The sequence below is a fragment of the Nyctereutes procyonoides genome, unplaced genomic scaffold (assembly GCF_905146905.1).
Source record: "Nyctereutes procyonoides isolate TBG_1078 unplaced genomic scaffold, NYPRO_anot_genome, whole genome shotgun sequence".
Classification (NCBI taxonomy): Eukaryota; Metazoa; Chordata; class Mammalia; order Carnivora; family Canidae; genus Nyctereutes; species Nyctereutes procyonoides.
In genome coordinates this window covers 51,559,187-51,631,275 of record NW_026575049.1, presented here as the reverse complement: position 1 = coordinate 51,631,275, position 72,089 = coordinate 51,559,187, and positions in this window count along the sequence as shown.

Genomic DNA, 72,089 nt, shown 5'->3' with positions numbered 1-72,089 from the left:
TACAAATATGCCAAGTGCCTCTTCTATATCAAGCACTCTTCCAGGCACAGACAATGCAATAGTAAATGAAATAGGCAAAAATTCTATCCCTGCCCATGTGGAACTTATATTCCCAGAAACTGAATGAGTGAATAAAGAAGTAAAAGCACTGAAAAATATAGGACTTCAGGAGATGTCTGTATGATAATGGTTGACAGCTACTGAATGCTAACCTCATGTCAAGGGCTGAAGCCTCATACTCTAGGAGACAGTATGATGAACCTTTCGAGAGCATAGCTATAAAAGTATATTTTCAAAGCCATGCTCAGCTCTGCCACTTGCTAACTCTGTGACCTTGGGAAAGTTACTTAACCCCTTTGAGCCTTAACTTCCTCAGCTATCAAATGGGGATAATACAGTTGTTGCAAGGATTAAATGATATAATTCTCATAGAGATCACTTAGACTGGTTCCTGGCACACACTAAGCATCCATAGGTGAAGAGCTATTGTTACTATCCCATTTAACTCTTCCATCAGCCCCATGAGACAGGTACCATCAGCATTTTGGTAATGCAGAAATAGAGGCTTAGAAAAATAAAAGATAGTATCTAAAATCACACAGATGGGGATGCCTGGGTGGCTCAGTGGTTTAGTGCCTGCCTTCCGCCCAGGGCATGATCCTGGAGCCCCGGGATCAAGTCCCACACTGGGCTCCCTGCATGGAGCCTGCTTCTCTGTCTCTGCCTCTCTCTTTCTCTGTGTCTCTCATGAATATAAATAAAATCTTTTATAAATAAATAAATAAATAAATAAATAAATAAATAAATAATCACACAGATGGAAAGTGGTGAAACCAGATTCAAATCAAGGCTATTCAATTCCAAAGTCCATGCTATTAACCATGATGACTTGTGCAATGACCAGCCTTGCCAGGGTACCTAGAGGGGGCTCTGAGAAGAGTCTCTATCAAAATATCTCCCCATGAGCCAACCACAGTGCCTGTGAACCCTTGGAGGTAAAGCATCTCACTCTAAGTTTCTTCTATAAAGAAAGGGCTCCCTCCTTCCCCACCAGCTATAAAAGGATCATCAGAGAATGGAATTCTGGGGTTACTGACTTTTTTCTAAGTTTTGTTTTGTCTTGGGGAGTTGTACTGCAGACCAAGATATCAACTGGGAAGATGAGGCTTGGGCAGGAGCTACTCCAAGTTGGGAGCAGAAAGGCTCAAGAAGGAGTGGTTACAGAAAAAATCAACACAAGGGCACCGTAGGTTGCGGGGTGTCATACTTTAATATAATCTGGACCAGAAGGAAAAGAAGGTAGACATGGGGAGGTGTTGGTGCTACTGGGATTCATGTGGGCAGACTCAATGCAAGTGTGGCCCTTACAAATTGCCCTCAGCTCCCTAAAATGACTTCTAAGCAGAGAAGAAGTGAATTTTCCACCCTGCTATAGACACAAAGCATCCTGACCTTCCATTTCTGGTGTAGCAGGACAGGGACCTGGGGCACGATTGAGTTGGAGACTGAGCTGGTCCAGCCCTCATCCTCATCAAAGTGGAGTCAGAGTATACCCTGAACTCCTAAGAAGGCTGAAGTACCACGGGCCAGTGATTTAACTCCACAGAGAGGAGGAGAAAGGAAAAGGTGGGAGGATAGAGGAGGGAAGAAGAAAGATGAAGAAAGGGATAGAGAAAGACCTCCTGCCATCCCAGACCTAAGTAAAAGGCCAAGCAGAATTTTATCCTTCTGTTCCTTTAGGTGACTTCACCCCTGCACATTTTCCCTATTATCCTGTGAAATGAAAACTATCCACAAAATAGCTCATTCCCTATATCCCCTAAACTCTGCTCATAGATCAACCATCCATATTAAAGATATCAATCACTGCATTTTCCATGGTCAAGGAAATGATCATGTTGTATACTCAGGGGACAAAACATAAGGATGGAATTGCTAAGGGACAGAAAAAAGGTGGGAATGCCTAAAGCTCACTGCTATGGCTTATAAAACACTTACAGAGCTGACATCTGATCCCTGAAGGCTCCTCAGCATTATTTCCCCAGGGGCTGCAAAAGTAAGGAGAAAAGGTCCAAACATCAGTTTCAGGGTTTAATGATGCTTGCCAGTTTTGCTCCAAATAAAATTTTCTTTAATATCAACTGGGTGTTAAGATTTATCAGCAGTGCTAAAAAGTCTCTGTTCTTTAGCCCATCCTAGAAAAGCTATTCAATAAATATTGCAGAGGTTACGGGTGGGTGAGTGAGTGGGCAGGCAGATGATAGGATGGATGGATGGATGGATGGATGGATGGATGGATGGAGAGGTAGATGGATGTGGATGGGTCAGTGGATGGATGAGTGGGTAGAAAAGTGAGAGGATCTCTATACCATGTATAAAGATTCATCCTTTGCTTTCAGACAGGTCTACTTTGAAATAGTGGGCATTAAGAATTGGTGGATAGCATTGGAAGTGGTACCATAACCATTGTAGCTTTTTATGTCACTGGAGCATATTTAGACTAACCCATCAGTCCCATATAAGGACTCAATAGTTTCTCATCAAGTCACATTTTTCAGATATTCTTTTACCCTCTCTGCACTCCCTCCATTGGATATCTAATTTTCTCCCACAGAGAATACCACCTGCTAGAAGACAACTCCAACATCCCCATCCCCAGCTCTAACCTCTGTCCCGATCTCCATTGTTTCCCCAGCTGCCTATACCATGTGTTCATTTTCAAGCCCTGTACCACTTCAATTTCATGCCTGTGTAAATGCTGACACCTCCTCTCCCCACCTCAATCCAACTCCTTTATCGAACTCCCATGTCTCTAAAGACTTAGTGTCTCCATTCTCCAAAGTTTTAATAATAAACTTAAAATCAGTTTTTATTATTTCCTTCCCTCCATATGTGATCAATCACCCTGTCATTTTATCACAGTATTACAAAAGCCTTTTGAAAATGCTCTCAGCCTCTGATTTCTCCTCTCTACAATCAGTGCTGTGCACATATTTTTTCATTCATTTATTCATTAATGCTACTCAAAGTATTCGTGCATCTATAAGCTCAGTGCTGAGCTCTGCATTAAGGATTCAAGGATGAATCAAGCACAGTCACTGACCTGAAGTATCTCAAAATCTCAGTAAATACTTCATAAAGTAATACATTGACTATATCCATTCCTTCCTCAAAAATGTTGGCAGCTCCTTATTGTCTGGGATCCATAATCATTGCCCAAAATCTGTCTTGTCCTTGGCCTTGGAGGCTGGTTTTTAGTGTAAATTCAATTCAGTGCTTACAGAATAATTACTGTGAGTTGTAACCAGCCATTTTGGAGCCTAGGCCCCTGCTCTATCTCTTCTCTTCTCAAAATTATGATGCTGAGACTTGGGATGCTGACTTGGGGCTCAAAGAAATAGCAGAATTGGATAAAATTAAAATATTGGTGATAAATCAGATAGTCTCCTGGAGCCAGGAATGCTGATGCTGAAAGGACAGAAAAAAAGAAGACTAATAATAATAGTAAAAATGCTCTCCTGAAATAACAGAAATCAGGAAGCTCAACCCCCAAGTTAGCAGTTCTGGCACTTCTGAACCACACCAGGCACAGACCCTAGGATGACCTCCATGATCCATCCTACTTACCATTCCCTCTGATAGGAGCCACAAAGAAAAGTTCTCAATAAAAAAACATATGCATGAATGGAAAAGGATGGAGGAAAGGAAAAGAAAAGGAGTTGAAGAAAAAGAAAAGAAGGAAGAAGGGAAAGAGAGTTGACACTGTATGAAGACACAGTAAACTAGAGAGGTAAACTGATCTTTTCAGAAAGAAATTCCAGTCTCTACAAAAAGCATTCTTTCTCTACCATTGTGAAACTCAAATCCCACAAATCTTACAAGAGAGTGTTACAGAGGAAGGGAAAGTCAGAAAGAGACATAACAGAAAATATGAACTGTGATAGGCTAAAGCCCTGTTCGCTACACTCTGGATTTTGAGCTGGGTTAGGGACTTTGGAGCAGGATATTCTCCAATGGCTGTGACTGAGACCATCCACAGGAGGGAGGAGAAGCCAACTTCAAGAAATAGACGGGCAGCACAGGTGTGCTGCATGCCCTTCCTGAATGGAGCACAGGCACCAGGCCCAGATCAAGGCAAACTCGGATGATTTCAGTCATAGGAACATAGAATGTTAGAACTAGAAAAGATCTTTGCATTATATCCGAGGAACCAGAAGCTGATGGATGCTGACGTATGAGGATGGGAGCCCCAGCCTGACTGACTGCCTGAGGCTCTGGAACCAGTCTTTCCTATTCTGGATTATCTTCCAAAAAGAAATCAATCTAAGGGAATAATTTACTTAATCTTTCTTAAAGGTAAATATTAGCAAAAGGTTTGGGTTTCTTGACCCTTTATATCTTTAAGATATCTTTACTCCAATCAGATACTGGTAGATTTTTAAAGGGTCCTGGGAGAGAATGGGGACTCTCACTAGAGATAGAGGCTACTGAGTACCTGAGGAGGGGAAAAAAAAAAAAAAAAAAAAAACAGAAATAAAGGTGGACAGGGGTCCAAGACCACAGGCTGGCAAGAATGATGGAAACCCTAGCCACATGTTTGGTTGCTGGATCCCAAAGATGTCTCTGATTCTCTCTGAACCCCAGGTTTCCTTTTTATAAGTTAGGATCCACTTACCTTGCCAGATGGTTAAAGGCATTAACTAAGACAATGTACCTGACAATGTACCTTATTACTTCTCTTCCATTCTTTTCTCTACTTGATTTGAGAGTTTCCTTCAAGCCTAGATGATTTTTTACTATCTTGTTGCCTATCAAATATTGACGAGACTGCCCAGTGCCAGAGAAGGTGATAGATTTAAATTTTTGCTTCCCAGCTGCAATTTCTGTCTCGGGGAAGACAAAGAGAGAAAAAGAGGAGGCTAAGGTTCTGTATCATCTGTTGAGTTGGTAATGGAACCAGTGATGGAGTATTCCACAGCCGACAGGCTACTCCTTTAATGATCCGTCCTTACTGCTGGAAGATGCCTTCTGCCTCAACCCAGCCTTCTCTCCTGGGAAGTACCTTGACCTCTGACTAGGAAATCTAAATTCTGGTCCAAGCTCTGCCCGTGACTTGGTAGACAATCCTTAGCAACTTATTTATCCTCTTAGAACTCCTTTTCCCGGTGTGTGAAATGAAGATAGTAATACATCCTCATCCTCCGTGCAGCACACCACACAGAGTGGCCACAAAGATCACTCAAGACAATAGATCTTAAAGCTAAAAATGCTTTACAAACATAAAACCTGATAAATACAATGTTTATTTGAATGGCTTTAGGGAAGTCATGAAAACAATTTGTTGGGAGAATCCTGACTTCAAGAGAAGCCTGTCCTTATGAGCTGAAAGAAAGAAAGGGATGAGCAGGGGCAAATCCCACCCCATGTCTTGAGAAACTGCCCTGTTTCTACATGTGCCTGGAAGGATTGGGAGGATCAGAAGAAATGTGTATATTTACAAGCTCAGCAAAGAGAAAAATGCCACCATGAAGGGGGGGGGTAATATAATAAAACAATACAGAGTGTCCTATAACCACAGAAACAGTAACAATGCTAAAATAGAAATAGCTTATTAAGTTAAAACAACAGTAAATCTGTCAGAACAACCCATACTAACTCTCATCTTATGATAGTAAAAAGCCTCTTCCAGGCCTATTGTCTTACATTGCCATTAAACTAAGAGTTTTATAAGCTAAATCATTGCCGATTCTTGTTCAATTCCCAGAATGAAATCTAGTTAAACTCTTAATTTGAGAGATACATCTTTTGCAAGTGACAGATCCTTAATGGACAGTTCCCAAAGCCTGATGATTTGGGAATGAAGGAAACCAAGGCGTAGAAGTCCTGAGCCCAACAGTTGGGATGTGAAAGCCTGTCTAGATGTAACCACTTGTGACCACACGGAGGGAACCATCCCCAGGCCCCTTCTGACCAAGGAATAGCATAATAACAGGGAAACTGGTATTTCCCTCCTCCAGCTAAGAGGGTTCATATCTCAGGGGAAGTTGAAGTTCAAACCAGCCAATGCTATTCCCTTATTGGAAAGTCAGGCCTACAGTCACTATGAATCCCCACGCCCACTCAGCACTGTATATATCAAGCAGCACATAACTAAGAGAATTTAGTATGCCCCTGCTGTCTACACCTTGTCTCTAAGTGGACTGCTTACTTGCTATTTTTTTTAAATATATATATATATTTTTTATTCATGAGAGACGCAGAGACACAGGCAGAGGGAGAAGCAGGCTCCATGCAGGGAGCCTGACATGGGACTCAATCCTGGGTCTCCAGGATCACACCCTGGGCTGAAGGTGGCACTAAACCGCTGAGCCACTCGGGCTGCCCACTTACTTGCTATTTTGTTTGTTCACAACTTGGTACTGACGATAATTATGGTTTTCCACTACCACATCTTGGTGTTTTCCTTGCAGCAAGCCTGCCTCCTTGACCCATGCAACCCCAGGAGCCTCTGTTGACTCTGCCCACTGAGAGACTGGTTCCCCTGTTCCCAGGATTACCCAGATCTGATGTGGGGGGGAGGTGCCTTAGTGTCTGCTCAACAGAGGAAGTGGTAAAGGGGAGTGGGCAGGGATTGGGGTCTTAGGAGGGATCTCAATGATGCATGCTGCCCCAGGCCCTTAGTGCAATGGGGAATTGTGTATTGATTACTATAAAGGAGCACACCTTGGATAAACTTATCCAAATCCTGTTTGACTATAACAGCCTGGATTTTTACTGATATCTGGTAGACAAGCACTTTTTGTGGCAGTGTCTGAGGAAAGCATTCTTGTTTTCAATGCCACCCACATATCCAGTTTTATAAGCTAAATTATTTCCCTTACTTGAGAACTGCCAAGAATGAGCTTAAGTACTTGATATAGCCATGTTATTTTTCATACCACTTAGCACCCCATACAACAACCACCAACCCCCTCTTCCACATATCCAAACCCTAACCTAGCCTCACTTCCTCCTCCCTAGCCTCTCACCTCGCCCACACAAATCAAATGTTCTCACCATGGCCCCATGCCCCCCTTTCTCCATCCCCAGCTCCCAACCCCCACTGCAGGCCTGGCTCAAGCTTTCACCTGTGAATTGAATTTGCCTCCAGAACAAACTTCTCGCGTCCTTCACGTCTTTGATTGCATCTCACCTCTTCCTTGGAGCCTTTCTTGGTTCCTCCATGCTGGAAGTAATCTCTCCCACCCTTGATAATTCCCAGGCACTGTGCTTCTAGTCCCATTATAGCAGTCATCATTGTCTACCTAGTATAACTGGGTGAATTACTAAGAAAGAAAATAAATGATATAGACATGGCTTTCCCTATATCCACCTCAGGATAAAGGAGCCAACATTGCCTTTTTTTCTGAGATCCAAGTTGGTCTTTACACACACTGCATATGTACACACACAGAATTTATATTTCAGACCCACTGAGGAAGACTGAGCTGGGGTTACTGCATGGGACGGGTGGATATGAGTGCTGACAGGGGAGAGGGAGAAACCACTGGCTTGAGAAAACAAGTTTCCTCTGAGACAGAGGCTGAGGAGAGGTGCCAGTGGCCTCACTGACAGGCAACACCTTGCATGGGTGGGGATAGGAGACTGGGGGCTGCTGGATGGCAGGCAGTGGTATAAGAAGAGCATCTCCATGACTTCACCCAGAGTATGAGGACTGGGAGGCAAAGGGACAGGATCACTCTCTAGATGGCCACTGTGTAGGCAAAAGACAAATGTGAAGATGGAAACTCCGTGGCCCGAGGACTTGGCCCCAACCCCGGTTTGGGGTACCAGGATTCATTCATGTATAAAGTACACCCCATTAATGGCTGAGATTTAATTTCCCACCAAACAGGCAGATGCAGACTCATGACAGATAAAAATTTGATCTGGAAAAGTAAAGACTTATGGCGTGGTTTGTATTAAAAATTCATACCTGCTACATTTGTGTTAAGTCGCTCTTGGGCATGCTTGCTTTCCCAACTGCACTGGGAACCCCTGGAATTGGGTTCTTTTCCTCCCTCGTCCTACCCTCCCCCACCCGATCCCATCCCAAGCTTCCCTGGCCCAAATTATTGAAAGCAGTCCCTGAGGTGGCAAAATAAAAACTAAAGGAAATGATGCCATTTCACTGGCAGTTTGCAATCCACAACCGTAAAAGGTGAGTGACTAGGTCATCTTTCCATAAATCCCCAATTCTGCTGGAAAAGCAGACAAAGGCAGCTGGGGAGCCAGACTACAGCTTTGTTTTTGCAACTCTTTCCATTGCAATGCCCTTTATATATGCAGCCCCGGTGGAATGCATCATAAAAGGTGACATTTTATCACAGCAGTTTGTAAATTTTACAGAAGCAGGCTCCCTGTAAATCACCCAGCTTATTCCCTCGCTGACTTTATTACAGCAAATCCAGTCATGGATAAACTGTATGCCAGTTTACTTGAAATTTATCTTTTTTATTCAAGCTGAACTGAGTCCTTTTAATATTCTTCTCTCTTCTAATGATAAGGCATAATGATAACCTTATTTTCTATTCAGACAGCTTTAAGGACTCTCATTTCTCTGGAAATGCAGTTCCTATTCAGGGCCTCTTTTCCAGAGCCATTTAGAATTTGTTTGTTGTGTCAGAAAAACTGGGTACCTCCCTGCACCAGGTTTTTTAAGTTCCTGGAACTTACATGTATTTTTCGTCTTCATTTTCCCACAGCATGTCTGCTTGCTCGGGCCCAGGGCTTTTCCCTCCTACAGCGGCTGCACCGGGGCCTCCTTCTACCCACCTAGCCCACCCACCCACAGTTCCATCCTCCAGATCATATATCTTGGAATAACACAACTACACGGAATTGCTCATCCACCCACCCTCCTATACTGTCCATTACATGTGGCTCCTGAGCACCTGACCTGTGGCTAGTCGAAACCAGGATGGATGTGTAAACTACACCTATCAGTACACCAAAGATTTAGTTCAGAAAAAAAAAAGTAAAATATCTCATTGACAATTTTTGCATTGGTTACCTATTGAAAGAATAATACTTTGGATTAGGTTAAATAAAACAGATTAAAATTAATTTCACCTGTTTAACTTTTTAAATGTGGGGATGCCTGAGTGGCTCAGCGGTTGAGCATCTGCCTTTGGCTCAGGACGTGATCCCGGGGTCCTGGGATCGAGTCCCATATTGGGCTCCCCACAGGGAGCCTGCTTCTCCCTCTGCCTGTGTCTCTGCCTCTCTCTCTCTCTGTGTCTCTCGTGAATAAATAAATAAAATCTCTAAAAAATAGTAATAAATAACTTTTTAAATGTGGCTCCTAGAAAATTTAAAATGACATTTGTGGCTTGGACCATATTACTGTTGACCTGGGCTGTTCAGGGCAAATCCCCTCTCCTTGCTAGATGGAAGTCTCACACTCTCTCAAGGAAGCTTCTCTTCCTTCCCTCATCACAAGGTTTTCTTCTTCCTTTGGCTTCTAATTCACTTGAAGCAGACATGTCATTGTTTAGCAGGTGATTGCTAATTTTGTCCTCCCAAGTCCACAGGTTTCTCCATAGACCTTGAGGCTCATGAGCTTAGGAAGGGTACTTCTAAGTGACTTGAACTTCCTTCAGTGCCTTTGCTAGTTCTTGGTGCACAGTAAGGTGCTCACAGAAGAGACAAGTGAAAAGATGTGGAACAGACGACTTTTGAACCTCACTGATCTTGTGGTCAGGAACACAGCTATTTACTAGACTGCAATCTTCTTGAAATGAGAGGCCCTACCTGATTACCTTCATAGTCTCTACAGACCCTAACTGAATGCTGCGAACAAAACAGTGTCTGAGCAAACATGTCTTCAATTGACTGAAGTCATATTGTAACAGTAGGAGAAACCAACCAAGGTGAAAGGTCTTCACCAGGTCAAAGAACCAAGGGCAGACTCAGAACTGGGCCCCTAGGATAGTGGTCGCAGCCACAGATTAAGTCCTTGACTAATGGGACAACTGTTTTCTCTCTTTAGAGACCATTATGGACACCCTGGTCCCATGAGGCTATTTCCTGGTGATTCGCCATCCACCTGTGTACGCCATTTGGCTGAAAGCTAAACACCCCAATCAAAACAGCAATGAATAAATATTAGAAAAAGGCTTTAAAAGCTAGTAGGTTCTTAAACAGAGAATTACACAGTTTGAATAATTCAGAGAAAATGACAGTGCAAGCCAAGAACTTTGTGAACTTGCCAACATGCTTCCATCTACAAGTGTCTTGCGTTCCAAGGAGGCTCTCATCAACTAGAGCCATGCTCACCACATGCCCCTGGCTGCCTGCACCAGCATGCACCTTGGCTGACAGCACCTTGTGGTTATTCAGGGTCTGGAGCTTGCCTAAGGGGTTATTTCCACTTCTTAGTCAACACACCTAAAACACCTTGACCTTAGAGTGGTGGACAGACTCAGGATACTGAATAAGGGGATATGAGCCTTCTGCTTATTATCAGAAGGATTTAGTCCTCCCTAATATCAGTTTTCCCAGCTGAAAAATGGAAAAGAAAAAAAAATTCTGCCAATGATGTAATATGCTGAGAAAATATCAGTTCCTTTTCTGGCTTCTTTTCTAGGTAAACAGCAGAGATTCCCATGTACGCACACACATACCCTCATGTCTAAAAATTATTAGACCCTTGCTACTTAAACTGTCAACCAATGGCCAGCAGTCTCAGTATAACTCAGGAGCTTGTTAGAAGCACAAATTCTGGGGGCCTTCCCCAAATCTACTGAATCGGGTGTATCAGGTGTGTCTCATGCAGTGTGAAACTTGGGCAAGCCCTTCTTGAGAAGGATGACTGGCACTGGAAGTGGGACATAGTCAAAGAGACTACAGACATGTGTTCATGAAGAATTTAGAAGATCAGAATAAAATCTACAACCTTAGCTTTCTCAGTAACCTGTTTAAATCAGCCTTTAAGGAACTGAGGCACTAGGCTAAACAAGCCACAGACCAGGGTGACCCATTCTATTCCCGTCTGCAATCTGACCTTAAAATAGGTGAGCCCTGGTCCTCAGGGGGTGGCAGTCTCCTTGCCAGTGAAACAGGTGACACTCTCTATTCTGCATAGAATGGATGTCATGTTTCATACTAGATCAGATAAGATGTAGTTACCCTATTACTGCAGGGATGGGTGCCTGAATGATAATGTAGCCTTGATGAACTTGCTCTGGAAGTATGTGAAGGAATTCACAAAGTTAGAAAGGAAATGAGGGGGCCACCCCAAGAGAAGAAGACATGAACGAAGGCCATAAAGAGAGACTGTGTAGAAAGGAAAAGCCAGCAATGAGAAGACCAGTTATGTCCAAGCAGAGGATTAGAGACGGAGAATTGTAGAAAGGGGGCAGATAGTGAAGAGCCTTGAATGCCAAGCTAAGGAGTTAGATTTTATACTATAGTTCATGAGGGGCCTCAGATATCCACGTTTTGGGTTTTTTTTTTTTTTTGATTATTTGTTTATGAGAAAGATGTTGCCTATACATATATTGGAAGATAATTCTCCATCAGTCTAGAGTTTATGCAGATCTCAAACTATCTCTTCAAGAGATTGTTAGAATAGCAAACAACCTTAGAAACTAGAAATAGTGTATCCCTTCAGGTTAGAAAAGAATTTGTTTCCTGGCCTATATAGTAAAGCTTAGAGATCCCTCCCCAGATACATTTCAGGGCAGTAAAAATTAAGATGTCTGCTTTTCAGCCTAGAGAAGATCGACTTACCCTCCAGAAAAAAAGTAAGGTCTCTTCTTTTTTGGAAGTGAGGGATAGGTAGGTTGCCAAGGGCCTCTATAAGATCAGAACCTCCTTATACGGGGTTCCTCTCCTGTGATGCCCTCTACCACATGTGCAGTTACCACCTAGCCCTCACCGTATCGCCATGGGGAGACTGGGACCTGAGGAACCGGTGCAGCCTCTGCTCTATCTAATGAGCTGTGTTTGTCTATGACCCAGAGGCCTTCTGTTTCCTGTTAGTATAGATACATACACAGATGCATGCACACACACACACACACAACACACCATGGCAGGATAACTTGTTAGCTTGCATGCAGAATAAAATCTCAGACCTTTTACAATTTCTGACTTAACAATATATGGTGGGCTTAAAATAATTAAATGAAAAATATAGTGTTGTTAACCCAGTTCATCAAAATCAGATGATAACAGAATTAATTTGATGCTCTTCTACAGGCAATGGCTACATTTTCTAGCTATTGTTCTCATCTGGTCAACAAAATTCAGGGTTAGGAAACCTCTCATTGCCACAGCACAAGCCTGCGCAATTCAGCCCTATGTAGAGATGCAAAACACAACAGGTTTTTCCAATACCAGGAAAGTGACAGGAATTTTTTTTTAAGATTTTATTCATTTATTCGTGAGAGACAGAGACATGAGAGATGTTACCCTATGAAAGCAGGTGGTTCAGTGGCTTTGGTTAGAGCAGGCTGGGTGGTAGAGCCAGAACTATGGTCTGTACATTCACTAGATCCCATGGGCTTGCAACACAAGTTGGAATATACTTTTTTTTTTTTTAATGTCTTTGGCTTTTAGTGGTTACCGTTTGCCAACTTTTAACTGAAATGGTTGGATTTGTCAGTCTGCTTCAGGAACTTTTTCTTATAATTGGTAGAAAGAGTGCTTTTCCCTTAGGATTTGATAAGGATGATAAAAGGATTCGTTTTGGATGACTAAATCCACTCGGTGGAATGGATATATAATTTCCAGAGGAGTTAACTTAAGTATAACTTATAGGCCAAACTACAAGCATGATATAGTGTGATTTCTTTATTACTTTATCTCTCCTTGCTAAGGAATGAAAAAAAAACCCAAAAAACAAAACAAAACCCCAAACTTATAGTTTCTATTGAGGCTTCTCTTCTTTCAATACTTTGGTTTTACTCTTGTCTATGTTCATTGCAGTTTGCATCACATACTAAACCGCCTTAGAATTTCAAAAAATTGAATACACTTTATTATCAATTAAGGAGACTTTTCAGTGTCTTCACATGCAATTACTTAAGTTTGGACTCCATTTATAAAGGGACTGCACCTCTGAAGCCTCACCTACCTTAATTCTCATTCATACTGTGTCATGTCATGCTAAAACTTCTAACTTTTTCTTTTAAAAATTCTCATCACTGGGTGCCTGGGTAGCTCAGTGATTGAGCATCTGCCTTTGACTCAGGTCATGATCCTAGGGTCCTGGGACTGAGTCCCGATCAGGCTCCCTATAGGGAGCCTGCTTCTCCCTCTGCCTGTGTCTCTGCCTCTCTCTGTGTATCTCTCATGAATAAATAAAAATCTTAAAAAAAAAATAGCCCTGTTACTTGCTAATTCTGTACCTGACCTCTCTGGGGCTCAGATTTATCTGCGAAATGAGGGTGTTTCATCAAAGGCCAGCTTTAAAAAGGTATACCCGCATGAGTAAGAGGAGTAGTGACCTGAATAAAGAAAATGAAAGCAAAAATAAATAAATAAATAAATAAACAAAACTTCCAAACCCCCAAATAATAATAGAGAATAAAACTTAACACAAAGATATGTTTTCTATTTTTCTTTGCCCTTTTCCATACTCTTTGTCCATTTGACCTTACTAAATATACAAAAAGAACCACTTTTTAAGTACATATCTCAGGTGAGGAAACAGAAAAATCACAACGCTGGTCAATGGTAGAACTGGCACCAACATTAATATGCTAACTCCCAGCCTAGGACATTTCATGTACCTGTTAGGGGCTGCCCTCAAGTTGTATGGAAGTATTAGAACCCATAAGGCTTCAGTAAATATCAACTGGTGTTCTACTCCACCAAGAAGATGGCAGCTGCACCCATGTCATAGGACATGATGTTCTTTAGAATGGAAAGGGGGCAAAAGATTCCCTTTGAGTTTCTCTGGAAGGTCATTCTTGCAAACCCATTTGAAAAAACTAAAGATCTCATAAATTTGGAGCATTTCCATCATCTTGGAACTCCCATTTTGATTTTGTCAAAGGATAAAAATGCAATGTATCAAATATTTGGATGCAAATGAAATGCATACAAGATACCTGGAAAATTAGTCAAACTCTAATTCCAAAGACTGATTGCATGACATTAATGTTATTCAAGCAGTCCTCTTTTGGATTTCCCCTTCCAAAATTCAAATCACTCTTTCTAAGACAACTTCGATTTTGTGGATCTGAAATGAACCTGGCATTTCTTTCCTTTCATTTCTCAAACCTCCTAATTGATTTTTTTTCCTAATTGATTTTTGAGTCATAAGTTACTTTTTTAAAAAAAATATTTGATTTGAAAATAAAATGCAAAGTTATTACCATCTAAAAGGGTTTGAGAAAATGTATTGTCAGTAATTTACAGGAATAAAAAGTACCCATTCAACTGTGCAGTAAAGTGAATGTCTTAAATGATCTGTGTGTAGATTTGGCACAACTTTTGTACAAAGTAGAATAAGGACTCTAAAGTAGCACTGCATGCTTAAGTCTCTAATTATAAGATGTAGTTACTTAATCACATATTGTTAGTACCTGATTACATAGATCTGTACTAATTCTGTAATTGTGCTTAATTATATTAACGAAGCCAGTAATCAGCCCACAAAAAATACGAAGAATTTTGCATGAAGAAATCCTTAGCAAACTGGATTATATTTAGCAAGAAATAGCCTCTAAAAGCAAAGCTATTTCTCACACTTGTCCCACCCACAACCTCCCAACCTGTAACTACTGCTCTGAAGTGTGCCTCTACACAGATGAACTCTCTGTGTAGACTCAGTCACAGGGGAAGACAAAGAGTGACTTAGAGCAATGGAAGAAACCTTGAGATCTATTCAAACTCTCTGTCTTTACAATAAGGGAAACTGAGCCCCAGACAGGCTATCCAACTTGTCAGAAATTACACAACTAGTAAATGGCAGAAATAGACATGAAACCCAGGTCTCTCCAAAGTTCAGTGCCCTTTCCCTTTACCAGGTCTTCATGCAGGAAGCCACAGATGCCTCAGGTCTGGAATTTGGGGATCTCTGAGACCAGGACAATTGAAGATACTAATCAGAACATATGCGGTCCAAGATCTTTTTTTTTTTTTTTAAGATTTCTTATTTATTTGTTCATGATAAACATAGAGAGAGAGGGGGGCAGAGACACAGGCAGAGGGAGAAGCAGGCCCCATGCCGGGAGCCTGATGCGGGACTCCATCCCGGGACTCCAGGATCGCCCCATGGGCCAAAGGCAGGCACTAAACCACTGAGCCACCCAGGGATTCCCGCAGTCCAAGATCTATCTTGCTTTCTCGCTTTGACTCAGCATTATCCATCTGGCATCGGATTTGACAACCCAAATTCCAAAGAGCAGTGCCTTACCTAGGCAGGAATTTTTATTTCCCTCAAATAACATAAACTCAGAGAAGGTAGAGGAGAGCTCCACGTAGATTATCTGGAGCCAGGCACTTCTAGCTTTCTTCTCTGCCATTCTTCGGGTAAGAATCTCATTCTCATTCTCTCCCAATGGCTGTATGATCTCCATTCACAAATTCTGCATTCCAAGCAACAGGGGGGAAGCATAAAGAAGAAGCAAGAAGTGGTGGGTGCTTCTATTAAGGAAGGAGAGCTTTCCCAGAAACCTTCAGCTTACTCCTCATGAGCTAGAACCTTGTGACATGGATAGTACTCGTTGCAAGCAAGGTAGGGTAATGAGGTTCCTTAGCTGAGCACATGCCACGGAGGGCAAACCAAGGTTCTGTTCATAAGAAAGAGAGTAGGAATACTGCTAGGAGACCAGCAGCCTCTGCCACATTTGAGGAGTCTGTCCTTGGGAGTGTTCCATGTACAGAAAGGAAACAAAGATACAGAGATGATAGACTTAGTATTTCAAAAAAGGATACAATGTTAGGGCTTCACTCCCCTCACTTAAAAACGAGAGGTTGGGGACACCTGTGTGGCTCAGTGGTTGGATGTCTGCCTTTGGCTCAAGTCGTGATCTCGGGGTCCTGGGATCGAATCCTGCATCAGGCTCCCTGCATGGAGCCTGCTTCTCCCTCTGCCTATGTCTCTGCCTCTTTCTCTGTGTCTCTCATGAATAAATAAATAAAATCTTTAAAAAACAATGAGAGGGTTGGACAAGAGCAGTAATGTCCAAACTTCTCTTTAGCAATAGAACCCACTCTTGTGCAGAACCCTAACTATGAAACAGATCACAGAAGAGCTGCCTCTCACTCTTGGTGACGCTGGGTAGGGAAGCACGGAGGGAGAATACGGTGGGCACAGAGCCCCTTTTCAGGAAGGACCTGTTGCCACCACCCCTGGGTTTGAGGGCAACTGAACTGCATATAGCTCTCAGCCCTTTGGGCACTGCCTTAGTTGTAGATTGTCCTCTCAACCAAGACCAAACTCATTCCCTTGGGCAGCCCACATTCTTTTTTTTTTTTTTAAGAAGCTGACCTGCCAGGTCTGGGGGAGGGGTCTTGGGAAAGGTGAATTAGAAGCTGACCTGCCAGGTCTGGGGGAAGGGTCTTGGGAAAGGTGAATTAGAGCAAAGAAATAGAGGAGCAAGAAATCAGAAGATACCCTTGCAAGAAGAAAAAATGTGGGACATTTTTTTGATGGTGAGCTCTGCTGTCAGATTTAAACAACTAGTAATCTACTCTATTAAAAATGGACATTGTCAAGAATATACATAACCTAACTTTGCTAATTAGCAGTCCATTTCCTCTCAGATACTTATCAAGCCTCAAGGGAGGGCTTCTCCAGGATGGAAAGAGGCTTTGGGAGGCCATTGATGCAATTACATTGCATTGTGTGTATATATTTACCGCCTGCTTCCTTCTTTGGAGAGGACACTCAAGAGTGCTGATGGAAATTTCTCCACTGATCAGAGAAAATCACTGCCTGGGACTCCTGACCTTTGTCGCGTGTCATAGGTTAGACGCTCAAATTGGTCCTTCCAAGAAACAGGTCTCCTGTCTCCATCCCTGGCCAGGAAGAAATGGCAGGAGAGCATGCAACCTGTGACTGGGAGGGTACAGAAGGTCACCCCAGTGGCTGCCTTCCAGGGCTCCTTTGAATCACAGAATCCCAAGAATGGGAAGGACTTTAACAGTCACCTTGAGAATCACACCCCCCCTCCCCTGCCCTGGCTCCATCCCTGCTAACATCTTTCCCAGCAGCATCTGAGCCACACTGGAAATGCACCAGGGCAACTCAATCTCACTTTTGCAAAGCTCCATGCATCAGAAAGTTCTTGCTTATATTGATCCCAAATCTGTTTCCCATAGTTTCCACACCTGAGGGCCAAAATAATCCAATTACATTTTCACATGAAAATGAAATGTCTTCCCATATACCACACCTCTTTGAATATTAGTGGAATCTTTTGCTACCTCCACTTAAAAACTTGCAGTTTGTCTTTCAAATCCAGCTCATGGCCTTCCAGGAATCCAATGACCCTGCACCCCCAACATCATCCCCTAAGTGTGCTCCCAATGCTCTGTGTTTGTCCAGTCATCGCAGTGCAATCTACAGTCCCCACTAGACTATGAGCTCCTTGAAGGCAAGGTCTGTTTCTTTTCTGTTGGCATCCCCAGCATATAGCCGTTTGAATAAATAAATGTCAAATAAATATTTTTTTAAAAAATCATGAATGATAAATGTTACCTTTGAGACTTCTTCAGGCTAAATATACTGCACTCATCTTTCCCACATTTGGCTGAGTTTTCTTACCGCCATTCTCTACAGGCAGCCATGTGAGCCTCCTAGACCCCCAGCTACAGGGAGTTTTATCAGTCAAGGGCCCCAGCTGTAGTCCCAGAAATTCACCACCATGTTTGCACTAAGGCCACACTCCCCCTAGGCTGCCAGCCAATGACTGAATGCATTATGGAAATTAAATCCCAGAAAACACAGGATGCTCAGATAGCTAACTTTGGCTAGAGGACTCCCCAAAGGCCTTCCCAATCTTTCCTCAGCCTGCATGACAATCTAGAATACTTCCACCCAACCTCTCTTCCCTCTCTCCTGCAATTGGGTAAGACTTATATTGCATTCCAATGTCTTTCTCAGCCTTCCCTGGCTCTCTCTCTCTCTCTATTATTCTCCCAAGGCATTTCCCTTAATAAAATCATTACACGTTTAATCCCAATTGGTGATCTGCTTCTTAGAAGTCCCAGACTGACATATCCATCCAATTCTACATGGACATCCCTCTTCAAGAGGGTTACCCTCTTCTATACATAACAATTCTGTAGTCAGGAAAGCAGGAAAACTGTGCTTTCATTAATGCAACCAAAATGGTACTCCCTTTCTTAGCAGCTACCTCACACTGTTGACTCATATTGAGCAGCCTCCTTTGAATAGGAATGAAATTCTTAGCCTCTAGCCAATTCCAACCCTTGGTTAAGATTCAACATAAATTTCACTTCCTCTAAGGCTTCCTGACACACACCTTCCTTCCTTAACACTCAGCATGTACCACTATTATGTAACACTATACAATCTTTTCTTTAAATGTATATCTTCCAAGAACATGACCACTTCCAGGGCAAAGACCATATCTAAGTCTTCCCTTAAGTCCAGTGTCTAGATGCTAGAAAATGACTTTTTATTTGATTAATAAACAAATGCCGTTTCTCTTTAGGTCATTTTAAAGCTCCTTGGGGACAGAAATGGGGTTTTTGTCTTTTGAATCCTCTACAGTGCCTTGCTCAAGGATGAGTACATGTAGATGTTCAAGAAGTATGTAATGTATTCAATTGAACTGCTAAAAGGAAGTTGGTACACCTCAGTCCCACATCAAACCCTAGGTCAAAAAGGATGCTTGGGGCTAAGGAGCCAGAAGAGAAAGAGATTGAATATATTGGGTTTTCCTCTATGGGTAGGAAGATCTTGTCCTCAGGCTGCCATTCCAGAACCTGCCCCCCAGCCCCACCTCTGATCTGGGCTCCTCAGAATGGCCACAATAATCTTTTAAAATAATTTTTCACAATAATCTTTTCAAAAATCAGATGGTATCACTCTTTTGTTCAAACCTCTTCGATGGTTTCACATTGCACTGAGAGTAAAAGTCCAAACTCCGTTTTAGGGTCACAAGGCCTGCATGATCCGCCTCAGGTCACCTTCCTGACCTTGTCTCATGCCACCATAGCTGAGTGCTCTGATCTCCCCCAGTTCCCTAAACCCAACCTGCTCTCTCTATTCCCAGAGCCTTCCAACACTGTGCCCTCTGCCTAGAACCCTTCCTCCTGAATTACGTCTCCTTTTGCTTCTGCTTCCGACTTAAATGCTGCCAATGGAGCCCATCACACCTGCAACCCTCCCTCACTATACTTGATTCACTTCCTTCATGGCTACTGTCACAACTGATAACTGAGTGGTCCACATTCACTTTTCACAGGAACAACCTACCATATATCCCCTCAAGACAAGCCATGGCCAGGATGGCTCCAGGAAAGAGTCCTCCTCCCATCGTGGCCAACACTTTGGCTTTCCCTGGCTCTGCTGACCTTCTCAGACCTGGTCACTCCTCCCTTGATTTATTCTCAAACTTGAAATCTCTACCTGACAGCATCTGCTTTGGGATCCCTGACCCAGCTCAAGGTGAATCCCTGTGAAACCCATCAGGCTCTAAATGACTCATTACCTAAGAACCTTTATGTCTTATCCATGCCTCACAGGAATCAAATGAGATTTGGGTGGAAAGGGAGGGAGGATGTTTGACGAGGCCCCTTTTCTGGCCAAAATTATTGTGTGGCCATTTATATGCTTCAGAAGCCAACATGTTGGGGCAGGGCACCTTGCTGGGTATCTTCCTCCCAAAGTCCCTCAGGAAGTGAGGTGTGTGGCCCCTCTGGCCTCACACCCCAATCCTATCAAGAGCCTCTATGTCCACCCTCCAACCCCAGGATTTGAGCAGGGTTCAATACCAGTTCTAAATTCCTGTGCCTCCTCTCCCATTCCTCTCTCCAAACACCTCACTAATACCCCAGAAAAAATTCTTATCTCCAAAATGTATTCAGTTGTCATCATGCATTGTCTCCTATTCTATGGTTTATGATAAAAACAAAAATAAAAAATAAAAACCAAAACTCTACATTGCTCATCTATTTTCCTTAATAGTCAAAACTTTTGGAATTTAGAAAAAAATGACTCTCTCCTCAAGCACCTGACTCTGTAAAAACTCAAGGTAAGGAGAAATTGTATTGGAAAAAGATGATGGGGAAGAAGTTCACCAAAAAGTTAAGATTTGAGGCAGACTTTGCAGACTGGATGAGACTTTACGAGGTAGGCTGATACAAGCAGATGAATGACCCCATGTAAAGAACAGCTGTGGGGAGGGTGTAACTGTGCCATTTGGGGGAGAAGTGGGGAAAGGGATTGGAGAAGCATGGCATAGGGAAGTCTTAAGGGACACTAAGAAACTGGTGAAGGAATATGGAGTTTATGCATAGTCATGAGTGGGCCATGGTAGGTTCTGGAGCAAGGAGGGCATAAGGATAGCAAGATCTAAGAAACATTAATTAGATGACTCTGCAGTCATCTGGATGACCTGGATGAGCCAACCACTCAGCTCCTTCAAAAGCGATTGTGAACAAATAGATGATTACACACGTTAGCTAAGTGACCTCTCTGCAAAGACACTTTTATGTTGAATTTGGTCACTGAACCAGTGCAGCTATTAGGCAAAAGTTGTGTGGGCATGGATGGTCTGTGAAAGAGGGTTTGAACATTTACATATGAAGCAGAAAAAAGAAGAGGTGTAAATAAGATGTTGGCACAGATTGCACAGAATTTTTTTGAAAATTGAAGAATATTGCTAGTCATTGCTCATTGCAGTTCTCAGGCTGGAAGAGCCTTTGACTCCTTCAGAGTCTAAATTTCAGATTCTCTTTGCCCTCTATCCAAATTCTCCTCAGCCCACAATTTAAAATCACAGGATCTCCTCACTAAGCCAGCCTCCTCAGCTCCTATTTAATGAAGCTTCAAAACCAGGAAAGGAAAATGCTTGCCAAGCAGCCCATCTTTACTCTCCCTCAGCAAAGGTCCAGCTGAAGAGGTAGCATAAGAAGGCTTTCTCACTGAGCTCCCTGAGGTTTGCATATAAAAACACAGGCATGGCCAGTGGCTTCAAAATGCCAGACTGACTCTGCTGCTCTCCACACCTACTGGCTTACAAGAGCCGTCATTGACACGCTTGTCTGATGGCCTGTTTGCACCCAGTCCCACTGTGGACTTTCAGCGCACAGCCTCAGTAAAGGAACATTCATCTCTTGTAACCACAGCACCCCCACATGGCTCTTTATATTTAAAAGCACTTGCATATGCAGGTAGTAAAGGCTGACCATTTCCTTCCTCCCTGTCTCCTGATAACCGTGATGCTACTGGGAATAGAATCTTCCAGGGCTCTGGCAACTGGAGGACATTGAAGTGAGTAATCCTCTTGACACACGCCTCCAGGGAGACAGCCAAGTGGTATCCACAGCTGCTTCTAGCAGAGACACATTTGGAAACCAAGGTGTTAATCTGGCTATTTCTTCTGAGCAAGAGTGGGGGCAGTTTCGAGGAAAGCTGAGATGGAACAAGAGGGCACGTGGGTCCCAGAGCTGGAAGCAAGGAGCTGGAGGGTTTGTGAGCTGGAGTGAAGACTACTCAGTTCAGCCCCCTGTTGGCCAAAGCACCATAACATGACAGGAGGGGCTCCCTCTTCCTGACACACAAGTGGGATTTCAGGGACTAGAGGCTTCTGAGGCACTTCTCTGCCTGAGGCAAAGCAGATAATCAAGGTATCTCTCACTCACTACAGCCTCCAGTTAACTTTCTCTGGTCTTATGCCTTTCCTCAGTGTCCAGTCTGGATTGCTTCCTTGGAAATGTAACAACAAAGCACATCCCTCCACCACATCAACTTTGTGAATTCTTCCAAGTGGTCAGTCTCCAGGACTGATGTTAGGAGAAATACCCTCTCCCCAGCTTACTCTCTTCTCCTTTTCCCCTGGGTACAGCTAAAATACTGGGCAAGCCTTCATGCCACAGAAGTCCACTAAACGGTGAGTAGAAAATGAGGCATCACAAATATTTCCAACATGGAAGATTATGCCGCAAAGACAAGTGGGAATTCCTGGGATGCATCAACCTGGAAAGGCTGCTCCCCTCCCTCATGCCTGAAACAGGCAGGAGCACACTGTTCCACGAGTCAGGGCTGTCTTTCAGAAGCGACATCCTTGGAGGCTAACTCACCTCTCACATCATGGGCTCCTGTCTGCTGTAGCCAGCACCTTCTGACAAATCTACAAGCCATGCCCCCCATATGTGCTCCTGTTTAGCTGTTATCCTGGTTTGTGATTTTTCATCATTGAACAAGTCCTGTGTCTACAGAATGATTGGGAGAAATTTAATCCCCTTCGCAGGAGTGCTTTCCCTTTTCTCTACCCTTTCCTTCTTCTGGCAGAGTCCCAATATCCACGGGAACCACTAAGACACTTCTCCAAAGTCTCCCATTCCACCATGATAATAAAGCCTCCAAGTCCTAGGCATTGCATAGGACTTTCCCTTCTCTGCTGAAGGGAAAGACACAGGTGCCATGTTTCATCCCACATGTGCCTTCCCCACCCACTCCCTGGCCATTGTGTAAGGGGCCAGAGGTGAACTCCTGAACCAAAGACAACCAAACAGGAGGCTGGCCAACAGCCAATACAAAACATTTTCTGTCTCTGAAATTTGAACTGGAAACATGGAAAAGTCTGCTCCAACATCAGTAGAAATTAAAGCTACAAAGATGTAGAGATTGGGCCAAAACATGCCGAGGCCAAGTGGCTATGAGGTAGAAAAAGCTATGAGTAAGAAATAGAGGACCTAGTGACAAGGGTGAGACAAAGCAATCATGTACAGGGAGGCAAAGATGTCCCGTGGAGGGAAGAAACCTGATCCCTAGACCACGGGGTGATTTCCATTCCAAGTGTAGCCCTATCTTTTTACTCTTTCATTGGGGTTCTGCTGCTTGCAGCTAAAGGAGCCTTATTACTCACACACACACAGAGACACACAATCCACTAATACATAACCCCTATATTTTGGTCTTCTAATATCTGTATGCTCACACATGTAAATGCATTGAAATATACCTACACACTCCTGATTGGAGAGATGTATGCATGGAGCTGGTCTCTGTTCTAGCAATATTTCATATCAGTTTTAGTTCCTGCTTGAATTCAATCTTAACACATAACCCACTACAACAACATCTTCTTGGTCAAGCACATGAGGCACAGAAGACTTTTCCAAGAATTTAAAATTTTAAAAACTGGGATCCCTGGGTGGCGCAGCGGTTTAGCGCCTGCCTTTGGCCCAGGGCGCGATCCTGGAGACCCGGGATCGAATCCCACGTCGGGCTCCCGGTGCATGGAGCCTGCTTCTCTCTCTGCCTCTCTCTCTCTCTCTCTCTCTCTCTCTCTGTGACTATCATAAAGAAATAAAAATTAAAAAAAATAAAATAAAATAAAATAAAATTTTAAAAACTAATGAGTTCATGCACAAAATGTGTGCTGCTTATGAGATGCATGTCATATCTCAAAAAACAACTTTAAAAAAAAGAAAAAAAGAGTGAACTCAAGTCACCTGGGTGGCTTAGTCAGTTAAGCAACTGACTCCAGGTTTCAGCTCAGGTCGCCATCTCAGGGTCATGAGACTGAGCCCTGCATTGGGCTCCATACTTAGCAGAGAGTAGGCTTGGGACATTCCCTCTCCCTCTGCCCCTCCCCTCCACTCGCTTTCTAAAACAAATAAATAAATCTTTATATATTTTTTTAAGATTTTATTTATTTATTCATGAGAGACACTAAGAGGGAGAGAGGTAGAAACATAGGCAGAGGGAGAAGCAGGCTCCTCGCAGGGAGTCTGATGTGGGTCTCAATCCCCAGATCCTGGGATCATGCCCTGAGCCAAAGGCAGATGCTCGAACACTAAGCCACCCAGGCATCCCAATAAATAAATCTTTAAAAAAAGAAAAAAAAAGAATGAACTCAAAGATGCCTATAACTCTTAGAAATATCAAAATAATACCTTATATTTACCTCATACTTTAAACTTTCTTAGGCCGTTTCATATTCAGTATGCTAACAGTTCTTGAGATTGCTTGTTACCAATGTAAGTGAGCCTTGTTTTTAGAACAGAAAAATAAGACAACTCTCTTGCTATGCTGGTGGCAAATTCTGCATTAGAACCTTTGTTTCCATCAATCCTAATCTAGCAGCATTTTAGTTATTCTGCTCTAGATGGTCCTAACATTAACACAATTCAAAAATGCAGAGAGTAGCAAATAAATTAAATCACCTATTCTTGAGACAGGCATTTCCCAGTGTTGGGACAGATGTCCTGACATCCAGGTCACTGATTTATGCTTAGTATATGCTGAATCGCTCACTTTCTTAGCTGTCCAGGGGGTGTGTGCAGAATCTCCTGTCACCTAGCTGATTCATAGCTTTATGGTTTCTCCCATAAATATCCCCCGGTACTGGACACCTCAGATGACCAATGACAACTTTGGCAGCTCCACAGCAAGTCTCTAAATTCTGCTGTCACCATTGGAACCACCGTTCTCACAAGAGTTGTGATTCTGTAATGTGCTTTAGATACGATTATCAGCAGTACATATAAAGGGGTCATGCATACATTGAGTTCCTCAGATGAAAGATCCTGGTCATCACATAATTTTGAAAAATTAGAAATAAATCATTGTCAAGAAAAACAGAGGAGATTCCAAATTTATTTTTAAAACTTTATAAAAATAGTATTGATTTTTAACTTAGTTTCATAAAGAATGTGATACACTTTTCAACCATAGCTTTGAATTAAAAGCCAGACCTAAAATAATAGTATTTGGATCAAGTGTGTATTTCCCACAGAAGTCCCCTGCCTGGTTTGATCTGACCTTCCCAAAGGCTTTCAAGGTAAGATAAGTTCACGGATGAGAAAATCAAGGACTGAGAGATTCAGTGTCTCGTCCAGGGTCCCTCAGCTGGCTAGTGACAGATAGGAATGAGATCCCAGATATCAGGACCCATTGAATAAATATGTGGCGTTGGCCTTCTCCAATCACATAACAGATTCTCCCTAAACATAATGACAGAGAGACCCTGAAAACAATAATCCTGAATTAAAGCCTGAGGCTAACCTAGGATCAGCACGACCAGCCAGCAGCACCACCATCTCCGGCTGCCACAGCAACAGACCCTTCTACCAGAACAGCCCAGACCTTCTAGAACCATCTTCAGCAAGTGTCAGCAAGGAAGGCAACCAGATGCTGCCTACCACATACTTGGGAGAGAGTCAGCTGAGCCTCCTTTAAACTTTTCTTCTGCTCCACACACAGAAAAGAAATGGTTAAACTTTGAGGCCCTGTGGAGACATTATCTCAATACCTTGGAAACATTTACTACTCACATCCTTATTAGGTAAAAGCATCATATCACAAAGGTTTTTAGGGTTGGGGGACAGGGAACATCACATTGCAGGATAGTCCTGTCACAAAGGAACAGTAGCCTTTCCAGTTGTCCACAAGTCAGAGCAGCTGCAGCCACTACCATGTGACAGGACTGGGTTTTCATTCCTGAATGGCCGGCCTGTTCCTTAGAATGAAGATACACGAACTCTGTGTGTGCGCGCACAGAAAAGCACAGAGCTGTGAACTATACACCTATATGTATGCATCTGGTGAATTAAAATTACCATTTAACAACAGTTTTGTCTCCTGGCTAATGCCCATGATTTAGTCAGAAAGACAACAAGTTCAACCTTTAGGACTTTCTTCAGAAGAGATTGTTTTAATACCACTCCAGATAAAGGTAAATAGTACCCAATTCTGGATTTTATGTAGTAATCAAAAGTGATACTTGTCAAGTAGGGTCCATAGACCCCTGTTTCCGAATTAGCCAGGGTGCCTGTTCAAATTGCAGATAATTGTGTCCCAGCCCAGACCTACTGAATCAGAATTACTGGGGTTGAGTCCAAGAAAACTGAAAATTTAATAGGCACTCAGGGGGTTCTTACGGGTCTAATGAAGAGCTGGGAAAACACATAAAAGGTCAGGGTCAAGATTCAAGGTCAGCCCTGCCCAAGGCCTGTGACCCTGAGAGCCAGACTTGCTGATCCACAGAGAAGCCCTCTCTCCATCAACAAGTAGGGCCCAGGCCCAGTCTGAGTCCTCTGCCCTGGGCCTCTAACATGGGGATGTCAATTTTTAGCCCCTACATATCTCCATGAGCATCAGGCTGCAAACATTACCGCCTGTTCCATTGGGATGAGAGCCACCAGTCCAGGTTCTCCTTCAACTCAACCTTCCCTTAGTAAGCTGATGGGAGATCATGGAAGAGACATCAGTTGCTGTCGGCACCATGACCATGATCTGGCCAGATCTTACAAAGAAAGACCCTTCCCTATGGGAGAGGAGTGGGAACTCACCCTTATAGGCGAAGTCACTCCTGGCTTTAATTAGTTGAGGACATGATGAACTGGCTCTTAAACTGGAAAACCTGAACCCTCAGGTAAAGAGCAAAGTGGTAAGGTGGCTGTGACCGATCTTAAAGGAAGATATGGGTGGTCATCTCCAAGTGAAGAGAAACAAGGATCTGGGCATGAAGAGCTCACCCCTGAAAGGCTATACCACATACTCCTCAAGCATACGTTAAGATTATCAGGAAGGATCATTGCAAGACAGGCCCAAAAGCCTTGAGTACAAACTACTTAGGGCAGGATCATAAATCTGAAGTACGTAAACCATTCCTACTTGCTGTCTCCAAATATTTAGTAGTGCTTAAAAATGCCAACTGCTTTGGCTGTATTAAGAAAATCGAGAGACAGGATTTTTATTCTCTTGGGAAAGATGCCTTCCTGTAGAATGTCCTCTTAGGTCATGTATAAGTCAAACTTCAAAGTTGAATTATGAGTATATCCATTCCTGAGATAGGTAATTTAAAGGCAGAGGATGGAGGAGAGGAAGATATACTCCTGAGGCTAGCAGGGTGGTGCCAGCAATCACTGAATTATAAGAACCCAAAAGGAAAGGTGAAACACAACAGGCAGGATTCAAGTTTCCCAAGAAATTTTTTTTCTGCTTAATAAAAGAGAACAAGGAATGAGGCAGCAGGTTGGGGGAGATGTGTATGCCAGGCTAAGTCCACTGGTTTTGTTAAGAGGCGAAACCCCTTATACTCTGATTTAAAAAACAGAGCCAGAAGTACATTGAGAGCTAATAAGGTGTCAGGTATTTTTCTAAACCTTTTCATATATCATCTCTTGTAATATACACAAAAAACTCCGGGAAGTAGGTGTTATTATATTGATTCACAGATAAGAATATTGAGTCTCACAGAGATTTAAGCAAAATAAGCCTAACATCAAACATGTAGTAAATGGCAAAATCAAAATTCAATCCCAGGCCTGATTCTCAAATGTGCTCACCTTCAACTGTGTTATACGGCTTCTACCAGACACATACTTAACCCAGAAAATGAACCAGAATCACTGCTTCCAGTGGTACTGATGCCACCCCAGGGCCTGTAAATCAGACTGTTTGGACACTGACAGCGGCTGGACTGGATAGGCGATGGTCTGAATGCCTTGGACCTCCTGGCGTACAGGGCTGACTTTTGCTGCCTTGGTCAGTTTTCCTGGTCCCACCCTGTGTTTGTTGGCACTTGATACCAATCCACCCACCACCTCCACAGAACATCCCATCATGCTAAGGAGCCAGGAATGGGCAGTTTCTGACACATACGACGGTTCTGCCCATAATAAAGCCTGAAGTTCTTCCATAAATTCAAACCTACATGTATGACCACATTCTCCAACTTTTCTAAAACCAGGACTGACAGGAAATTTACTATTACAAAGTTTGAACGCTGGGCTGGTAGATTTTGTTTTTAAAAAGGGAACCAAAGAAATAAAAATAAAAAGGGAACCAATGGTGTGTGGCTGGGTTGTCTCTGGCAGTATGTTTTTCTAGAGAGTCAGGCAAGACCACGTGGAAGCAAAGAAGCAATGATGTGTTCGACCTATCTGAACTCCTAACAGCATGTTCAAAGTGAAGCATTACTCTACCAGAGGATCTACAATACAATTTACCTTTCTTCCCTTCAAAACTAGTCATTTTGTGCTTTGGCTGGAAAAGGTGCATTTGACTCTACCACTTTGCCACACATTTGCAGGAACCACCTGGATAGCTGCTAATCCATATGCTAAGCAATCAATGCATTCACTATGTAGGAGACAAGAGATGCATGTCTACACTGAGGCCACAATGTACACTCTCCCCATGTTGAGATCCTTTGTCTTCAGCAAGCCACCAAGATTCTGTGGACTTGATCACAAGGCTCCATAACAACAGAGACCCTCCACGTGCTATTTAACACAACTTGTGTTATTTCCCATGTGCCTGTGAGAGTAATTTGCAGTTACAAGCTTGATAGTTAGCCCACATTAGGTGTAGTCTCTTTGGAATAGAATAGAGAGGAAAACAAAGGTGTATATATGGTGCTCAAGAGGCGAGCTATCCAGGATACATTACCTATGAGACCACCTCTCCTAGCTTCCCCTCCAGCTAAAGCTGCCTGACCCCAGCCTCTGCTCTAGAGAGGTGGTGCTGAGGCTGACTTTGCACAAAAGCAACCACCGATTGCATTGGAGACCAAAGAGCAGCACATTCACATTCTTTGTAGTGGCCGTTAGCACAGGCTGACACAAGACTCTGCCCAACCAGGGAGAGCAGTTATTAGCTGATTCAGATAGATGAAACATCTGAATTTGACTTGGAAATATATAGAAAACTGGTCATTGTAGTAGCACAGACATATGCTCCAGCAAGTATGTGGGTCCCATTTATAAGCTGACACCAGAATCCATGAATTCTGGATGTGACCAACTTAGAGCCTCACTGGAACCTTCCATAAGGCCCAGCAAAATAATTGCCCTAATTATTAGATTCATATTTTCCTTATTCTCCTCCTATGTATCCCTGTATTAAACACCCCTATTACTAGAGGTAATTAGGACAGGCTGTTTGGAAGAAGCTGTACGCTATGTCTTCCTATTGAGAGATTCACAAAGCTCAATAGTATATTAAAGGCTCTGACAAATCCTTCAAAAAACAAAACAAAACATTTTTACCCTTAACTAACATTTACAAAAAATATTGTTCATAACCCACGCCCCTTCCTTTCTCAAAATAACTATCAGTATCTTGGGAAACTGATAGCAATCCTTCCTAAAATAATTGGCACTGCTCCAGGTAATGCCAGCCTGTCAGTTGAAGGGAGAGACATCAGTTCTAAAGAAAGCTTCTAGGGAAAGGTGAGAATGAAAAGGACTCTTCAGACCAGACAGCTCTAAGGGAGCCAAGCATGGCAGAAAAAAGGGAAGCACGTGAGCAGAGGCACAAATGGAGAGATGAGTACCACCGATGGACAGAAGCAGGGAAAGAGAGAGGGTCAACCTCTGGGACAGGTGGAGTGAAAGAGAGTGTAGACAGACCAGCCTTGCCATTGGTGCTACCATTATGTCCCTAATTCATCAAACAACAGTCTTCTAATACATCTATGACAGCCCTTAATTTGTTTGAGTCTGTATTCCCATCCCTGTTATTGTTTTAAATTTGCTGGGGATATTTTTAAACTAATCTTCTAATCTTTTTCCAAGAGCCCTCATCAATAACAACTGAAAGGATGATGAAAATAACTCTCTGTGTAGAACAAACTGAGTCAAAATTACTGTGGGAAGTAAATTACTCTAAGAGAGATAGAATGTCAATGCCATCATTTATCAAAGATCTGGTGCCAAATGCTATCTCAATTCAAAAGTCTGCTGGGGTTGTCGCTTGGTCTTTTGCCAGAGTATCTGGGGGGATATATATATATATATGTCAGGCCTGGATTTTGGTCTCCAGTAGCCCACCTGCATTGTAGGAAAGGCATGAAGGAACAAAGAAAGTGAGGTCCTGAGGTCTGGCAAGGCAAGGGAAGCCCCAGCCACTTTGGAGACAATTTAGCCATTGGAGAAGGCCCAGTGCTGAGAGGTAAGAATTGCACAGCAAATACAGATTCCTCGGCCTCCATCAGAGGATGGAGATTGTACTCAGGCTGAGAATGGCTTCCCTCCAGGACGCTGCAGGTGTTTTTCCCACCACAGCCTCCTGGGCCCCAGATGCAGCAGCTGGTGGGTAGCAGCCAGCAAGACAACATCTGCCTGAGAGGTATAGCAGCAGAACAGCGAAGAGAAAAATACCAGGAGAGACCTTAGAAATCATGTATTTCATTCCTCCAAATTTGCAGATAGGAAACTGAGGCCCAGAGAGTATCAGAAATTTGCCCAAGGTCACACAAGCTACTTAAGGCCAGGGACAGAGTTTTGCCTAGAGCCAAGATTTCCCACCCATCTTGCTCAAAATCCCAGCTTGATGGCCAGGCTTGCTTCCACTTCCGATTTTGGTCCCAAATTGTCATTTTAAATGAAAGCACTCTCCCTGCCCTAGCAAAGGTCCACTGGACGGTCAGTTTAACATCTCTCAGTGAGACTGAGGATGTCGACCTGGCAGGGCTTGACAGGCTGGTCACAGTGAGCCACCGAGCCACCGTGGCAGCAGTGACAGAGGCTGTTAGGGGAGCAGACAGGAGCAGGTAACAAGGAGTTACAACAGAGGAAGTTCCTGCAGGGGGCAGGGGGCTGAGCTCCTGCTGAGGATCTATATGCTTGTGGTGAAGAGCCTCATACTACAGGGCGGTGATTCTCAGGAGCCCAGTCCTCTGAAAGCCCCCAGCAAAGGAGGGCCAGGCATTCATTCATTCATTCATTCATTCATTCATTCATTCTCTCATTCGCTATTGAGCAGCAGAGACTGTGTTGGGGGCTGATGAATCCAAGGAGGAAGCTGGATAGGGCAGCAGAGGGTACGGAGGGCAGTGGCGAGATGGAGATGTCATTCCACATACAAAACCAAAAACCAGGGCAGCCCGGGTGGCTCAGCAGTTTAGTGCCACCTTCAGCCCAGGGCCTGATCCTGGAGACATGGGATCGAGTCCCATGTCAGGCTCCATGCAGGGAGCTTCTCCCTCTGCCTGTGTCTCTGCCTCTCTCTGTCTCACATGAATAAATAAAATCTTAAAAAAAAAAACCAGTTCAAATCAAGATGTAACCTAGAGGTGGGAGTACCAACACCGAGACCACCAGCTCAGCCAGCCTCTGTACTTGGAAAACTTTACCAAGCAGGAGAGGATCATGGGGCAACTAATGATCAGCAGATCACAAAGAGCTTTCTCCTCCCCATCCTTCCCGACTAGCTTTGCATATCCCAGAGCCCCAAGGAGAGGTTGATGGGTTACAGGCAAGACCCAGCAAAGGCATGGGATGTTCCCTTAGTACTCGCCGAGCATCCGGCCTTGGCTAGAGTCAACAGGTCCCTAAAACAAGACTTACTTCCTCCTAGGAAGGAGACAGAAAAGAAACTTGAAGTGCAAACAGATATCTCAGGGCTCAAATCAGGGGAAATGTGATTTAATAATATACGGTGGTCACTGCCCTCTAGGAGAGTAAAGTCCATTGGGCAGGTGGGTGTGGCACTTAAAGCCAGCAAGGAAGGAGCCGGCACTGGCCAGCCAGGGAGTAGTGCAGCCAGGGGCCTAAAGGAATTTGGGGAAGGAGAGCTCTTGATGCTGCATCAGTTCCTGGCCATCTCAACCCTTCCTAGAGCACTTTCCCATCTCCGTGCACAACTTACATGCACCACTATTCACATTTCTATGATACTTTACAGTTTACCACGTTCTGTATAAACAACATCTCATCACACCCTCACGGAGGCCCTGTACATTGGCTAGGGAGCTCACTCTAATCCATTTTACTGCAAGAAATGGAGGCACAGGAAGGCAAAGGATATGATATGCCTGTGGCTAGTGAGCTACCATTCAAAAGAAGGTTTGCCCTGAATTCTCTTCCTCCTCCTCCCCTGACAGTATTTTCCCAAACAGTCCACAGAGCATTGTCACTCAGAATTATTGGCCCCAACCCCTTGACACATTCTCAGGCAACAAAAACAAGGCTTTAAGATTTCTAATAATTAAGATTTTTAAGATTGCTTAGCATATATTGAGTTCCTACTATATGCCAGGTATTATGCTAGCTATATTTGTCCGCAATTCTGTGAGACCAGGTTTTGCTGTTGTTCTTTGTTTTTAAATCACTGATGTACATGTAAGACAGCTGAGGCTCAGACAACGAAAAGTGGGTTTATGGTCGTGTAGTTCTATCAGAGCAAGAAATTCTAACCCATGTGTACCAATCTTCAACTCTCTGTTTCCTAAAAAATACTATTAGCCAGATGTCCATTTATGGAATATTTCAGTGATCCAAGTTGTTCATGATACTACGATGGGATGCATGGGTTCTGGGGGGCTGCCCAATTTCTGCCCCATGACTACTCATTATCTGAAGCACCACCACCACCCTCACCATTCCCCTCCACAATAGACTCAGTTCATACACAGGAGTATGTGCATATGAGCATGCACACACACACACGCGCGCGCGCGCATGTGAGGAGGGAATATTTCTCAAATCAAAACCTTCCTGAGTCCCTTAGGGACTCTCCACTACATCAGAATGGAGGAGGGAGTCTCACATGTTTTTCAGGGCTTCATTTTCAAGCATTCAGTGTGTATGTGCCATATGATCGAAGGGAAGGACTTTGATCAAATCCCAGCTGAAAAGAAAATGGTGGCTTATTTTAAATGAAGTTTAATTATTTTAAAATGATAAGCCTGTCATAGGAGAATCTTGAATATATAAATTTTTTTTCTGGCATTCCGATTTACCAAAAAAATTTTTAACTTTTTTTTAAAAAAAGGAAATTATAAACTCTGAGACACCTAACTTGCCTACAAAAATGAATTAACTCTAAAGGAATTTTAGAGATCAGGGGAGGAAGTATATAGCCATGGGGTCAGAAAGATATGGGTTCTAATCCCACTTCTGCTATTTACCAGGAATGTGACCTTGTGGATGTTGACCTCTGAGCCTATTTCCTTCTCTTCACTGTGAGAATGGCAATGCAATGAGATTGTGAAGGGGATTAAAGGACAAAGGATGTAAAATGTAAAATATGTTACACATTGCAGGTATTTAATGTTGATCTCTCCCCATTGCTGAGCCCTTAAATGCCTATACCTAAGACCTTCTCTCTCAAACTTAGAAAGACGTTGTATATCCCAACCAGTGGTTCTTCATTCTGGTTGGAATCATTGATTCCAGTTGGAATCATTTGGGAAGCCCTGAAAAAGCCAGTTCCCCAGACCGGATTCCCTACTCCAAATGAATTAAACCAGAATCTTTAGAGGCAAGCCCAGGCATAAGCATTTTTTTTATAACTCCCAAGATGATTCCAATGAGCAGCTAAGATTAATAATCACAGCCTAGATTCTTATTCCTGCACAGTAAAGATTTTGCCAGAAAGCTACATTATTATCCTAAGTAAGCCTAAAGTTAGCTTTCCTCAAAGATTTTACTTCTAGAGAAGCTCCCCATCACCTATATGATTCCTCATCCCTCTAAGCCCCTAGTACTTAACCCTCTCCCCAAGGCACCCATCATAATCCCTACCCCCACCCCCATCTCAGGAAAAGCCAGGTTGTAGGTTATTCGCATAATAGTGGAAATTAGCAGCTGGGTTATTTCTGCAACCATTGGTCATTTTAGGCCTGAGATCTCACAATGCAATTTATAAAAGGGTTTTTAAAATATCAAGATTAATGAGGCCATCATATCTGGAGGGCTTCCTATTTTGCCTCAGAAATCACACCCAGGAAGTAACCACCTAGAATCCAACCCATTCTCTGTTTCTGGAAGTTTCTATCCTGGGTAGATGAGACAAGGGCTTTGAACTGCCAGTTTCACCCTACAGTAGGGGTTCCCAGGATGGGAAAGCCTACAACCTTTTTAGCTTAAAGCAGAATGCTAAGGCAGCTAAAACAATGGTTTGATCTTACAGAAATTAATTGCTCATGGCAAAGAGCAACACCTCTGACCACATTCACACACTCCAATAATATGTATCAGTGAATATTCATGTCAACATACATTACAGATAAAGAAATGAATACCTGGAGAGATCATTTAAATTATCCAAATGCAAGTAAAGCATAGGTACAAATAAAACTTGAACCAAGGTCAGAGTGATACCAACATCCAATCCTTAACTGAACACTGCCCCACAGTGCCAGCCACTGGCTGACCCAATTAGCCTTCATGCTGACTAATAGGAGGGGTGGGTCCCAATAGAATCCAAGTTGGATAAAGTGGCCAGATCACTATAACCATTCCTACTATTAGGAAAACAACTCCCAAAATAATCTTGCTTCTGTTATCAGTCAAGGTCCTAGGAGAAAACAATTCTACCCAGATGTTTAAAATGAAGAGAATTTAATGAAAGGTCTGCCCCCAGATGAATGCGATGGGTGAGAGTACCACTGGGATGTCAGGCTTCCAGGAACAAATAAAAGGAGGAAGTCATTTCTACCCTGAGGCCTGAAGGGGAAAATAGAGTGGTATAATTGTAGCCTGGTGAAGCATAGCCACCAGTGGGGCTGTGGTCACCAGGGACACAACCATGCCCAGGCCTTTGGTACCTAGCACAGTGGGGAGCTGGTAAGAAAGCCCAACTTCTCCTTCTCCCACACTCCCAGCTAGTGCCTCCCTCTGGTCAGACCCAAACCAAGCCAAATAGGAAAAGAGCCTGGATCAATGCAGCCCATAAAGATCAGCCTCCTGGGGTATAGAATACAGCAGAGAAGGAACTGAATGGTCTGCGTGGGGGTGTGGAGAAGTGGAAAACAATCCACGTGAAAAGAAAAATGTAGTTTTACTAGGATGATTATGCACACGGTAAAGGAATTCTTCACTTTTCAAAAAGGATTTCTTTAAACATCTTTCCTAATAACAATAACTGTGGCTTAAGGTGTTCACTGCTTTATAGAGGTGTGGTATGAATCTCAGTTCAGGCTCAAGGGTGCAGGAAATATTATGTTTTTTTTATTTTCTAATTAGAAACTAATTTAATTTATTAAATTTTATTTTGAGCTATTATCCTATCAGGATAGGAAACTTCACAACGTCTTCTTTTGGGTTTTTCCAACCCAGGAAGCATGGTGGTAGGTGTGAAGGTACTAGGGCCCTCTGGCCTGGGTCACCTGTACACACGGGATCCCTCAAGAACGTCCACTGTTCCAGTTGATGTAGCGTTAGAGAATCATCAGTGGTTCACTCCATCTTCAGAGGCACACTGGGTAGGCCTAGGCCCTCTGCCAAAATGAGGACCCCAACTAGATCCTTACCCACCTAAAGCCATTATTCTTGAGAGCCTTGCCAGGAAGTGGTACCTGGGTCTCTCCTGCCCAGAGACATACAGAACCTCTCAAGAAATTTGGAAAATCTCCTTTTAGTCAGAGGAAAGCCTCCCTCCCTCTTGCTTTTTTTTTAACCATTTTGTTTCTTCCACAATTCCTCCTCTCTCTTCTACCTTCTCTGGAACATCTGTATTCTCTGATGGACTTGTTTCAAAACCTGGAGAGTCCTTCCTACTCCTTCCCTTCCCAGCACCCAGCTCCTCTTAGACATTGTACTTTGCTTCAATTAGTTAGTGGTAAGAAGGTAGAGGGAGAAATCTAGGTAGGAAAAGAGCTCAAAATATGATCTAGCTACACATATGTGTTTCCAAACCATAGGACAACATATGCCCGCTTTTTACTAATGAGGCTCAGAGCAATTATTTGCCCAAGGATACACAGCAGGCAAGGATGCTATAAATCCTCATTCACCTACCTCCAAAACCTATCTCCTAACTAGTCCAGAGATGACAAACAGATTTTACTACAGGGCCCACTCTTCTTGGCTGGTATGGCAACCTAGAAGCTATGGGATTGGGATGCCATAACTAGTTCATTGGAAAAAGTGCCATTATTGTTTGCCAGTGGCCTCTATGAGTACAGAAGTTTGTGTATTTTGTATCCATTTACTAGAAATTAAGCCATTTCTTATACATAAGAAAACAAAACGAAAAAAAAAATTGGTCCAATTTGTAAAAATTCACTCTTACAAAAGTAAAGGGGCACATCTATCTAGTATAGTATATCATGGCCCAGGGCCATGAAGAGAGCCCATCAGGAGGACCTCTCAAGAAAGAAGAATCAATACTTCTTCTAATATTTAATTTTATGCTTCTTGTATTCAAATGGTAGAAGAAGGGGACGCCTGGGTGGCTCACTGGCTGGGCGTCTGCCTTCGGCTCAGGGCGTGATCCTGGAGTCCTAGGATCAAGTCCCGCATCGGGCTCCCTGCATGGAGCCTCCTTCTCCCTCTGCCTGTGTCTCTGCCTCTCTCTGTGTGTGTCTCTCATGAATAAATAAAATATATTTTAAAAAAAGGTAGAAGGATAGCCATTATGCCTGCATGATGTAACTTCTACTAGGGACAACCCTAGAAATTAACTTGTAGAACCTGTTATCTTTCTCCCTCCTTGCTTCCCCTCCCTATCTCCAACCAATCAACTACCCCAAGGAAAGCAAGTCAGCCAAGCATGGATTATTTCACTACGGTTTTTTTTTTTACCCTTTCATTCTCCTTTCCACAGTGTCCTTCCTTTGAGCACTGTGGGTTTGTTGTTTTTCCCTGATTTATGTGGAACTGGGGATATTTGTCAGTTTAATTAAGAAAAAATTACACTGCTGTAATGCTTGTCAACTTAATTTTCAAGATTTGTCTTGTTTTACGTTGTAAACTTTGGGGACGATTTGTTCTATCTTTAATCAACACTTCAAAGTTTTGTTTTCTTTCTTTCTCTTTTGGAAAAATTTCTTGTTCATTTGCTTTCAAGCCCAATGTGGCAAAAATTGCTTCACATTTTCCCTTGTTTCAAAACCTGTACCACTGTGTCTATATTCACTTTGCTTTGAAGAAAAAGAAAAATCGTTTGTGTGTTTATTAGAGGAAACAGATTGAGCATAATATCATCAGGCTCAAGGAGTACTAAACAAAGAGTCAAATGATCTGGTTCCAGGGCAGTCTCCCCCAGTTTTCTGAACTGTCTTAGATACTCACATGTTTTTTCTTTTTTATGAAGTGAGTGTAACTTCACAGGATAAGTGTGAAGTCCATGATCACTTTGGAATTTATAGATCCTGTGTTAACGTTCTTTGGTTGCAAGCAAAATTACTTGGCTAACGTGAATAAAAAATTGAAAGGAGCCTGGGATCATTTTACACAATTGCAGAAAGAAGTGAACTAGGAAAGACAAACCAAAGAAGTGCTGGAAATCCCAACCACAGAATTTTCAGACCTTCACTCAAGGGCATTACCATGCATGAAGTGATTGACTCTGACAGCCTTCCATCCTCCTGTACTTTGGCTCAAATTGAGAAGTTCTTGGAGACAAAATTCAATTGGCTTAATTTATTCCTGGAGCCAGGGTATGAGACACCATTTAAGGCCCAGCCTGGAACAGTGTCAGGGATACAGCAACTGTCACCATAAGAAGGGATAACAAGGAGGTCAAGAAAGCATAATATGCAGGTAAAAACAAACTGGTACCTTGGTCCACTGCTTGGTAGCTGCCCAGGACACAAATACACACACATGCACACATAGGTCCAGGACTCTAGGATATTCCATCATGACCATATCTCTGTTGTCCATCCTTATATATTAAGTGACAGACAATCCCAAATAACCTAAGAGGAAGAGAGAAAATAAAAGAAAGCTTGTTAATAGATTAAACAGTAGGCAAGAAGATGCAAGTAGAGACATCTCCCCAACTGGCGTTAAAACTACAGCTGGTGTTTATGGCTCACCATCGCCTCCCCTATCCGCTTCCTGTTCCTCTATCCTTTGACCAGAACCTCTGACAATACCAGCTGAGGTTCTGTTATGGCAAAAGGAATAGATCTTCTAAGGGATCTGAGCCTTCAGCGGTCTTTCCTACAGCTATCACACATTAACCTTGACCACTTAAAATGGCACAATAAGGCTTCCTTACATTAGACCTATTTTATGCAGTAGCCATCTGACTTCTCCTTGATAATCAAAGTGAATCACTCTAGCCAACCCTATCACTACCTTTTCCTGTTTCCAAATGGTGTGAGGGGCCTACTATGGTCTGGTGGCAGTCTCAACTCCCAATTCAGTGGACCCATTGCTGTCCCCTGATGAAAGAAACTTATATTTGGTTACCAAGACCTGTAAACGGCAGACGCCAGATTCTCAGAAATGGAGACCAAAACTCAAAAGCCAGTTACTAAATAAAATCGTGAGATTTTCCTCGCTCACTGGGTGAACAATAATGAAGGATGAAAATTAGGCAGATAAGAGTAACAAAACCTCAAATATCAATGGCTTAAGCAAGACAGGAGCATATTGTTCTCATGTAATGACCCAGCTAGGTGGCCCACAGTTAGTAGGGCATTCCATAGCTGCTATGATGGATATTGCCATGCTCTACTATGTCTAATAGGCTCCTGATCATCCAAAAGATTTAGATAATTGCAGGCCTCCTGAAATGGATGCAAGACACTGTGCATATGTTAGTTATATATTTTCCTTAAGAGAGCCTATACTTTTTATTTTATTTTCAGGGGACCCCATAAACCACCACCCCTCTATGCCACCAAAGATAGTTAAGAATAACTTCCCTAGATATTAAAATTGCCCTTAGTGTTTGTCACATGTGGAATCATACATTCTAGTGTCTTACTCTCAGTCCATAGCCTTCCATCTTTCCATCTGCTTTCCTTAGCTACTCCTCTGATGGCTGAGTCTATCACCTCTTTAAAAATTTGACTTTAATCCCCTTCAAACTTAAATTTCATCATCCATTCCTACAAGAACTCTTCATTGTCAATTCTTCATGTTAATTCTTTCAATCAATGTTTCTTGAGCAACTACTATTTGTTGGGCACACAGAAGCAAACAAGACATATAGTTCCTGCCCTAATACAGAATGCATTGTAATGAGAGAAAGAAAAAGAAAAGCAGCAAAAAAATAAATAAATTCAAATTTGTGATTAGTGGCATGAAAGCGAACAAGAGCTAAGCAAGAGAAAATCAGGAGCAACTACTTTAAATAGTGTGGTAGGCAGAATTATGGTTCCGCCAAAATGTCTATGTCTTAATTTCTGGAACCTATGAGTATGTTAAGTTATAGGTCTAAAAGGAATTAAGATTACAGATGGAACTAATATTGCTAATCATTTGACCTTAAAATGTGGAAATTATCCTACCATAAGTACAACAGTTTTTAAAGGTAGAAGGGGAAATTAGGATAACCAAAGAATGTCAGTGTGAGGAGGACCTGATCCACAATCCACCATTTCTAGTTTTAAAAATGGAAGAAGAGGTTATGAGCCAAGGAAATTCAGGTGGCCTATAGAAGTCAGAGGAGGAAAATAAATGCATTCTCCAGAAGAAACTCAGCCTAGCCAAACCCTTGATTTTAGACTTCTGACCTTGAGAACTGTAATATAATAAACCTGCATTATTTAAAACTCTAATTTGTGGTGATTGGTTATGGCAACAACAGAAAATTAATATAGATATAACAGATAGAAACAGCCTTTCTAAGGAAATGGCATTTAAAATAGACCCCCAAAGTGAGTAAAGGCCATGAGTTGGAGAAAGGTGTGCCAGAGGGAAGGGCATGTGCAAAAGCCTTGAGGTTGAAGAGAGCTTGGTACATTTGCCAAACCAAAAGTAGAACTATGTAGCTAAAGTTCAGAGACTGAGGGGGAATGTCCATACACTAAGTCTTAGAAAGTCAGGGTAAGATCCTATAGCTGGATCACAAAGGGTAGAGTGATTTTTCTAAAACACAAATCAGATCATGTCACTCCTATGTTAAAAACAAAAAACAAAAAACAAAAAAACAAAACAAAACAAAAAAAACTTCCAAGAGTTCCCAGAGTCCTTCAGGTTAATCCAAATTTCTCAACACATTTACTACCATCTGGCTTCTTTACCATCATATTTCTTGTGTTCCAGTCATTTTTTCAGTTTTCAGTGTTTTCTCCCCCCCCCCCCAGCTTGATCACTGTTCTATCTACCTGAAATACTACTTCTCCACCTCATAGTCTTCTTTCTCCCTTAGGTTCCACTTCTGGTGTCATTTCCAGCAGGTCTGAGTCTGCTGGCCCTCCCATGGACCTCCTTAGCACCCAGGCTTTGTTTCCATCCAGGAGCATATCATGGTGCTTGGAACCATTCATGTCACCTTGAATAAGGACCAACCTGATGAATGAATCATCTTTATTCTTTGTTTCCCACTGTTCCTGAGAAGTTTATCATAGGAAGTTTTGCCCCTTCCACAATAAAAACTCCAATGGGGTCTCTGATTTTTTTTATTACTCTCAGGAAATAAGATGTAATTTGGTCATTTTAAGTGATAAAATACAATTCCAGTTGATAAAGTGGAATTTATACTCCAACATATTAATCTATGTCTATCTTCATTCATAGTTAAGACTCTTTCCAATTTCTTCACCTGCTAAAAACCTATGCTAAGGCTCCTGCCTTAGGGAAAGGGCATATGGTTGGCTTCATCTCTCTTTCCCTCTCTGTGGTAGGAACATCAAGGAGAGAGAATGGGAATGGATTTAGAATATTCTTATTTGACTACTACAGTCTTTTTTTTAAGATTTTATTTATTCATTCATGAGAGACACACAGAGAGAGAGAGAGAGAGGCAGAGACATAGGCAGAGGGAGAAGCAGGCTCCATGCAGGGAGCCCGACGTGGGACTCGATCCCAGGTCTCCAGGATCACACCCTGGGCTGAAGGCAGCACTAAACCGCTGAGCCACCCGGGCTTCCCAACTACTACAGTCTTATTGATGTTTTGCTTTTACTGAGCTAATGTTTAAATTTGATTCTATATGAGTGATTTCAGGGTTCTTTGGAGGTTGCCCAGCTGGGATCCTCTAACTCGTAACACCAATGATAGGGACAGTGTCGTCAGTTCTCCTGCTGCTTCTTCTCCCTCTATCTCAGGCTTTTTGGTTGTCCTCACCACCCAGACATTCTCTCCATCATTGATGTATGTAGTGTACTTCAACCAGTTGAAATAACTCCAGGCAGTTTTTCTCTACTGTATGACCAACATCTGGTCCACATTCCTTTTACTGTGACAAATTTTGGGAGTGCAGATCAATCTCAACTCATCCATCCTTGTTCTGCTGCCAGAAAGTCTTGTCCTCTAGATTTCTAGGACAAGGATCAAACCCATGTCCATAGTATCCATGAATTACAGGGAGCATATATGAAGCTCTTCAAGTAGTCTTACTCAAGTCCCTCTCTCTAGACTTAAGGTGACAAGATATGATTAGTTAAGACAATATTAACTACCTTAACAAATAAATCCCTAAATCTCAGTGGCTTACCACAATACATTTATAACCAGAGTGGGAGGAATAACTGCTCCATGAAGTCATTAAAGTTTCCAATATAATGGAGACTCTGCCATCTTCAACACGTTGCTTTCAAAGTTGCTCTGGGTATCAAAAAGTTGTTAGCACATAAGGGAAGAAGTTGAGGCTTGTGTAGGGAGGATTTGAAAGAGCCAGCCCTGAAAGTAAGCATACATAATTCTACCCACGCTCCCCTGGCCAGAACTCAGTCCATGGTCACACCTAACTGCAAGAGAAACTGGGAAACGTAGCCTAGCTTAAGCAAAAGGAAAGGAGGCCAGTTTCTGTCACAAGGGAAAAGTACACCTTGGCTTTTATCTGGAGAAAGGAGTGCTGATCTAGGAAGACCCATGGACTCAGAGTCAGGACACCCTACTTTAGTCCCGCTACTGACTACTCCTTAGGACTTTAGGACTTGTCCTCCTTAGGACAAGTCAGTTCACCTCTCCCTGAGCCTTGGTTTTCTTATTTGTAAACTGAGGGGTTGGGATAGAGGATCCCTAGGCCCCATTTCTCTTGTTCTATAGGTCTATGACCCTGCATATGATAGCTACAAATGGAGCAGAGCCATATTTCAAAAGGTACTGTGTCATGGCCAAGGTGAGGAAAGATATTCTGATCACACACTGAGAGCTACTTCCTTTAGTAACATCTTTTTTCAAAACTGAAGGACAAGGATCATCTAGGAAGGAACACATATGGAGACTGAGGTCAGAAAGTCTAAAATATATCTAGAATCCCCACCCTTTCTCACTACCTTCCTCCCTACCACCTTATCCTCTCCTCCCTCACCTGGATTATTGCACCAGCTTCCTATCTGGCCTTCCTATCTGGCCTCTTCAAACATTTCAAGCTGTTGGATTGCTATTGCATTACTCCAAATGATGTTTATTTCAATTCAATTCAAAAAGTAATTAAACAACACACCATTCTTATTTCTCCCACCATTCAAACTTGGAGTACTCACCTACCCTCCTCATCTCCCATCTCTGCAAACCCCACTCCTTTGACTTACGGCCGAAACCTTTCCACTCACTCCATGAAATCCTTCCTGGCACATATTATCTTCCCCTACTCTCAATCCTATCCTTATTATTTGTCATCCTCTTATGTGCTCCTATATTAGAGGCTAGTTATTTATGTACATCTTATCTTCTCCACTAAATTGTAAGTTCCCTGAGGGAAGAGATCATAGATTATACTATTTGCATTTGCACCATGCTAGGTGCTTAATTATTTATTGAATGAATGAATGACTAATGACTGTGGAGAATTGTTAAAATCATTAAAAGGCAGGAGTGAGGCAGCCCAGTTGGAAACAGCAGTGAGCCTGGCATCAGCTTAGCAAGTGTATTGTTTTCTGATTGTTTTTCTCAGAGTCTACTGTGGTTGCACTGAACAATCTATAGGAAGAACTGTAGGTGTGAATCTTCAGCCAAGATAATGATTGCGCCAGGGTCTCATTCAATTCAGTCTTGCTCAGGGGCAATATTAGGAAGTAAGTTAAATGAGAGATCACATTCTGTCAAATCTTGAGAAAATGGCTGGGCGCCTGCCAAATGAGAAATTGCAGCTGGACAGTATTTTTTTTTCTTTTCTCTCTTTTAAATGTGAAGCTGTGTGCTCTGAACAAAACAGAGTGGAAAGATGAGAAGTTATTTGAAGAATTCAATCAACGTGGACAATTGTTCTGCTAAATTCAGACAAAATAAGCCTTTTCCTCCTCAGTAGCAGAAAATTATGAGCTAGTTATATGAATCCATGTTCGAGCTTCCATTTCCTTTTGGCCTGTCTGAATCAATGGCCTTAAGCCAGGCTGCAGTCAGTTAGCTTAGCTGGACAGAGCCTAGAGTATATATCGTGTTGGCCATGAGCCTGGGGCTCCTGGGGGCCCATTAGCCGTACTTCTTTCATGTGTCCAGATCATGACCCTAACCACAGATGGATAGCATGCCATGGGCAGGAACTGATCCAGGAAAGGTAAAGGATTAACACAAATCCATCCTCCCTACTAAAGAAGCAGCTCAGATTCAAATGGCACATCCTACCAGCATCAGCAGTGCTGCCTTAACAGCATTAGGCACAAGGGCTGTCATAAGTATCCATCTGATCACGTGTCCACCATGATCACTCTCATAAAATAACAGCTGTTGGTTATTGAGCTTCCCCTCTGGACCATTCACAGTGCTACGCATTTCATATACCTTGTTTTTCCAGTCTACACATCAATCCTGGGAAGTAAAAAATCAACCCATTTTGCTATTGGGAAAACTGACGCTCTAAGTGGTCTAGCACCTGGTCCAAGATTACATGGCCAGTATGTGGTGGAGCCAAGATTCCAACTGATATCCAACTGCAGACCCATGCATCCTTCTACTTGAGCATGCTGCCCACTCCCTTTGCAACTCCATCCATCCCATTCTTGGGTCAATGGCAATAATGGACACTCTGCAGACTGCAATGCTCTTTCATACACATTATCTCATTTATTCCTCATAGGAGCCTGATGAGGTAAATAAAGCCCATTTCTCTTCACTTTCTTTAGATCCTGAGCCTTCTCCTTGTTAGATGACATGGGAACTGAGGCATTAGAGTGAAAATTATTTTCATTTTCACAACACATGTCCCATGTCCCTCTTTGAAAATCTGCTGTGGCTTTCCATGATTGTCAAAGTAAATCAAACCACATTATTGTATTACATAAGGCCTTTCCAGGCTGGTATTCCCTGCCTCACCAGTCTCCTCGCAGCTCCCTCCTGCCTGTCTACTCTTGCACTGCCATCTTCAGCCAAAGCAAATTGTTCTCCTTTCTCTGAAGATGTCACAATGTTGCACATTCTCGTCATTGCCCCTGCTACTCCCTCTGCATGGAAAACCCCTCACGCTTGCAGACTCAGCTCTTCCCCAATGCCCTCAGGCGAGTTGGCTGTTTCCAGTCAGCCTTGCCATCACCTCCAAATGAGACGGTCTACATGTAGTACACTGAGTGAGTGTCCACCTCTATTCATGAAACTTCCCCACTAGTAGCTGACAGGCAGTGACAGCCAAAGCCCTCACAAAGGACCACACAGTGCTTCATACCTCTGGATATGTGTTACAGCACTGAGCTTAGAATCAGCTAAGGGCCTCTGCGCTCTTCCCCTTTCAATTCCCTCCCTGCCCTTCTTGCTCCTCTCCAACATTCCAGACAGGCTCTTGCCTCAGAGCCTTTGTTCTTGCTCTGTCCTTAGTCTAAGAGTATCTCCCTCCCAAGCAATTCACAGGGTTGACTCACTGGTGAGTGAGGCCTTCTCTGAACTCCCTATTAAATTGTAACCCCTACTCTTACCCTAATACCCTTTATTCTTCTTTTCTTTAAAGTGCTTCTGATAGCCCATATATTTCATATATTTTTAAATTTTCTTTCTCATGAATGAATGAGTGACTCTTTATAGCCCTAGCTCTTCCACCTATAACCCAGTCCTCTGCACGGTGTGCCAGGCCATGAAGTTATCTGATGTTTTCCACTGCCTAGAAAATCCTGAAAGGTTAGCCAAGCCCATTTCATTTCTATGAGCCAAGACAAAGCCAGAAAACCAAAGGCACATCACAATCCAGGGAAAGCTGTGGGTCAGGGCAGGCTAATTATGTCTAGGCAGTCTCTCAAAGCAAGTAGGTCGGTCCTGGAACAATCACTATCAGGAACAAAGGTACAGGCCCAAGGGAGCAGAGAGCCAGGAAAAAATGAAAGAAAGCCAGGACAACAAGTCAAAACAGGCCAGAGAGAGGGCAGTGTGAGAAAATCACAGAAATGGTAGGCTTTGATGTGTGCTTGGTGATGAATTGTATGGGCAGAACAGAGTAAGAAAGCCAATATTTGCTGAATAAATGAATAATCAATGGGAAAGCTGGGGGACAGTCCTAAGCACCTGGTGGTTGGCGCCTTTCTGGATCTTCCACTAGACAACCTTCCTGTGTAGGAGCCGCAACTCCCAACCCAAGAGATACAAGTGCCATGCCAGCGCCAACCTCTGATTACCATGAGCCAAGATAGATTGCTGCAAAGGCTCAAAGCAAACGATTCATCTTTTTTCCTGGGAAATAAGGCCAACATCTCCAGCAGATTCCTTTGACAGAACTGTTGCATTTGATAAACAGGCTTTGAGTTAATGGTCTGCTGTTCTGTCCCCAGCACGAGGCCAGGTCCCTTTGTGGTTCCTCTAAGTAAGTACAAAGCAGAGCCTAAGACAAACTGCTCTTCCACCCGGAGAGAGCAAGCAAGCACACTGGGCAGCGCTAAGAACATCAGCCAAGCAGGGAAAACTAGACACTGGAAAAAACATTTCAAATTGGCATCATCTACTTTAGAGTTATAATCTCAAGCGTATTTTCACCCTAGAAGTCAGAAAATCGTTCAATGAACACATATAAGTGCAGCAAAATGCAATTTGCCTCCACATGTTCTATTGGAAAGATAGGCAAAGAGGAAAGGGAACCAGGACCAAGAAGTGGCCATTTGTTTCTTTCAAGCCTTTTCATGTCATTCCTTTCATTCTACCATGAGTGATTATTTTCTTAGAGTGGAACCAAGAGTGGGCTGGAATCTCAAAGCCTTAAAAATGGTTTATTAAAAAAAAAGATAATTTGTATTAGATGAGTACTATATGAACTCAAAGATTGAAACAATACAAACACTGATATTATCATATCAACATAGACATCAGTAAGCATAGACATAGACAGATACAGTTATAAATACAGATACATAGTGTGAAATGAAACATTGTCCCTTATCTACTTCCCTACTTCCAAACACATTCTTCTTTCCACAGGTAAGGAGAGATGACAAGGATTTCTTTCAAGTTATTTATTTGCACATTTACAATCATATGTAAACCTATGCACATTTGTTTTTTGCACTGGTGGGATCATTACACATATTTTTCATGCGTTTTGCAACTTAACAAAATGCCTCAGTGATCTGCCCATTTGGATATCTTATCCTTGGAGATATTTTTAAATTCTAATTTTTAATTGCCACATGGTATCCCATAGTGTGGATGCACGATGTTTCATTTAATCTCGATCTTCAGGTAATGTCAATTTTACAGTACTATAAAATAATATGACTCTAAACACCCTGGTATCTACATCTTTGTAGTCATGAATAAGAATTTCTTTAGAATTTCTAGAATTAAAAGTCTGTGTCAACCATGAACACAATTTAAATTGTGAATGATATTGGGGATCCCTGGGTGGCTCAGCGGTTTAGCACCTGCCTTTGGCCCAGGGCACAATCCTGGAGTCCCGGCATCAAGTCCCACATCGGGCTTCCAGCATGGAGCCTGCTTCTCCCTCCTCCTGTGTCTCTGCCTCTCTCTCTCTCTCTATGTCTATCATAAATAAATAAATAAATAAATAAATAAATAAATAAATAAATAAATAAATCTTTTAAAAAATAATAAATTGTGAATGATATTAAGAAATCAATTCCCTCAAAAGTCTTTACCATGGCCTATTCCAACCCAAATTACAAGACTTATTTTCCTCCATCATTGCCCACAATGAATAACACAATCGTTTAAATATTTATCAATTTGATAAATGGACATGATGGTTTGTTTTATTTTTATTCCCATGATTACTAGTGGGGCTGAATATCTTTTCATATGTTTATTGTCCATTTGGCTCTCTTATTTTGTGACTTGTCTGCTTCTATTCTTTGTCCCCTTTTTGGTTAGATTGTCTTTTTTTGAGTAATTTGAAAGAGCAGACATGCTCTCTTTCTTTAATGCTACCTTCTTCCCTATATACATTAGAACTTTGTTTTCAAATGACCTTTTTCTTCTTGATTAGGCCTATTTCATTCATCTGCCCAATATAACTATAAGCTTCTCATGAGTAGATATATATATATTTTTAAAGATTTTTTTTATTTATCCATGAGAGACACAGAGAGAGGCAGAGGCATAGGCAGAGGGAGAAACAGGCTCCCTGTGGGATCGATCCCGGGATCCTGGGATCACAACCTGAGCCGAAGACAGACGCTCAATCACTGAACCACCCAGGTGCCCCTCATGAGTAGATATAATATTGCTGCTATATTATTTCTATTTTTATCATTGCTAATATTGTTTACTGTCCACCTACTATGCACATGTTATATATGGGCCCGTGTCCCCTGGCACAGATTCACACAGAGCTGACTGAAAGAACAGAGCCCTGAACTCTCAGACAGGAAAGCCTAAACTCAAGTCTCATTTCTGCCCAACAAGCTGGGGATTTGGTTAAATCTCAAAGTCTCTCTAATGTCAGTGTCCTCACGTAATCTTCTCAATCAATTCCTGGAGTTGGATTTGGAGGTATCTCTACAAACACAGGTTTCTATAACCACAGGTCCAGTTGCCTAAAAGAGCAGCCAGGACAAATTTGCCTCCTATTAGTGTCAATCTCAACTGTCTTGAGCCTCAAATTCCACCTTTTGTCACCACAGCTAAATTCAACATAATAACTTGCAGAGCACTCTTACAACCCCTAATAAATTTGACAGAAACCTGAGAGCAGTAACTATGTCATATACCTTCATAAAAGGGATTTCTTTTCATGCTTTTGGTTCAGTGGAGATGAACCCACTTCAACTATTGTTTCATATATGATATATACTATCATTTATAAATCTATAAAATAACACTCCTTTAAATATTAAGGAATCAATAGTCCTCCAAATTTACAAATTGGTTACACAAATAATAAATAAATGCCCGGGGTACCTAGGTGGCTCAGTGGGCAGAGCATCCAACTCTTGATCTCAGGTCTTGATCTCAGGGTTGTGAATTCAAGCCCCGTGTTGGGTGCGGAGCCTACATAAGTACATACATAGTACATAAATGCCTATAATTTAACGTATTAGATTTTCCTAAGCATTCAAACATTGAATAGGCATTTTTTTTGCTCAAACTCTCCTAAACATTGAATTACAATCACAAATCTAAAATGTCATATTCTCATAAATGTTTTAAACATATGAGAAATAGGCAAAACCCTGACAAAATAGCATAGGTGTTATAGAACTTGTTATTAAATTTAAACTACTTTTAGTGCTAATACATTAAATTCTATATCTTCCTAGCCTTGCAGTGAGTAAATGATACAAAATTCACTCTCCTTCCCTCTCAAAAAAAAAAAAAAAAAAAAAAAAAAAAACTCATACTAGTCAGCTGAGTTTGCAAGTTCTGCATAATTGGTCTTTTGGGGTTTTTTTTGTGTTGGGGAGAGTTGTGTTTTGTTGTGTTCTCTGTTTCCTGTCTGACATGGAATCTGGTTAAGCTATTTTAGGAATTCGACTTCCTTTTTACTGTCACTAAGACTCTAAGATCACTTTTCAGACAGGTTTTAGTATCTCCCCTTGAAATAATGTATTGTGCTCTTTGAATTTCACTTGGTCAGCATGAACCTTTGTCCTATCATTACACTATGGAGACCTGGCTAGTTAGCATTATTAGAAAAGCTTATATTCCTAATTACTATATTATTATGATTAGTAAGGCCATCCAAGGGTTCTGTTTCCTAGGAGATGACAGATTGAGTCTATGCAATTACCTCTCCTCCTTAGGACATCAGGACAATTGAAAATCTTGCCCCCATACTGTTAACCTCTCTCTCAATTTAGTTACTGTAGGTTCTCATTGTGCCAATTAAATCTTGGACCCTCTTTCTATGTTATTTACATGTGAGAGAGCAGATACTGACCAATTATTCCTGTTTTTTGTAGTTTCTACTGTATTTCCCTGGACTGTTTGAGAATGCATTTTTAAAAACATTTCTAAGATGCTGTAAGAATATATATACCCTTAATAGAAGAAACAAACACACACATTAAGGTCCCCCTGATTTCCTGATGTTCAAATTGTTACAATGTGATTCTATAACCTGGTTCCTTTGTCATTTCAGTGCCATCTGACATATCCGAAAGCATTTTTTTTTCCAGGAACCATAGAATATTCTCAAGTTTTCCTATATAGAGGAATATAATCACTTTCCCTCCAGGAAGCTTTGGCTCCTGCTAGGGGCCAATACTTGGGAAGCCAGGAGTGTATATGAGAATCAGTAGTGGCCAAAAGAGCTGCTCCTGCTGCTGGGCCACTTTTGGACATGACAGAGCTAGAAAAGATATTTCTTTGTGAGGTCATAAGTTCAAAATGGTATTTGTAACTTAACACATAATCCTGATATATCCTACTTTTCTTAAAGATGACTTTCTCCCACCTTGATAATCAATGCCTCTCTAAGGCATAGTAAAACATTTATTACACAAATGTTTTGAAGTCATATTAAATTGAAAGATATTCTGCATAGGCATGTGGCTTCCCATCACCCCATTATCTCTGATGCACTGCTGATGGCTAGCTTGATCTTCCTCCATTACATGCCTCCCCACCCCTACCTTCATACTAACTATTCCTCACGGTTCACAAACAGAAGAGGATCATCCCACCAAATAACTGATACTCTGCCGGGATGTAGTAAAAGCATCAGAAGAAGTTCTGATCTTTCAGTGAGCCAAATAAGCTTGAAAGCAGACCAAGCCAGAGGCATGAGAGTCATGGGCAGGAATGGATCCCAGATAATAAGGCAAGAAATTACTGTGTGGACAAGTGGTGAGAATACTCTTCTCTGTGAAGGAAATATAACTCCATACTTACTTTTTTTAATTAGCTAATTTACTGATACTCTAACTCATCCTTACTAAGAGTTTGAAATAGCTTACAAAATATAAGACAATTTGGTAAAGAAAGAAAGTAGATATAAAGTTCAGAACAAAGAAGAAAACAAGGGTAGAATAGTACTTGAAACTATAAGCAAATTAAATATACCCAAAAAGGAGATGTCACAATGTCATATACAAAGGTTAAATATCCCAAGTTCACTTCTAAGTGTCATAAAAATAGCCAAATCCAAAAGGAGGTCATTATTGATTACAAAAATCACACCAAACATAAAATTCTTCAAATTCAATTTGTTTAAGAGAAAGGAGAAAATCCAAATCCAAAAGGAGGTCATTATTGATTACAAAAATCACACCAAACATAAAATTCTTCAAATTCAATTTGTTTAAGAGAAAGGAGAAATTCAATTTGTTCAAATTCAATTTGTATTTAGATTTGAAAAAAATTCTCCTCTGGGTCCTCAATAAGGCGCATGATATAATATAGTTGACCACGGCTTCACCAATGCTCCTTCAAGAAGGACAACAGCCAGCTTTCATACGGCTTCTTCTTATTCGCCCCAAAGTCCGGTTCAGTGAAAGCAATTTACAAGAGATCCAAAAAAATGTTGTCCAAGTACACGGTTCTTTGATGGTCTGGCTTCATTTGGGGATAAATTTTGGCCTGCTAGAGGAATTGCTAATAATCCTCTAAGACTTTTATTTCTTGCAATTGAGCTTTCAGTAAGAACTGAATAACAGAGTTCAAGCTATTGTCTCTGGCAGGAACCTGGAGTACTATAGCTTATGCTATATCTGCTATATCCTCTAAAAATCTACCATGGGGAGCATTCTCTTCCTATGTCTTTTTCATTCTCTTATTAAAACTAAAGAGCCTTAGAAGGACTGTATCTGAAAAGAGGGTGCTTCTTCTTTGCTTCTCCCCTGCCAAGGAAGCACCAGCTGGGTAGAAACAAGGTCCTTTCTCAACATATGCAGAAAGCCCTATTGCACAAAATAAAAGGCTGATAAGACCTCAGTTTTCAGATGGGCCATGTTTCATTGTAGTCAAGAATTCTAGTAATGTTTCAGTCAGTGTGGATACTTGGTTTTATGCCCTTTGGGCCCTAAACATGGAGGAACAGCAAGGAAGACTGAGGCTAATGAAAATAGGAAGAGTCTGTCTAGGAAGTAAACAGGTCAATTTAATATTGAAAGGGGGGAAAGGAATTATTTATTTGTCACTGAATACTATAGAACAGAAAACCCTAACATAATTCAGCCCAGAATCACATCGACTGTGTTCCCCCTTATCTCTGTAGACTATACACACATTCTGACCTTCTCTAAGAGGAAGCTTAAGCACAGCAAGTGCTGCCCATTGTTAGCAGGGACCTAAAGCCAGGCTGGGACCAGAAATGAAGCTCTGGAAGGCCTACTGGCCACTAAGGTATACAGTCTAAGCTGTATACCTTCAATGAGTTTTTATCAATAAAGCTGGCATGTGAACTTCATCTATGACCTCTCAGAACTGGGTGAGAATAGAAGAGTATTATCTCATGTAGGATGAGGATAAGAAAGGTGAAGAATGAATTGCCAGACTGCAAGTTCATTCCTAGCAGGCTCTGACAGACAACAGGAAATGGTTACAGTGGCTGAAGCCCTAGACCAGGAAGAGAGTGGCTTAAATTAGCTAATGAGCTGCTGGCCACCCTGAGAGCTCCTCAGAAAACTCCATGCACTGATGGATAGGGTCAAAGAAAGCAAAGTATAAAACTTCCTGGCATTTCCAACTATAAATAGGTCCAAGAGGCCTCATTAGGAGCCTTGCGGCTGGCTTACTTCTGAAGCACAGGTCACATCTCAGTCTCTACTTGACTCTCAAGGAAAATAACCTGATTACATTATCACATTTACCAGTTTGCTGAAAAATAGTCTAAGCCCCTCACCAGCACCAGGAATCTACACCCAACCCCCTGCCCAAGACTTCAATGGAATTGACCTTCCCTAAGAAAAATATTCTTGTATCTTTCCCTTTACTTATAGTGATCAGTGATCAGACACATCAACAAGCAGTTAAGGACTTGAATCCTGCAAAGTTCTAGTCAGAAGGAGCTTGGAGAACTAGATTGGTTTCTGGTTTCAAGCTAGAGACATGGATCTGGTATAACTTAAGTAAAAAGAGAATATTCTGGAAGGCTATAGTGTTGCTTACAAGACTGAAGGGAAGACAAGAGAACAAAGCTTAGAACAGACAGGTTTAAGGAGGCTCCAGAAGGTTTTGCTGCCAGTTGAGTGCTGGTCCCATAGCTAGAATGATGAAGTTCAATGGTTCTTCTGCCCTAGGTTCACTCTATTCAGGACTCAAAGTCCTAGAAGATAGAGAAACCAGTAGATCAACCTTAAGGCCTATCCTGACTCTTGCTGTACCTAGACTATAAGAGCAACATCAGAGAACTGAGCCTGGAGTGTCTCCATTGGCTGTCATAATGGGACAGAAAGTCTTAAGTCATACCTGCCTATCACAACTGCATACAAAGAAGGGACGAAAATTCTCCAGAGGGAAATCAAACTGCTGTTGGGAAGGGGCAATGCATGCTGGGCAGAAAACATTAAAAATGTCCATCTCAAAATGTTAAAGCCAATTCTCTTCCTTTATAGTTAAGGAAGCTACGATCTAGGAGGTTAAATAACTTTTAAAGGTTAAATAATTTCTAAAGAGCAAGTTTGAGGAAGAGATAGAACTGAAATTAAGACAAATTCTACCCAAAGTGTGATCTATGAACCCACAGCACCTCATCACTTGGGAAATGCAGGTTCTCAGGCACCATCCTAGACCTACTGAATCAGAATTTATAACAAGTTCTCAGGGTGATTCACATGCACATTAAAGTTTGAGAAGCATTGCTCTCTTTATAGGTCTTGACCGTAGTGTCAGAAGTTAAATCCAGATATTCCTCATCTGACCTTGATTTATGATGGCCTTTCTTCAGTTCACTGAAAAAAACTGACATATGTGTCTCTTCAACATTTTCTAGCCTCTGGGGCCTATTCCCATGTTCCCATGTGCTATTTAGCATACCCAAGCAGAGGGCAGTTTACATGATCACCAGAAGCTTAACAATAGGGTGTGCATCTAAGCCAGATTCCAGTGCAATGATGGAAGGAATTCTTAAACTCAAGACTTCATAAAGGCATTGTGGAGAATGACTAGTCCCAACTGTGAAGTAAGAAACAAAATCCTACAATGATATGAATTGCTCTGTGGCAAATTCGGTACAAGAAACATTACTTTTTAATGGTCCTATATCAAATTAAATCTTGTTCAGCCTCCTGCTGAGTAGAAAATCTAACTGCAGTTCTCTAGAAGATCCTCCGCCCCCTTCTTTCTTTTATTGAATCAGGACCAAGAAGCTTATGGAGTTTTATAAAACTCAAGAAAGGGCTAACTCAATTGGTCATGGCTGCTGCTGACTTTATCATCAGGCTTTCTACTCTGGGTCACCACTCTGGGAGGGTTGCAGGCATGCATGCAATCTGAAGACATTCTCTCTGTGTGTCAGCAAGACAGAGAAATCCTCTTCCCTCTCCTCCCCATTGAGGTCTGTGCTTCATTTTGTATTGGTAGAAGGGCTCTTTTGATAGTAAGATTTTATTGCATACATATAATATAGGCATGGTTTCTGCCAGCAACATGCTCCTGGTTTGCTTGCTGGGGTGAAATATATCAACACTTTATAGTGCTCCATAAAGAGGATGATGTAAGTAAAGAGCACCAGTTTGTCCAGGGGCTCTGTCACCTAGACTAGTTTGAGGGGGCACTGCTCTTCACTGCCTGTAATAAATATATAGTCCCTGCTGCTATTGGGCTTTGTAACTCAAACACTCTTACAGCTGTTAGTCCTATACCAACTCTTAATCTTGAACCTATAGTATGTTGCTCATCCAACATCTTGTCACCTCTGCCCAGCCATTCCATATTACTTCTCTACTGCAGAACTTAATAAGAGTGTTGGTAAAGCCCTTGTGACTCAGATTATTTGGGGAGCTTGGAAAACGAAGGTTTTCTCAATTAATGATTAGTGCTACTAAGACTGTATATATCTATTAAACAGAAGCCAGTTCCAGCCATGCATGCATGTGTATCTGTGTGTGTGTGTGTGTGTGTGTGTGTATTAGGGGGTTGAAAAAGAGGGTATAGATGTTCAATTACAAAGTGTTACTTCAGGGATCCCTGGGTGGCGCAGCGGTTTAGCGCCTGCCTTTGGCCCAGGGCGCGATCCTGGAGACCCAGGATCGAATCCCACGTCGGGCTCCCGGTGCATGGAGCCTGCTTCTCCCTCTGCCTATGTCTCTGCCAATCTCTCTCTCTCTCTCTGTGTGACTATCATAAATAAATAAAAATTTAAAAAAAAAAACAAAACAAAGTGTTACTTCAGGTTTAAGCCACTGCCCCCCTAAATTCCTTTCATATTATCTGATGCATGGACTATCTTTACTAAAAAACTAAGTTTTTCATGCTATAATTAGAAATAAGATTTTAAATAATCCTGGAATAAAGAGACTGCCATTCAGACTAAGATCTAAATAATTCACAGTAAAGTTTCCTGAGTACAGATTCAGATTAGGAGAGGGATATCTGAGGTACATAATGTCAAGGAAGAAGGAGCCTGGAAAGTAGACCAGAGCACACCCAGATGCATTCATCATCCTTACAATTTTTCAAGATCTTGTACTAATCCATCCCAGAATGAGCTTAAAATGAAACATGGCCACTTCTCTTCATTTCTTCTAGATCAGCAATTTCAGAGGCAGGGGCCATTCTGGCAACTACTCAGAAACTTACTCACAGATCAAGAGGCCATCCAGAGTCATCAGATTCTAACTGATCCACTGGACCTCAGAAGTCTCTCCAGAACATGTTCCATAGCAACCAGAGTGGAAGAAAAAACTGCCTGTTTGACTCCTGTATATAACTGAATGTATTCTTTGACCAATCAAAGCAACATATACTGAATTAAGTACAATTCTAAGAAGTATGTGGCAGGACCTTACCTTCAAGGAGTTTTAGTTTATGTGGGTAATTAGAGCATGTGCATAGAAAGAAAACAAACAATATACAATGGTCTTTAGTAAGTACCAAATCAATGGAAGAGACACCAATTTCAGTGCCATTCAGGTGAGAAAAGAAGGGGTAGAGGGAATCTCATCATTACCCAGAGTGGTTAGTACGGCCTTATAGAGAATTGGGAATTTCAACTGACCTTAAGCAATGATTCTTAATCTAAGATTAATGTTCTCTTAAGTAGTATATGAATGGAGCTTCAGGGGCCAATGAACTCTTTGGCTATACACTTTCTGGGATGAAGGATGGCCTTCATCAGATTCTCAAAGAGACTGAAAAAGTTACAAACCATTACCTTGTAAGAAATTCTTTATGTAGGGATCCCTGGGTGGCTCAATGGTTTAGCGCCTGCCTTTGGCCCAGGTCGTGATTCTGGAGTCCCAGGATCGAGTCCCACATCGGGTTCCCTGCATGGAGCCTGCTTCTTCCTCTGTTTCTCTCTCTCTGTCTCTCTGTGTCTCTCATTGATAAATAAAATCTTAAAAAAAAAAAAAGAAATTGTTTATGTAGTGAGGAAGAAAAGCATCATCTAATAGGGGAACAAGTAAACAAAGGCATCGTGAGGGAACAACCAAGCCATATTCAAGTGGAATATGAGGAAGGCCAGTCAAGTGGTAGTACTGGTCCCATGTCCATCCAAGGCAATGTCAAGAGGTGGAGCTGGGAAAGCAGGTTAGAACAGGAGGTAAAGGGGATCCCTGTGTGGCTCAGCGGTTTAGTGCCTGTCTTCAGCCCAGGGCATGGTCCTGGAGTCCCAGGATCAAGTCCCACATCAGGCTCTCTGCATGGAGCCTGCTTATCCCTCTGCCTGTGTCTCTTCCTCTTTCTCTCTCTGTGTCTCTCATGAATAAATAAATAAAATCTAAAAAAAAAGAGAAAAAGAATGGGGGATAAAGGGCCTTGACTATCAGGATTATGCTATGGGTAGTGCTCAGGTGAATGACACAGTGACACTGGGTTTAGGATGATTAATTGACCACCTGGGGCAGGATGAGGTGGAAGTTGGTGAGGCTCAAGCCAGAGGGATGAGAGATGAAGATCAAGAAAATGAGTTGAACTGGTGACTATAGCCATGGAATGGATGAGAGGGATTCTGGAGGCACTGAGAGAAGAACTGATAAAATTTAGTAATTTTGGGATATGAAAGGAGAGAGGAAAGAACCAAGGATGACTCAAAGCCCCAAGCCTGGATACCTGGAAGAATAAAGACTCATTCATTGAAATAAGGAAGAGTGGTTTAAAAAAAAAAAAAAAAAAGCTGATTTCCAAGAGAATGGTAAAGACTTTGATTTCCAACAGGTGGAGTTGACGTGTTCCCAGTAACAGCAGAGACCCTTTATCAATGGCACCACATATTTACATACCCAAAAGGAAGATTGGAAGTGTCTTCCAGCCCAGTGCCCTCTAACCTAGACAACTGATTTGGTCTGACTTCTTGGGGGGACTCTGCACATTGTTAACCTGAGGCTGTATCATTTCTGTTTTTTATTTGCAATCTTTCCTAAAGCATTTTCTCCAGATGACGTTACTAGTGTGTGATTAGGAGACAGGCAAGGACATAAACATTCCAAAAAGATAAAAGCAGCCCTGCTTTCCCAGTACTCTCACAGCACTCCAACTTCATTAGGCTCATGTTGTTTCATTAGACTCAATGCCATTTAAATTTTTATGTTCATTTCAAGGCTATTTGTTTTGACAAAGGATTTTAAGAAAACGCAGTAGGAACTTTCTAGGTTTTATTTAACTTTATAACCATCTAATTTACTACCCAATAAAGGGATAACTAAGCATTCCTGTTATGCTGCTAAAAACCTCTTTGCATAATTTTGAAATACAATGCAAGACTCTGCAAGGACGAAATTCACACCAAGGAAATGCTGACACAAGCTATCCAATGTTTGGTGCAGGGATTTAAAGACTCGCAATGTCCTCTCTTCGTTAGTACACACACACACTCTATAGGACCCAAAGACACTTTCTCTATTTATATATTATTACTTTTCTAAACAAGTGTGTCTCTGACCCTGCCACATACAGGATAGATGAAGCCCAGTAAAAAGTTTCCCACAGCCCAGGGGCAACAACAGACAGGAGATAATAATGACTAATAAGGGGCAGGGGTGATTTATAGGGAGAAAAGAAGAATGTATGGATCTTAAAGAATCATTCCTCATCTCTCCTCAAGATGACACTCTTTAACTAATTCAGGTAGATCTCACTTGTCCCCTTATAAATCAAGCCACTGCTCACCTCTTCATTTTGTACAATGTCCCCCCTTGGTAGGCACGATGTCCCTCTTATCTATCTAAATGCATTTAGGCATGTGACTATTTGGAGACGTATCATCAAATTTGGCTACTTATCATATCCTGCCTCCTCTCTGAAACTTTTATTTCAGACCTCTGGAACACTGTCTTCACTCAATTAGTCAACCAACAAACACTTCTGAGCTAACCGCAGGCATGGGTGTCCATTGTACTTATTCCTTGTTTTCCCTCTGATTGTTGAAGTATATCCATCTCATCACTCTAAAACAGATGATTGTTTCACTTCTTTACTTTTTCTCACAGCATCAAACCAATTTCTGGCACAGCATCAATTAATGCCCATATGTTAAAACATGCTTCATGTGTTCCAAAAAAAAAAAAAAAAAGGCACAAAACCACTTAGAAAAATCCAGAACAAGCTATTGTTTCAACCCAGTTAGAAAACTTAGAACAATGATAATATATTTTTTTTAAGATTTCTTTATCTATTTGAGAACAAGAGAGGGTACAAGAGGGGCAGAGGGAGAGGGAGAGAATCTCAAGCAGACTCTAAGCTGAGTGCTGAGATCATGACCTGAGCTGAAACCAGGAGTCAGACACTTAACCAGCTGTGCCACACAGGCACTTTGAAAATACTTTTTTTAGAGAAAGAGAGAAAAGAAGAAAGGAAGGGAGGGAGGGAGGGAGGGAGGGAGGGAAGGAAGGAAGGAAGGAAGGAAGGAAGGAAGGAAGGAAGGAAAGAAGGGTGCAAGAGGGGCAGAGGGAGGAGAGAGAGAAGGGGGGAAAAAATGAGCCCAAAGAGAAAATGAGCCATTGGAAAGTGTTTGTAATATGCTAAAGTGAGGAATGCATCAGATGGCTTTGTAAAGTATGAGAAGGGAGCAAAACTAATTTCCACTTGGACGTCACAAAGAGTTACTAGTCCTGAGGCAGCTGCATGGCTCAGGCTGAGCTTGGATATGGGCAACAACTTGTTCACCTCATCTATGATAACAGCCAATATGTGCTTCCACAAATGGGCTTGGAATTCGCAAACTCCAAAGTTCATGTCCAGTAAACATCCCTTGAGGTCACCCTCTAAACACAAAGTTTGAACTCCTGGGAAAAAAAGGATAGCATCATAAGCAAAAGAAAAAAGTCATTATCCTTAGAATAAAAAGATATTTTGAAACAAGAGAGCTGCAGGTTGGTGTACCCTCACATTTAGTTTTTTCCCTAATTATGAAGTCAGTGCCACTATGCTCTTTCCCCAGTACAGACAAGGGTCTCTTTCTTTTACTTCATGGCTCCCCAGAAGCTCATATTATCCTATAGGAAGCAATAAATACTTACCCACCTGAACTGCTAGCTTCTCAAACAAACATCTGGCAAGTTTTGTGAGCCTCTTAACTATTGAATTTCCATATCAAGCACATTTTCTATTTAAATCTTTTATTTATAATACTTTTGTGTAAATCCAAACCAACAGAATACACTCTGAGGCAGAGATTTTAGCAAATAATAAAATTTTTAACATTTAGAACTTTCATAGCATGGCTTTTATAACTCAGGGGAGAAAGCAGGGCAATTAAAAATATTGTCTATGGATTCAGAAGCAAGGGGGGGAAAAGCTTTTATTAAAGTAACCACTGAAGAAACATGTCCTCAAACACATAATTTATCCTTCTCCCGAAACAGGAAGAAAAAGACATGAGCATGCTTTTTAAATTAGAGGAATCTCTGTGAAGTGCTTGCAGAGAAGCTTATCTTTGGTTTCAGCCCTAAAAAGCTGCAGAAATTTCAATGATTAGTTGCAGACACTGAGAAAAAGGTTAACAACATATACTCATGTGGACTCTAAAATTGTACAGTCCTGGGGTCGAATATCAACTGTGTCAGGTGTTGAAGGAAATAGCTCCACCTAATCATAGCTGAATGATCTGTGTGACAACAGGAAAGTTTCATAGCTTCTCTGAGCTTTATCTGGACAATGAAGATAAAAATACCAACCTTATGGGCACCCTTTGGCCCAGGGTGTGATCCTGGAGACCCGGGGATCGAGTCCCACGTCAGGCTCCCTGCATGGAGCCTGCTTCTCCCTCTGCCTGTGTCTCTGCCTCTCTCTCTCTCTCTCACTCTGTGTCTCTCATGAATAAATAAAATCTTTAAAAAGGGGGGGAGATTATGTAAAACAATTCTGTTAAAAAAAAAATCCAACCTTATAATACTGGCTAGAGGATCAGACAATATCATATATAATCCCTAGAACAGTCTCTGGCTTTCTGGCCAGAAAGGAGAAGCTCAATTAATGTTGGGTGTTCTTCTTTATATCTTCATACCCACCCCTCCTTCCATCTAATAAAGCCCAAACTGCTCAGAAATTAGGGACTTCATTCATACCCATCCCAAAATATCACTTATTAAAAGGCATCCTTGAATGTAGCCCTTCAGATTATAGTTTCTCCACCTATAAAGTGGAAATATTAACTACCCTACCTACCTAGTAAGAGTGCTGTGACATCTTGGAAAAACACACAGGACTGAAAAGAATGTCAGTGAGAAAGGAGAAACATTTGCGCTGACCTTCAGAAGACTGAATATTGAGCTATGTGACCTTGGATCAAGCCTCTTAGCATCACAGTTCTCATTTTCCTTGTGCTTAACATACAGATAGTGATACCTGCATTTTTTATGTCAGAAGGTTGTAGTAAACCCTTTTTCTCCACTACCCATCTTGATCCTTACACCTGTGAAGCCAAAAAATGTTTGGCTCATGCTAAGCCAGCTATTATTTAAACCAAGATTCTACACTATCCCAGGAGTCAAAGGCTTGCCTTCCCTGATGCCAGGATTTTGACATTGAAAAGTAGCGTTATTTTAAAGGGTAAATTCTTTGAAAGCAGACTATGCCTTTTTTTCTTAAGAGCTATACTCCTGCCTCAGCAAGGATCTATGCAATCAAATGCCATAGTGCTTTTCAAATTAATTTTAGGTTTGTTTTTTTTTTTAAGAGAGAGAGGGTGCACGTACATGCATGAGTGGGGAGAGGAGCAGAGGGAGAAAATCTTCAAGCAGACTCCCCCCTAAGCCCATAGCCTGGACACTGGGCTTGATCATACCACCCATGAGATCATGACCTGAGCCAAAACCAAGAGCTGGACACTTAACTGACTGAGCCACTCCAACACCCCTCAAATTAATTTTGAAGCATCCTCATTGTATACAAAACTTTCATTCAGAATTAAGAATGAATATTCATGCAATCAAATACACCGAGGCAGTGTAGTGTATTGGTTAAAGCATGGCTTTCAAACCAAGCACCTAAATTCAAGCCATGGTTCTTCTTGCTCTCCATTAAACTTGGAGAAAGAGACTACATCTCTCAAAGTATTAGTTTCTTCATCTATCACATAGGAAAAACCAGACCTACCTTCTAAAGTGGTCTAGAAATTAAATGAGATATCAGATGCATGTAAAGAAGAAGACATTTTATATCTTTATATAAAGATATTTTATATCTTTAGATTCTGTGCAAGGAGGGAGCAGAAGCAGAGAGCACCACATGGGAGGTAAAAACAAAGTAGAAATTTGGGCAACCAGAGAGCTCTAAGGAAGTCCAAAGTAATTGAGTGAATTTCACATTTGGCCTGTGTCCAACCCTGTTCTCAGAGTTTCTGGTTTAAAGGGTGATCTGAAGGGCCCTGTTAAGAATAGGAAGGAAATATTCCATTGAGGTAGAATATTACTCCAAAACTTGTAGGTCTGCCTCTTTCCTGCTCTTCTCTCCATCTTCCTAATTTCTCACACTCACCACTCCAGGCCCATTTAGCTCCTTATCAAACATACTTATTCTCATTTTAACCAACACACAAACACACACACACACACACGCAATCTCACACATAGCCTTGCACGTACGCAAACAGACATAAACAGGCACACATACATAGATACCCTTTATTCCTGACCCTTAGCCCCCGAACAGTTCAAGGGTCCCATATCTGAGTTATAAAAATTGATATTAATGCTGGTAAAGTACAACTGATAGGGCTTCTGGTTAAACATGACAGATTATACATGTGCATTTTTCTTCATTTTTCAATCCCATTTAGATGATGGCAATACCTAAATCTGGATGCTGGAGAGGAGAGGCAGTAGTAAGTGATTTAGCAGACCAGAAAAGGTGAAACCTAAACTAAAAGGCAAGTTGGTTGGTACTGCAGACCCCAGAAAAACAGCTGGAGTAACCAGGGACCCCTGAAAACTCTTCCAAGGCAGAAGAGAGGCTTGCACAGCAGAGGATGGGTGTGACTGCACTAAATGCAAGAGGCTATGTCCACTACACTGCTAAATGAAAATCTGCTAAATGAAAAAAGAAAAAAAAAAAAGAAACCCTATCCACAAAAGGGGGATTAAGTGGAAATTGGCATCCTAAATGGTTAAGACACCACACTACCCCAGTTCCTAGAACTCTGACAGCCAAGTATATACCTCCAGCCAGAAAACATAGAGGATTACTTTGCAGAAACTGACCTGCCCAAGAACAAAGAACTACAGATGGCAACACCTGGGTTTCCTCCAGTGAAATAGCTAAGTTCTCAGGTGCTTACCCATCACTTGGTACAACTCTCCTTTCCTCATACACACCTTCCAATCATCTCTTCTGCACTTTTCTCTTAAATAAAATGGGAAGCCATTGTAGAGAAACCTCCAACATAAAAGTGAGATCAAAACAAACAAAAGAAAAGGAACTTAAAGAAAAGAAACAATGCAGGGAGCAGAAGAAAATTTCAAACATTCAAAAACACTATCTCTAAAACACTGATACAAGTGTTCTTATAGTGCCCAGAAAAAAACAAGAACAACTGCGGAAAGGTGGAATCAAAGGTAGAGATATTTATATTTATCTTTCATTTCCTCCACGTTTGTATGGATGTGTGTTAAGATTATGTGTAATATATTGTTTTTATATAGGATTATTCTTTACCCTGTACTTAAGTGATCATCAGCTTAATAAAAAAAATTAAAGCTAAAAAAAATCCAAATAAGGTATCCATGAATAAAGAATGAAATGCCATGTAAAGTAAAGACACAATTTTTAAAATTCAATAGAGTAGAAGACAAAGTTGAGGAAATATTTGTTATTAGAACAAAATGACAAAAAGATGGAAAATAGGAGAGAAAAGAGAAAAGAGTGAACCAATCCAGAAGATCCAAAATCAGATATATGTAAATTCCAGAAATCAACCACGGGAAGTTCAGAAGAAAAAAATAATAATCAAAGAAAGACATAATACCTGAGTCTCCAAATTGAAAGAATCTAGTAAATATCCCAACTAATAAACAAAAACGAGAAATATAAACCATCCTCATGAAATTTCAGAACACCGGGGATTAAGGATGATTCTAAAAGCTTCCAAATAGGAAAATAAAAACCAAACAAATAGGTAAGAAGAATTCTATCTGATTCCTCAAAAGGAGCAGAAGCTAGAAGATAATAAAGCAATGTCTATAAAATTCTGAGGGAAAATAATCTAAAGCCAAGAACTCTATCAAACTACGAATCCAGCCAAACTATGAATCAAGTGGGGAGGTCAAATAAAGACATTTCCAGACATGTAGATTTTTTTTTTAAAATGTGTTATTTCTTAGAAAAATTCAGGAAGATGCATTGCTGCCAAACAACTGAGAAAACCAGGAAATAAAAAGACATGGGATCTAGGAGCCAGGGCCAAAAGAACCCCAGGATAGTCTATGAGATTGCAAGCTGGCCAGCAAAGAGAAACAGCAACCAGTCCAGATGGGGTGGTTAGATGGAAGGCTCCAGGGGAAATGGCTTCCAGAAGAGAAAGTAATATCTAGTGACTTTGTGTGTTTAAATGGAAAAAAAAAGAGTTTTACAACTCTAGTGAAATATATGGAAATGAGTTATTGATAGATACATAGGAAATGAAGCAAATGAAAAAGCAAGTCAATTAACTATGCCAAGAAAAATGTTGCAAACAGAGGAAATGAAATTTTAGAACACTACATGACTCAGCTGTGAGTGATACTGACAAAGTCATGATGAGCAAAACTAGTGGGATTAGCTATATTGAGAAACAGAAGATGAGACAGTAGAGAGGTAGGTAAAAAGAGTGATTTGGGAAAGCAAAATCCTCATTTTTTTCAATGTTAGATATTTAATTCAATGGCAGAGGAAAAGAATCACAAGTTCAAAGTGGTTTTCTTTAAGAGGCAGAACAAGGGTGAACAGGCATGAGACATGGGACTACTGCTTTAGTTTAAGCTAAATTAATAAAGATACTAAAACCGAACTAAACAGTGGCTTATCACAAAAGGACATTTGTTGTTTACCTAAAAGTAATGTGCACAAATAGATGGTCCCCGGACTGATTTGGAAGCTCAGGGATATCACCAAGTGCTCATTTCTTTCCAACCTCTACCTCTACCTTCCACAGTGTGTCATTTATCTTTGTTCACTCAGGGTCACAAGACGACTGCTACAGCTCCAAACATCTAGTTTTTACAGACAAGACATAGAGAACAGAATAGCCAATGACTGAGAGAGACTTGTCCTTCTTGTAACTCTCTTCTCTCATTACTGTATCCATTAGGATTAACTTGGTAAGGAGAAACAGAGACTCAAAAAAAGAGGGGCTAGACAAAGGCAGAACATTGTTTCATGTAAGAGTCTGGAGGTGGGTGGTGGGCTGCTTTGGAGGTTCTGCTCATTATCCCCTTAGAGAACAAGGCTCCTTCTCTCTTTTGCTCTACTAGACATAGCCTCCATTTCCAATGTCACCTTATGGTTCCAGATATTACTCCAGTTCCAGATATTACTCCAGTTCCAGTCCATCAACATATCATATCAACTTACAGCCAGCAAGAAGGAAATATGAATACAAGGTCATCACAGAAGACTTCTCTTTTAGGGAAATTTCTTGAAAGCTGCCTTTCAAGAACACGTTTGCTTTAGCCTATTGGCCAAAATTTAGTCACAAAGCTACAAGTAGCTACAAGAGAGGCTGAAGAATATAATATTTATTCCTGACAACCACATGCATGGCAAAAAAAAAAAATTGGAAGTTCTAAAAAGGGAAGAACAAAATGATGAACACCTGGTTATCTCCACTACAATTAGAAAGGGAAAATCTTTCCCAAAAGATCTGCAGCAAAATCCTCCTTACATGTCATTGGCTAGAACTGGGTCACATGCCCCCTGCAGATGAGAGAGACCTAGTAAAGGCAAGGTATGGATTTTTATTCTCAAAGGTGGGAAGTGAACAAAGGAGAAAGTTGTTGAGAAAGGCTGTGACTAGTCAATCAACAGAGTCTGCTTTATAAATCTTGTAGTACAATTTGACCTTAAAACATACATATATATCCAATTTTTTAATGTATATAAATAATAAATTTACATTTCTGTGAGAAAATGAATGATAGGAAAACTTGTCAATAACAGCTGCCATAACTCCCTCCATCTTTGTGGTGAAGAAATACAAAGAAAGAAAAAGTTATAAGGTCAAAATACATACACATAAGTAATAGCAAAGCCTACTCAAATGGTCTCTGCATTTCATGCTTTGCCAGATTGACTTTGTCATTCATTCAACAAACATTTGATGAACACCTGCTATGTACAAAGGACCGTGGACATGATTGAGTCTCAGTCCATGCCTTCAAAAGGTCACAGTTTAGAAAGAGAGAGGGATGGAAACCATTTTTTTACTATACAACATAATAAACACTATAATGTGATAATGCACTAGGGAATCCCTCAGCGACCCAAAGCAGGGCTGTTTCTGTCAGCTGGCAGACAAGGGAAGGCTTCCCTAAGGAGGTGGTTTTTGAGATGTAGTTTGAAAGGCAGAAATTTGCCAGGTTATAAAAGAGGCATGGAAAATAATCTAGGCCACAGAAGAGTGAGTACAAAGGCATGGATCATATTACAACTTGGAAAAATAAGCCACATTGTTACCTTGTCTATCACAGATCTAAAAGGGTGGGGAAAAGGTTGGCACTCAATAAATATTTGGTGAATTGAATCATGATAAGTAAAAACTCTCTTAATCTACGTGAATATAGCAGTATTCTAGATCGGGGTTGGCAAACAAACACCCTCAGGCTAAATCCCACCCACTGCCTGTTTTTGTAAATAAAGTTTTATTGAAACATTACCACACCTATCCATTTACACATTGTCTATGGCTGCTTTTGTGCTACAATGGCAGAGTTGAGTTGTTGGTGAAAGAAACTAAATGGTCTGCAAAGCCAAAAACATTTACTCTGTGGCCCTCTACAGACCAAGAATGCTAGATTAACTGATATCCTCTATTCTCTAAAACATACAGCACTCTGAGCTCAAATCTAGTAAGCAATAAGTAATACCCTCTTTTCCTCCCACCAATTGAGTTCTATATTTTCCAAGAGTAAATTGTTTGTTCCCAAAAGTGGTTTGCCATTTATTGTGTTAATGTATTTAACATGTAACATTAAATGTAATTTATATATTAATATAAATATCTAATTCAACAAAATATTGTATATACTGATAAAATATGAGTGTTAAAGGAAGAGCAGTTTCTATAAAAAAATAAAATGGAATGCTTTGAAAAATCTCAGTCATAGCATGCTAATAAAAACTTACTGAGTTAGATGTAAGACAATTACAAAAGACTAGAGAGAAAATGTGAAATTTTAAGATTCTAGTTTGCAAGTGAATACAACTTTCACTTCACTTAAAAAATACTAAAATTAGATATCAGAGATGATGCATTGCAGGGAATGGTTTGTATAAGAAAGACAACACAGAATTTTGATCAGCAATATCCTCAAAGAGGAGTCTTGGCCCTATACCAACAGACTGGTGTTTACCTGAAAGTTCCGGTTAAAATAAAGATAATTACCCTAAGTAAATGAGTAAGTAAGTAAGTGGTAGATAAATAAATGTTAATGTATATTTGCATTTTCTTTTTTATAATTCCCTAATTTAACCAGCTTTTTACTGTCAGAGGAGGAAAGAACAAAGTAACTTCAAGGTTTGTTTGGGCAAAGACACAAGATCACAACTTCTAAATTTAATGAGGCCAACCAGGCTCTGCTAAACTCACCATCACCCAACCACTGCTTTGGTGAGCCAGCCTGTGGGCACCTACTTTAAAGCCCAGTACCAGACCCTAGGAAGGTTAGATAGTCAGGACTCAAACCTCATACTCCTGGCTCTGGATCAAGAAGGTAGGATGAGCCCACACTGGCCCTGGTAAGAGCCAAGACTACTTTAAAAGTTAGCCTGAAAATGTCAACTCATTAAATCCCCAAATTGTGACTTGTAAGCTCTGACAAGCCATTCCTGGGAATAAAATGAATGAAATTAGTATCCCTTCCCTTACAAATTACACGAATTCAGAGTTCAGAAAACTTTTACTTCTCACTTCACAGAACCCTGGATCTATCTTCATTCTAGAGCTTCGAACAAATCTCTGCTTCATTAGAATTCAAGGAATGATTGTGTTCCTGGTGGTGCATTAACTCTTTATAACAGATAACCAATTACATTTAATTAGTTCCAAACAGCTGGTTAGTTATTTTCTTGAAATCCTTGATTAAACATCTTTTTTTTTTTTTCAGGCGAACCTATTTGGTTTTATCCTAGCCAATTAGCCCTTTACCCCCAAAGACTATCCCTTTCAGGAAAAAAAAAGGGGGGCTTCCTTGTTCAGAATGGGTATCTCCAGGCATCCCAGGCCTCATAGGAAGCTCCCTGAAGGAGGGCTGTGCTCTCCACCCATGACAGAGCTAGGCAGGCAGGAGACACCCTCAAAGAGACGCACTGAAGATGAGGAGCAAGACAATGACAGAAAAAGCCCACCTATACCCGCACAGTTTCAGAAGCAGCTCAGTTTTCTCCTCTTCTTCAATATCTTCCCAACACTAAGTTAAGCCCATTAACATTTTGCCTTGTCCCATCCTATGTCTACCAACAGTATTGGGTATAAAGAAAATGTGTTGTGAACGCTGTCTTAAATGCAATCTGTTTTATTTTGTTTTTTTTGTTTTGTTTTGTTTTGTTTTTTAAGATTCTTATGTATTTATTTATTCATGAGAGAGAGAGAGAAAGAGAGAGAGAGAAAGCAGAGGGAGAAGCAGGCTCCCTACAGGGAGCCCAATGTGGGACTCAACCCCAGGACCCTGGGATTACACCCTGGGCCAAAGGAAGATGCTCACCCACTGAACCACCGAGGCATCCTTTGCAGTCTGTTTTCTATTCTGTCTCCTAGTGCTGCTCCAACTTAATCATGTCATACCCATGCCTTATTCTTCCTCTATCTCTTCCACAGTGTTCAGCAAAACACATTTTCTTTTCCTTTTCACCTACCCAGTGTTTTCATGGTCCCTCAGATGGTACCCAGGGACCAGCAAGCTGAAGCCCAATTTAGGATAGTTCCTTAAACTTAGGAGCCATATGAATACAAAGCTTCTCGAATATTTTGCACTAAAGGACCATGAATGAACAATCTCAGAACTGCACCTTTGTGCCATAGCATAATTATATTTGGTTAAGTGTAGACAGAATAAAATTGCAGTCTCAAAATAAGGTGTGGTAGACAGCCTCAAAAATCGCTCCCAGTGATCCCACTTCGTATCCATGTCTCTGCATAATTCCTTCCCCTTGTGTAGGAACTCACCTCTAATTAACAGAACTTAACAAAGCCATGGAATATCACTTCTGAAATTAGATTGAGAGAAGACTGTTTCTCTCTGAGGCTTACTTTCTTTCTCTCCCCCCAACTTGTCTTACCTTTTATTTTTCCTTCTTTCTCTCTCTCACTTACTCATTTTCTTTCTTTCCCTTTGCTCTGAGGCAATCAGTTGTCACATTAGGAGTAGCAGCCCTCTGGAAGGCTCCACAGGAAAGGAAATGACATCTCCAGCCAAAATCCAGAGAAGACCCGAGGCCTGCCATGTGAATGCACTTACAAGTAGACCCTGTCCCTGACAAGCCCTAAGATAACTCTAACCCCAGCTGACACCTTGACTGAAGCCTTGAGAAAGACTCTGAGCCAGAAGCACCCAGCCAAGCATCGAGTTTGTTGTTCTAAGATGCTAAAGCTTTGAGTAATTTGTTACACAGCAATAGATACCTAATATACCAATTTTTCAACAAATATCAGAATTTTTCTCTATAAAAGACATTAAATCTAATATAGACCTCCTCCTTCCCCTGCCAGATGATCAGGAAATTATCTTTTTCAGGCCTATAACTCTATACCCACTTCTACTTCTCAAGGGTCTTGGCAAAGGCACAGGGTATGCAAGACAGAATATTTGGGGAAGGGCCTCTTGTTCATGGCATGTAGTGGTCACCGTCAATGAGCTCATTGCTCAACTGTCCATGGCCCTTAGAGTTAGAGGGTAAGGAAGCTCTTTTCTGCTTTTCTGCTAAGCCTCGGCTTGGCCACTGGGATATCTGCCGAGGCTGGAGCCAGTACCCAGCACCTAACACCCCAGTTGCACTTCTGCAGTCCTGTCAGCTCCCAACCAGGCCCCTCTCAGACCTCCATCCCTTTCCAGGCTTCTGAAAATCTCCCATCTCTTACCATTTCCACTCTCTTCTCCATAGCCCTCCATCCCCACGTATACACACATATACTGTTAGCATAATTCCAGAGGTTAGGGGGTTTCTTAAAACCTTAGAAAATAAATTATCTTCAAGCTGCTACTGTAACAAGGGAATAATACAATGTCCTTCTGCAAATTCAGAAAAATATACAGATAGTTCTCATTCCTTCTGATGTTTCAACTGCCTCAAAAACAAAATACAAATTAATGTATTTCCACTATGATTAATTTCCACTTATAAGTAATTCCACTACAATTATTTTCCCCCAAATATTCAAGAACAAATTTATGCCCCAAAAGAACTGTCATGCTTACCCTAGGGCTCTGAATATCTCCTGGCGAACCACAGCACACTCACCACCTACTGTTCCCCCTGCCACAAACTATAAGAAGCTCAATAATGGGGGAACATGAGGCTTCAAAGTAGGAACCTTCTTCTTCTAACTCTCCTCTCACTCTGTTACAGAACAGCCCAAGCAACCAGCCATGAGACAGGCATCAGGAAGGCATAACTGAAATAAGCTGCTACTTCTGTATGTGATTAAAGTAGAACAAGGAGGTCTTTCTTGACCCAAAATATCTTCTCAGTGCTCTGCAACAATGACAGAAGTCCACCGTTAGAGCTTGGCTCATTTGAGTTGAAAGCACTGTTACTCCAAAGTTGAATTACCCATTGAGCTGTTTTCAGCCAGGAGCACCTTCTGACAATTTAGCTTATCAGTTCTTTTATAATAGGCAGCTTATTGAAAAAAGTGTTTGGGTTCACATCTGAGTGGAGAAGAGGAAGAAAGAGATTTTTAACAGCAGCAGTGCAGGCATCTTGAATGTAAAACTCAAGGCAGCCAAGGGAGAAAGATGAATAGAAAAAAGCTTCCTTTTACTGTTAATGTGATATGACCACTGGGGTCATAATAATATGTTCTCTTATGGTTATTCTATAAAGAGCAGCAAGGATGAAGGCCACCCCTGGAACTTCATGGTCTCATGAAGGGTCATTAATGGTGTCCAGTACTAGGGGTACAGGCTAGTCCTCAAAAAAGAAAAAAAAAAGCTGAAAGGGTTAGACATAAGGTCTGGATGCCTGGAAGGGCATCACTGGGTAGTGTGTATAAAGATGGTTTCCTCCCTATCAAGGGACACCAGGGTGCTTGCTTCAGCAGCACATATACTAAAAGGGACACCAGGAGCTGAGAATGAAAGATGCTGGACTGGATCTTTTCTCAAGGGTCCCTCAACATGGAGGAATGAGATAGGAACAGCCTCAGTTCCAAGAGATGTATTACCTAGTTTCACACGACTCTCTCTATGGTAGTTACTGACCCTCAGTGTATGGTAGAGATCAAGTCAGTTGGGCCATTGCCTGGAGTGCCCCCTCTAGAAGGAGGTAAAACACCACTGGAAATGCAGCAGAGAGGAGATTGTATTTTCTGAAGTTCCTCTCAAGGATAAAGAATATTGATTGATAAATGGCTTGGGCTAGAAGGATGGGGAGAGATCGCTGAGGGTCAGATCTTCCAAGGATGGTGAAACCAGTTAATTATCAAACTTGTGATCCGTTGAATGAAAATCTGAGTTAGTGGCTAAATTCCTCAGGGATCAAAGAAAGGCTACACTCTACTATCACAAGTCTTCCTTCTTCCCAAACACAACACTTGAAAAAGATATCCAGATTAAAGAAGTACTGTGTTACTATTGTGCACACAGAGTTAGCTGTACTCCAGTTCTGCTCATGATAAGATCTGCCTGAATATGTTGTCTTGTCTTGGCTCCACTACTGAGAAGCCAGGGAAGGGACACTTGTATTTTGTTTGAGTCAGAGTGCTGAGAGGAAGCAGTACCCTTGAGGCCAGCCATGTTGGTCTTGTTCAAGAAATCTCTAAAGGAAGATGAATCTAAGAACAGGCCAACCCTCCTGGCTCCTTCCTCCCTCCCTCCCTTAGTAGATTTTCTTCCACCTGAGGCCAACTTCAAAAGATCTGGAGTTTGTGTGCTTGCTATTAATTGGAAGGTGTTATTTGCTTCCAGGGGAGCACTCACCATTCATGAGAGAGGTCACAAGAGGAGAAAAGAGAACTTTGAAGATAGATAAAGATCATCTTGTTCATAGATTTTTAGAGTACCCACCTGGACATGGACTTACGGGCTAGAAAGTGCTGTTATAATAAGCACTCTTAAAAATAATAAAGGAATAATGTCCCATTCTTCTCACCTCACTCATAACAGGTGAAGTCATCTGTGTAGCAACAACAGAATGAGGAGGAAAAATGAGGACTGGCTCAGGGTGTTTTTTTTTTCCCCTCACCAATTGCTTGCACTCTCACTTTCTGCTTCGTCCATGGCCCTCATCATCAAAAGGCATCATATCTGATATTCCTGGATAGCTCCTTTCCTTTTATCCCCAAATTATCTGCAAATAAAATGCCCAGGACACAATAGCATATTTGGGCTTCCAAAGTATCTTGAGCCCATGTAAACTTTTCATTCTTTGGTGGCCATCACCTGGGTTCACTGACATAAATATCTTTGTTTTCTATTTTTCTTCCTGTTACCCTTTTATTTTATTTTCTGTTTCTTGATAGACTACTATAATGAGTGAAACAAACCACACAGTCTGAGGATACAGTCCTCACAAGACTGTTCTCACTTCAGACTCCAGGCACCAGTTTGGAGGTCCCCAAGGCCACCTTCACTTCACACCAGTTGACTACAAATTCAAGGGATTGCCACAACCACTCTCAGGTTTGATAATTTGCTAGAATGACTCACAGAACTCATAAAAATGCTGTACATATTATGGTTGCAGTTTTATTACAGCAAAAGAATATAAGTTAGAACCCACTAAAGGAAGAAAAGCAGAGAATGAGATTCTGGGAGGAAGTCTGTCATCCTCAGGGCTGG